We start from the raw sequence: 60,948 nt of genomic DNA, 5'->3' as shown, positions 1-60,948 counted from the left end.
TCAGCAGACTGGGATAAGGAGAGATTGAATATGTCCGTAAACATTCCAGCCAGCTGATCTGCGTATGCTCTGAGGATGCGGCTAGGGATGCTGTCTGGGCCGGCAGCCTTGTGAGGGTTACTCAAGTTGACCACGGAGAAGGAAAGCCTGAGATCCTTGGTAGCAGGCCGCGTCGGTGGCACTGTGTTATCCCCAAAGCGGGCAAAGAAGGTGTTTAGCTTTTCCGGAAGCAAGATGTCAGTGTCCGCGATGCGGCTGGTTTCCCCTTTGTAGTCCATGATTGTCTATAGACCCTGCCACATACGTCTCGTGTCTCAGCTGTTGCATTGCGACTCCACTTTGTCTCTGTGTTGGCTTTTTGCCTATTTGATTGCCTTATGGAGGGAATAACTACACTGTTTGTATTCAGCCATATTCCCAGTCACCTTGCCATGGTTAACTGCGGTGGTTCACACTTTCAGTTTTGCTCGAATGCTGCCGTCTATCCACCGTTTCTGGTTTGGGTAGGTTTTAATAGTCACAGTGGGTACAACATCTCCTATACACTTCCTGATGAACTCAGTCACCGTATCCGTGCATTTGTCAATGTTATTCTTAGACACTACCCTGAACATATCCCAGTCTGCGTGATCAAAGCAATCTTGAAGCATGGATTCCGATTGGTTAGACCAGCGTTGAATAGACCTTAGCATGGGTACTTCCTGTTTCAGTTTCTGCCTATAGGAAGGGAGGAGCAAAATGGAGTCGTGATCAGATTTGCCAAAGGGAGGGCAGGGGAGGGCCTTGCAGGAATTTCTAAAAGTTGAGTAGCAGTGGTACAATGTTTTAATAGTACTACAGTCAATATGTGGGTAGAACTTCGGTAGCGTTTTCCTCAAATGTGCTTTGTTAAAATCCCCATCTACAATAAATGTCGCCTCAGGATATGTGGTTCCCAGTTTGCATAAAGTCCAGTGTAGTTCTTTGAGGGCCGTCGTAATATCAGCATGAGGGGAAAAATTCACGGCTGTGACTATTCTCTTGGGAGGTAATACGGTCGGCATTTGATTGTGAAGTATTCCAGGAAAGAACTTGAGTTTCTGTATGTTATCACAATCACATCATGAGTAGTTAATCATGAAATATTTTGCCATTTTTCTGTATGGATGGCGACAGTATATGTCGAGAGAGCCATGTTTCCTTGAAACAGAGTATGTTACAATCCCTGATGTCTCTCTGGAAGGAGATCCTTGCCCTGAGCTTGTCTACTTTATTATCCAGAGACTGAACATTGACAAATAATATACACGGAAGCGATGGATGGTGTATAAGCCTACTCAGTCGGACTAGAAGACCACTCCAAACTCTTCTCCTCCGGCGGTGTTATGGAGCAGCCACTGGAATAAGTTAAATTGCCCTGGGGGGTACGAACAAAGCATCCATTCGGGAAAGTCGTAATATTGGATGTAATGTTGGTGAGTTACCACCGCTCTGATATCCAAAAGTTTGACAGAAATAACACATAAAAAAACAAAATACTGCAAAGTTGCTTAGGAGCTAGAAGCAGAGCTGCCATATCTGTCGGCGCCATTTTACATCAATCTGATTGGGCTGATTGGCTCCCCAGTGGGTGGGCCAATCCATGTCTACGTCCCTGATGCAAACAGGCATGATGACAATTGCACATCACAAATAGCCTAGCCTACTAACCAACACTTCAGACTAAACTTTTTCAATACCTGGTTTGCGTACCCATTGTTGCTTTAGTTAGCATTTACTGGTATATATCATAAGTTGAAACGTCTTTCCTACTGACTAGCGATGTCATGCTTCTGTGAGCTGCTCCATGCCAAAACCAATTGAGAGCTGCACACTCTTGCTGCCTGCAGATGATGTTACTCTGAAACTTGACTATGTGTGCGGCGCGCATGTCATTATATTTCACATACTCTGCGATTGTATAGTCTACTTTGTGCATGATTTCTCTATTGTACTACATAATTGATAAGTCATATACCTCCACTACACTACTTTTATATGTATCAGTCGTGATTAAGGAGTATACACAATGCCCACTGAAAAAATTGTGGGTATCCGGCTTATACCTGCAAATACTGTAGCCTCCACTACACCACTGGCCCTTTGTTTTACAGAAAGTGCACTCTCCTAAATGAGTGTGCTGGTATTACAGTTGCTGTCCTTTCAGAATCACACACCTGTCACACAATGAAGGCCTATTCTGTAGGTTTGTCACTGCGCAAACATGTCTATAAAATATATAATGGCTGTTAAGATACTGTATTAATGTATCTAGAAAGGAGTGTATATATTTGACATGGCGAAGCGGTTTTATGGGCTGACTGAATGGAAGCTGATAAAAGGAGTTATTTACTCTGCTAGTCTCGGCTAGTCTTGGCAAGAAATTAAGAGTCCTCACTGTCCGAGACCGAGTCAAGACCGAGTACAAATGTATCAGACAGGAGACAAGACCTAGACACTTAAATATCCCTACCAGTGCTGCCTGAAATTAGCACTTGGGATCACGTTTATAAGGCCACACCTCAGATATTTCCACCCCTCCCAAGGAGCTGATATAAAAATGGTAAATTACCAATCCTTGCATAACTGTTTAAAAATAGCAGCATGCTGGATGTAACATGGACATTTCCAATGAAAGAACGTTTGACCGTAGCGCTGCCTTAAAAAACCCTAGAGTTGATGTCTGCGCCCCCGTTGAATTCTAATTAGCATAATTAAAACAATTCACATAAAAATCTGTCAGTTTAAGCTAGAGATAATCCTCCTATGTCGCACTTCCGCATCTGCTGTGAAAGGTGATAGAGCTAGAGTGGTGTTTTGCTCTATGACCCCCACAAGCGTCTTGGGACTCGTCTGAAGTCGGTACAGTCGATCTACCAACTTCTGTCTGTAGCATCTGAACACTAATATGACCACTCTGTGAAAAGGTGAAACTCTCACGAACATGTACATGACGGTTGATTTGCTCTAATAGCCCTCAGGCCTCGTCTGAAGGTCCCCAAGTACCAGTTGAAAACATTTCTGGAAGTATTTATGGAGACTGTTTAGTGCCAAGAATAATAAGAAATAACAAATGTTTCCTGATCTTTCTTATATCTCTCAGATATAAGACAGACACTTCAGAAGAAACTTCCTTTTTCGGGGGACTATCTGTTGTTCAATGTAGTGAATCTGTTTTTCAATGTGTTTGTATGGGCTAATAGTAAGGCCAAATAACATTTTCCATCCAATGTTTTTTTTATATATGTTTTTGATATTTAACTAGGCAAGTCAGTTAAGAACCAATTCTTAATTACAATGATGGCCTAGCGGGGAACAGTGGGTTAACTGCCTTGTTCAGGGGCAGAACAACAGATGTTTACCTTGTCAGCTCTGGGATTTGATCCAGCAACTTTTCGGTTACTGGCCCAATACTCTAACCACTTGGCTACCTGCCGCCCCATCATAATATATGCACAAACCGTACCAAACTGTTTCGGTTGGGAAGCATGGGGCCGCCTTTAGTCTGTAAAGGGTTAACATCAGCCAAAAATAGAACCTCCTCTCTCTCCCTCTCTCTTTCTCTTGCTTTCTCTCTCCCTCTCCTTTCTTCCTTCCTTTCTCCATCTCTGCATATACTGTACTGTATGTCCTAATAATGCTTTACATGGGAGTGGGTCCATAGGCTTGTATCTGTTCGTTAGTTTTTTTATGGGGATTTTTTTACACCTGAAATAGGTGTGATACAGGAATGCAATGTAAAATTAATTGTGGCACATGGGCTTATGATTCAGATTTCTGTTAAACTTCATGATAAATACTAGTTTCTTTCTTAACAAAATCCAGTATGACAGGTTGTAAATTCAGGGAAATTTACAAACTTCCTAAACTCCCTAGCCCAGATTTGAGGAACTGCTTGGTTGTCACATGACATTGTCCACAACCTTCTATTATTGCACTTGAGGACCGCAGAAACAATGATAAAAGGGAAGTGTTCAATAATAAAGGGACAGAGATACAGTATAGCAAAACAAGCTCAGACACAGATCACTCACAGAGGCTGACCTCCACGTGAAGCGATCATAACGTGTAGACGAGACTGGAGATAAATAAGCATTGTTTCTGTACAGAACAGAGAATGGGAGACGGAGAGAGATTCCCCAGGTCAGCACTGCAGATTGACCTGGACTGTTTCTTTGTGTCTGAGGAGTTTGGATTCATCCTGGAGCAGCCAGCAGTAAGACATCTTTTTCCAACTTTATACATGTACTTTGAGCTGAGCATAAAAATGTTTCAAAATTACTGCAATTACTGTTAACAGATAACTTTATAAATGGTGAGTCTTCAGGTTCATCTGTTGGCATTTTATTTATTACAACATTGGTTAATTTTCCTTTACATGCTGTTTCGTTTTCTGTTAAAACAAGCTAGACTCCGCTGCTCTTTACAAATTTGATCTACTCACTAAGTCAGCATTCAAATAATTTCCTGGTATTGTTTTGTGGATGTGAAAAGCAAAATTAAAGAACCTACTTCCACATTTAATATCAGTCTGTAGACTTCACAACAGAAACAATGAGAAGTGTGGAATTACTTCTGTGTCCGTGACCTATAGTATTTCCTCCAGTAAGTCTTGATCCACTAATCCCATGTGCTACCATGGTTTTAAACGCAGAAATATGTTTGCTTTGGTTAATGTTATATAGATACCTATTGATCTTTCTCCCTCCAGCGTGCACTGAGCTGTGAGCCAATGACAGTTGGTCTGTTCTGGTCTCTATTGACTTACACTGGAGACAGTGTGCTCAATGTCAACACTAGATCAATGAGATTTGAGGGACTAGATACAGTTCTACTCTTTACTTTAGATCATGCTTTTATCCCATCACACCATACTGCCATGTCTAGTTTCTTTCTAACCAAAATCCAGTATGACAATCAACAGGTTGTAAATTTAGGGAAATTTACAAACTTCCTAAACTCCCTAGCCTAGATTTGAGGAACTGCTTGGTTGTCACATGACATTGTCCACAACCTTCTATTATTGGACTTGATGACCGCAGAAACAATGATAAAAGGGATGTGTTCAATAATAAAGGGACAGAGATACAGTATAGCAAAACAAGCTCAGACACAGATCACTCACAGAGGCTGACCTCCACGTGAAGCGATCATAACGTGACAATGAGACTGGAGATAAATAAGAATAGATACTGTACAGAACAGAGAATGGGATGTTATATAGATACCTGTTGATCTTTCTCCCTCCAGCGTGCACTGAGCTGTGAGCCAATGACAGTTGGTCTGTTCTGGTCTCTATTGACTTACACTGGAGACAGTGTGCTCAGTGTCAACACTAGATCAATGAGACTTGAGGGACTAAATATAGTTCTACTCTCTACTTTAGTGCATTATTTTATCCCATCACATCTCATTAACTTACAGTACGTTCCGATTTCAGACAGAAACATATTTTTTGCTTGAACTTCTAGAACCAACAATTTTCTTCTTTTGCGTATAGTGCACAGATAAAACAGTGTATCTAGCTATATGACCTTTGCCCATTTCAGACAGACCTTCCAGATTACTACCGGGTATGGATGGGCTTGGCCAGCAACCTCACACCCCTCATCCAAACACATCAGCTGCGAGACCTGGTCAATGAGGTGAGAAACCACATGTACTGTATCTCAGTCAACAATCAAATACACTTGATTTAGGCTTCAGCACTGATGTAATTTTGCATGTGTCTGGGCTTGTGATGTCCGTGCTGACGTGTGTGTAGTGGTGGAAAAAGTACCCAATTTTCATACTTGAGTAAAAGTAAAGATACTTTAAAAGAAAATGACTAAAGTCTAGAAGTATTTGGTTTTAAATGTACTCAAGTATCAAAAGTAAAAGTATAAATCATTTAACATTTATTATATTAAGCAAACCAGACAAGTTTTTTTTAATTTACGGATAGCCATGGGCAGTTCAACACTCAGACAAAATTCACAAGCGAAGCATTTGTTTAGTGAGTCTGCCAGATCAGAAGCAGTAGGGATGATATGGGATGTTCTCTTGATAAGTGCGTGAATTAGACAATTTTCTTGTCCTACTAAGCATTCAAAATGTAATGAGTACTTTTGGGTGTAAGGGAAAATGTAAGGAGTAAAAAGTACATTATTTTCTTTAGGAATGTAGTGGAGTAAAAGTAAAAGTTGTCAAAAATATAAATAGTAAAGTAAAGTAGAGATTCCCCAAAAAACTACTTAAGTAGTACTTAAAAGTATTTATACTTAAGTATTTTACACCGCTGCGTGTGTGATTGTACCAGTGTTGCTGATAGACTCCATACTAACAGACTCATTGTTGCCATTGTTGTAAACAGATGCCCGTGCTGAGTTCCCATCACCTAAAGGGCCATCGGGAACTGAGGCTGGCTCACCTGGCCCTGGGCTTCATCACCATGGGGTATGTCTGGCAGGAGGGGCAACACCTGCCGGCCCAGGTAAAAACCAGCTCAGAGTGACCTTTAACCTCGGACATGAACACTGGAATCTGTCCCATTGATTGTTGGCATGTTTATTGTTTGTGTTTATTAGACTCTCCCCAAATCCCTGGCTCTGCCCTACTGGCTGATCTCCAAGAGACTCGGCCTGCCTCCCATCCTGACCTATGCAGACTCTGTTCTGGTCAACTGGAGACTAAAGGACCCTACAGGGTGAGCTGGGCCTTTGACCCTTACACCCTGGTCTGTCAATATAATCTCTACCCCCTTGACCACTTTCTTTCCAACCCGTACCAAAATGCCACTACACCTATGTCTACTACCATTTCTTCTACTAACACGACGAGAATATGTACTGTTTAGGAAACACATGCATTGTATTGACATTCTTTCTCACACTTGTTATTTCAGGGACATGGAAATTGGGTGAGTTTGACAGAAGCACTGTCATGAGAATTACATCTCCTGTAAATTCCTGTTTTCGGTTCCGTTTGGTTTCTATTTGATATTGTTGTGGTTTCCATGTGATATTCATGTGCATTTTAATATAGGAACTTGGAAACACTGTTCTCTTTCCCTGGGGGAGAAAGCTGTAAAGGGTTCTTCCTGGTCTCTCTTTTGGTGGAGAGGGCTGCTAGCTCAGGGATACAGGTAAGTCTCTATGTGTGTCTCTGTCCTCTTTGTCTCTGTCTCTATCTATGTACTGTATCTCTCACACATTGCATCTCTGTCTCTCATAACCCAGTTTCTCCCTCTCTCTCTGTTTTTGTAATCTCTTTCTCTCTTTAATGTTCTCTCTTTCGCTATGACCACTAAGAGTCTTTTGATTATGAGTCCTAATTGTCCTGAACTACGTCTAGGGGGCGTTTTCAGTGATGAATGCTGTGGTAACCTGTGACATCATCAGCATACAGAAGGGCCTCTACAAAGTGGGCCAGTCTCTGAGGAAGATGAAGGAAATATTTGAGCTCATGCACAGTAAGTTGCATCCTTACCTTATCCACAGTGAATCACATCCATACCCAGGTAGTGTACAGTTGAAGTTGTAAGTTTACATACACCTTAGCAAATACATTTAACTTCTTAGTGAACCCTTCGCGCGCTAATCCCGTTAACGGGATTGATTTGACAACACCCAGTGAAATAGCAGTGCGCCAAATTCAAAAACAGAAATACTCATAATAATAATTAATGAATCATACAAGTGTCATAAATCGGTTTAAAGAGGAACTTCTTGTTAATCCAGCCACAGTGTCAGATTTCAAAAAGGCTTTACAACGAAAACAAACCATGCTATTATCGCAAACGTCCCATCGGCCAATAGCCAGGGAAAATACAGCGCGGCATATTCAAATAACATGATATAAAAATCAAACTTTCATTAAATCACACATGTAAGATACCAAATTAAAGCTACACTCGTTGTGAATCCAGCCAACATGTCAGATTTCAAAAGGGCTTTTCGGCGAAAGCATAAGATGCTATTATCTGATGACAGCACAATGTCAACAAAGAGAGAGTAGCATATTTCAACACTGCAAGCACGACACAAAACGCAGAAATAAAATATAAATCATGCCTTACCTTTGACGAAATTCTTTTGTTGGCACTCCAATATGTCCCATAAACATCACAAATGGTCCTTTTGTTCGATTAATTCTGTCGATATACACTGCTCAAAAAAATAAAGGGAACACTTAAACAACACAATGTAACTCCAAGTCAATCACACTTCTGTGAAATCAAACTGTCCACTTAGGAAGCAACACTGATTGACAATACATTTCACATGCTGCTGTGCAACTGGAATAGACAAAAGGTGGAAATTATGAGCAATTAGCAAGACACCCCCCAAAACAGGAGTGATTCTGCAGGTGGTGACCACAGACCACTTCTCAGTTCCCATGCTTCCTGGCTGATGTTTTGGTCACTTTTGAATGCTAGCGGTGCTCTCACTCTAGTGGTAGCATGAGACGGAGTCTACAACCCACACAAGTGGCTCAGGTAGTGCAGTTCATCCAGGATGGCACATCAATGCGAACTGTGGCAAAAAGGTTTGCTGTGTCTGTCAGCGTAGTGTCCAGAGCATGCAGGCGCTACCAGGAGACAGGCCAGTACATCAGGAGACGTGGAGGAGGCCGTAGGAGGGCAACAACCCAGCAGAAGGACCGCTACCTCCGCCTTTGTGCAAGGAGGTGCACTGCCAGAGCCCTGCAAAATGACCTCCAGCAGGCCACAAATGTGCATGTGTCTGCTCAAACGGTCAGAAACAGACTCCATGAGGGTGGTATGAGGGCCCGACGTCCACAGGTGGGGGTTGTGCTTACAGCCCAACACCGTGCAGGACGTTTCGCATTTGCCAGAGAACACCAAGATTGGCAAATTCGCCACTGGCGCCCTGTGCTCTTCACAGATGAAAGCAGGTTCACACTGAGCACATGAGCACATGTGACAGACGTGACAGAGTCTGGAGACGCCGTGGAGAACGTTCTGCTGCCTGCAACATCCTCCAGCATGACCAGTTTGGCGGTGGGTCAGTCATGGTGTGGGGTGGCATTTCTTTGTGGGGCCGCACAGCCCTCCATGTGCTCGCCAGAGGTAGCCTGACTGCCATTAGGTACCGAGATGAGATCCTCAGACCCCTTGTGAGACCATATGCTGACACATGCACATTTGTGGCCTGCTGGAGGTCATTTTGCAGGGCTCTGGCAGTGCACCTCCTTGCACAAAGGCGGAGGTAGCGGTCCTGCTGCTGGGTTGTTGCCCTCCTACGGCCTCCTCCACGTCTCCTGATGTACTGGCCTGTCTCCTGGTAGCGCCTGCATGCTCTGGACACTACGCTGACAGACACAGCAAACCTTTTTGCCACAGTTGGCATTGATGTGCCATCCTGAATGAACTGCACTACCTGAGCCACTTGTGTGGGTTGTAGACTCCGTCTCATGCTACCACTAGAGTGAGAGCACCGCCAGCATTCAAAAGTGACCAAAACATCAGCCAGGAAGCATAGGAACTGAGAAGTGGTCTGTGGTCACCACCTGCAGAATCACTCCTGTTTTGGGGGGTGTCTTGCAAATTGCCTATAATTTCCACCTTTGTCTATTCCATTTGCACAACAGCATGTGAAATTTATTGTCAATCAGTGTTGCTTCCTAAGTGGACAGTTTGATTTCACAGAAGTGTGATTGACTTGGAGTTACATTGTGTTGTTTAAGTGTTCCCTTTATTTTTTTGAGCAGTGTATATCCAAAATGTCAATTTATCAAAAGTTACATGTAAACTTTACCAAAATATTTCAAACTAATTTTGTTATACAACGTTAGGTATTTTTAAACGTTAATAATCGATCAATTTGAAGACGGGATGATCTGTGTCCAATACAAAAGAAAACAAACTGACGCAACTTTTTTCGTAACGTGGCTCTCTCAAAAAATGCACTTCATGTGACCCTCATTTACGATAGTCCTACTTCTTCAGTACACAAAGGAATAACCTCAACCAATTTCCAAGGACCGGAGACATCCAGTGGAAGCGGTAGGAACTGCAAGCAAGTCAATTAGAAATCTGGTGTCTCTGAAAAAAAACATTGAAAAGACAGTGACATCAAAGAAATACAAATTCTGAACGGTTTGTCCTCAGGGTTTTACCTGCTACATAAGTTCTGTTATTCTCACAGACATGATTCAAACAGTTTTAGAAACTTCAGAGTGTTTTCTATCCAAATATACTAATAATATGCATATCTCATATTCTGGGGATGAGTAGCAGGCAGTTTAATTTTTGCATGCTATTTTTCCGAAAGTGAAAATGCTGGGCCCTGCCCACAAGAAGTTAACTTCTTTGATATAGGGGGCAGCATTTTCACTTTTGGATGAATTGCGTGTCCATAGTGAACCGCCTCCTACTCTGTCCCAGATGCTAATATATGCATATTATTATTACTATTGGATAGAAAACACTCTGAAGTTTCTAAAACTCCACTAGATGTCAACAGTCGGTAGAGCGTTGAATGAAGTTTATACTGTGTTGTGGGGCCGGATGAGAGGGGAATGAGTCAGTGGTCTGGCAGATTGCCAGTTCCTGGTCATGCGCTTTCCTCATGATATCGCCTTGCGTTCCATAACTTCTACAGACATGAAGGAATGCTCCGGTTGGAACGTTATTGGATATATATGATAACAACATCCTGAAGATTGATTCTCTACTTACTTTGACCAGTTTATTTGACTTGTAAAATAACTTTTTTAAGTTTTCGTCCGACGTTTAACTGCATCTGCGCGAGCGTTTGGACAAGTGTACTACACATGCTAGCAAAAGTAGCTACTTGCACATAAGTAATGGACATTATCGAACAAAATAACGATTTATTGTGGAACTAGGATTCCTTGGAGTGCATTCTGATGAAGATGATCAAAGGTAAGGGAATATTTATGATGTAATTTCGTATTTCTGTTGACTCCAACATGGCGGAGAAATGTTGTTAAATCTGAGTGCCGTCTCAGATTATTGCATGGTGTGCTTTTTACCTAAAGGTTTTTGGAAATCTGACACAGCGGTTGCATTAAGAACAAGTGTATCTTTAATTCTATGTAAAACATGTATCTTTCATCAAAGTTTATGATGAGTATTTCTGTTATTTGACGTGGCTCTCTGCAATTTCTCCGGATATTTTGGAGGCATTTCTGAACATGGCGCCAATGTAAACCGAGATTTGTGGATATAAATATGCACATTATCGAACAAAACATAAAGGTATTGTGTAACATGATGTCCTATGAGCGCGCTACATTTTTTCTGGCTTTTGGCCAAGTGGAACGCTACCATCCCACATAACCCAGAGAAGTTAAACATTACAAATGGTCATTTTGTTTGATAAATTCTGTTGTTATATCTCCAAAATGTAAATTTATTTGGTGCGTTTGATCCAGAAAAACACCGGTTCCAACTCGCGCTACATGACTACAAAGTATCTAATATAGTTACCTGTAAACTTGATCCAAACATTTCAAACAACTTTCCTAATCCAAATGTAGGTATTTTTAAACGTAAATAATCGATAACATTTAAACTGTGTTCAATACCGGACGAAAACAAAGTGGAGCAAGCTTTCAGGTAGTGCGCCCCAACCACAACACTAGACTCGACCCTCATTTTGAACAGCACTACTTCTTCATTTCTCAAAGGAAAAACATCAACCAACTTCTAAAGATTGTTGACATCTAGTGGAAGCGATAGGAACTGCAAGCAAGTGCCTTAGAAATCTAGATCCACATAGAAACCCATTGAAAAGAGAGTGACCTCAAACATTTTTTTTCCTGCATGGTTTGTCCTCGGGGTTTCGCCTGCCAAATAAGTTCTGTTATACTCACAGACATAGTTTTAACAGTTTTAGAAACTTTAGAGTGTTTTCTATCCAAGTATATGCATATCCTAGCTTCTGGGCCTGAGTAGCAGGCCGTTTAATTTGGGCACACTTTTCATCCGGACGTGAAAATAGTGCCCCCGAGCCTTAAAATAGTGCCCCCTAGCCTGAGTTTAAAACTCAGTTTTTCACAATTCCTTACATTTAATCCGATTAAAAATGCTCTGTCTTCGGGCAGTTAGGATCAACACTTTATTTTAAGCATGTGAAATGTCAGAATAATAATAGAGAGATTTATTTATTTCAGCTTTTATTTCTTTCATTACATTCCCAGTGAGTCAGAAGTTTACATACACTCAATTAGTATCTGGAAACATTGCCATTAAATTGTTTAACTTGGGTCAAACATTTCGAGTAGCTTTCCTCAAGCTTCCCACAATAAGTTGGATGAATTTTGGCCCATTCCTCCTGACAGAACTGGTGTAGCTGAATCAGGTTTGCAGGCCTCCTTGCTCGCACACGCTTTTTCAGTTATGCCCACAAATTGTCTGTAGGATTGAGGTCAGAGCTTTGTGATGGCCACTCCAATACCTTGACTTTGTTGTCTTAAAGCCATTTTGCCACAACTTTGGAAGTATGCTTGGGGTCATTGTCCATTTGGAAGAACCATTTGCAACCACGCTTTAACTTCCTGACTGATGTCTTGAGATGTTGTTTCAATATGTCCAAACAATTTTCCGTCCTCATGATGCCATCTATTTTGTGAAGTGCACCAGTCCCTCCTGCAGCAAAGCACCGCCACAACATGATGCTGCCATCCCCGTGCTTCACGGTTGGGACGGTATTTTTTGGCTTGCAACCCTCCCCCTTTTTCCTCCAAACATAACGATGGTCATTATGGCCAAACAGTTATATTTTTGTTTCATCAGACCAGAGGACATTTCTCTAAAAAGTACAATCTTTGTCCCCATGTGCAGTTGTAAACCGTAGTCTGTGTCTTCTTCCTTGCATGGAGGGCCTTTCAGGTTATGTCGATATAGGACTAATTTTACTGTGGATATAGATACTTTTCTACCTGTTCCCTCCTGTATCTTCACAAGGTCCTTTGCTGTTGTTCTGGAATTTATTTTCACTTTTCGCACCAAAGTACGTTCATCTCTAGGAGACAGAACGCGTCTCCTTCCTGAGCGGTATGACGGCTGCGTGGTCCCATGGTGTTTATACTTGCGTACTATTGTTTGTACAGATGAATGTGGTAACTTCAGGCGTTTGGAAATTGCTCCCAAGGATGAACCAGACTTGTGGAGGTCTACAATTCTTTTCTGAGATCTTGGCTGATTTCTTTTAATTTTCCCATGATATCAAGCAAAGATGCACTGAGTTTGAAGGTAGGCCTTGAAATACATCCACAGGTACACCTCCAATTAACAAAAATTATGTCAATTAGCCTATTAGAAGCTTCTAAAGCCATGACATAATTTTCTGGAATTTTTCAAGCTATTTAAAGGCACAGTCAACTTAGTGTATGTAAACGTCTGACCCACTGGAATTGTTATAGAGGGAATTATAAGTGAAATAATCTGTCTGTAAACAATTGTTGGAAAAATGACTCAAGTAGATGTCCTAACCGAATTGACAAAACTATAGTTTGTTAACAAGAAATTTGTGGAGTGGTTGAAAAAAGAAAGTGTGTGTAAACTTGTATGTAAACTTCCAACTTCAACTGTATATATTTTTGCAGGCTCAAGGGCGTTGGGTTTCAACGTCACCAAGTTAAATAACCAAACATGCGCACTAAGCACAACTAGAATACACATGGGGTATTTTTGGGGAGATTTGCACACTGTGGGAAAGGGGGGAATTCAGCAACCAGTTCACATTCCACAATCCGTTCTCGTTGTCCGTTTCATTCTCCAGGGGCAATCCTAAAACTCGGGTCCTCAGCCACACCGGTTCGGTACACAGTGGGGGTAATCAGACAGTCCAGGTCACAACGGGTAATCACACAGATAATTCTCTCTTCTCACACTCTTCATAACACACGTTACCCTCTCAGTCATCTCCCTGGTTGTGCAGCCCGCTTTCTCCTTTATCCCCAGGTACTCCATGGCTTAATGACCCACAGGCTTGCCTCATTGGCGCAAGATGTCCATATAAGGCTCGGGGGTGAAGCCAGCGGGCTGCAAGATATCTCCCTTCAATCACCACTCCCCTCACCTCTCCCTGACATGTGCGACACCACCCCCCCCATGAGCGGTGGTCCAGCTCCCTAGAACATCCCTCCTAGAGAGGGCATCGGCATTTCCATGGGCTGCACCTGAACTGTGGACGACAGAGAAAGCAAAGGGCTGTAAGGATAGGAACCAGCGGGTGACCCGGGCATTACTATACTTATTCCGTGACATCCAAACCAGTGGTGCATGGTCCGTTACTAGGGTGAAGTGCCGTCCAAATAACTAATATTTCAGTATCTCCAGTGCGCACTGGATCGCTAGACATTCTTTCTCCACAGTGGAATATATTTATTACCGCGGCAACAGCTTCCGGCTAATGTACACGACTGAGTGTTCCTCACCTTCTTGTAGCTGTGATAGGATGGCACCCACCCCTGTTTCAGACGCATCTGTCTGTAGGCACTAGTGGTTTGGAGAAGTCCGGGATCACCAGCATTGGTCCAGAACACAGTGCTCCCTTTTGGTCCTGGAAGGCTTTCTCCATCTCCTCGGTCTACGTCACTTGACGGCTCCTGGTCAGATCTGTCAGGGGGCTGGCTAGGGAAGCAGAGTGGGAAATAATTCTCCGATAGTAACTAGTCAATCCCACAAAAGTGCGTACCTGCTTCTTGGTGAGGTGGTGGGGCCAGTCCCGAATCGCCTCCACTTTCTTCACCTAGGGTTTGACACATCCCCCTCCCGGTCGTGTACCCCCAGGTACTCAGCCTCCCGCAGGCCGAGCCGACATTTCCTTGGATTAGCTGTTAGCCCTGCCCCCGTAAGGCCTGCAATACCATGCTCACCTGGTTTAGATGTGTCTCCCACTCGCTGCGTACTCACGATGGGGACGGAGAATCCGGGTCCATCAACCTTTGGAAGGTGGCTGGGGCCCTGTGCAACCCAAAGGGCAACTTCTTGTAGTGGAACAGCCTGTCAGGGGTGGTGAAAGCAGTTTTCACCTGCACCTCGGGAACTAAGGGCACCTGCCAATAACTCTTCGTCAGGTCGAGTGTGCTGATAAATCGGGCGGTCCCTAGCCGTTCGATTAGTTCATCAATTCGGGGCATGGGGTAGGCGTTGAACTTTGAGATTTAATTTACCTTTCTAAAATCATTAGAGAAGTGAAGGGTGCTAATTGTCCAGGTAGCCATTTCATTACCTGTTCAGGAGTCTTATGGCTTGGGGGTAAAAACTGTTGAGAAGCCTTTTTGTCCTAGACTTGGCACTCCGGTACCGCTTGCCATGCGGTAGTAGAGAGAACAGTCTATGACTGGGGTGGCTGGGGTCTTTGACAATTTTTAGGGCCTTCCTCTGTCACCGCCTGGTGTAGAGGTCCTGGATGGCAGGCAGCTTTGCCCCAATGATGTACTGGGCCGGAAGCACTAACCTCTGTAGTGCCTTGCGGTCAGAGGCCGAGCAATTGCCATACCAGGCAGTGATGCAACCAGTCAGGATGCTCTCAATGTTGCAGCTGTAGAACCTTTTGAGGATCTCAGGACCCATGCCAAATCCTTTTAGTTCCTTGAGGGGGAATAGGCTTTGTCGTGCCCTCTTCACGACTGTCTTGGTGTTTTTGGACCATTCTAGTTTGTTGTTGATGTGGACACCAAGGAACTTGAAGCTCTCAAGCTGCTCCACTACAGCCCCGTTGATGAGAATGGGGGCCTGCTCTGTACTCCTTTGCCTGTAGTCCACAATCATCTCCTTAGTCTTGGTTACGTTGAGGGATAGGTTGTTATTCTGGCACCACATGGCCAGGTCTCTGACCTCCTCCCTACAGGCTGTCTTGTCGTTGTCTGTGATCAGGCACTGTTGTGTCGTCTGGAAACTTAATGATGGTGTTGGAATCGTGCCTGGCCATGCAGTCGTGGGTGAACAGGGAGTACAGGAGGGGACTGAGCACGCACCCCTGTGGAGCTCCAGTGTTGAGGATCAGCGTTGCAGATGTGTTGCTACCTACCCTCACCACCTCGGGGCGGCCCATCAGGAAATACAGGATCCAGTTGAAGAGGGAGGTGTTTAGTCCCAGGATTCTTAGCTTAGTGATAAGCTTTGAGGGTAGTATGCTGTTGAACGCTGAGCTGTAGTCAACGAATAGCATCCTCACATAAGTGTTCCTTTTGTCTAGGTGTGAAAGGGCAGTGTGGAGTGCAATAGAGATTGCATCATCTGTGGATCTGTTTGGGCGGTATGCAAATTGGAGTGGGTCTAGGGTTTCTGGGATAATGGTGTTGATGTGAGCCATTACCAACCTTTCAAAGCACTTCATGGCTACAGATGTGAGTGCTACGGGTCTGTATTCATTTAGGCAGGTTGCCTTTGTGTTCTTGGGCACAGGGACTATGGTGGTCTGCTTGAAAAATGTACAGACTCAATCAGGGACATGTTGAAAATGTCAGTGAAGACACCTGCCAGTTGGTCAGCACATCCCCGGAGCACATGTCCTGGTAATCTGTCTGGCCCCGCAGCCTCGTGTATGTTGACCTGTTTAAAGGTCTTACTCAAGTCGGCTACGGAGATCGTGATCACACAGTCGTCCAGAACAGCTGATGCTCTCATGCATGCCTCAGTGTTGCTTGCCTCGAAGCGAGCAAAGAAGTGATTTAGCTTGTCTGGTAGGCTCGTGTCACTGGGCAGCTCGCAGCCGTGCTGCTTCCCTATGTAGTCTGTAATAGTTTGCAAGCCCTGCCACATAAGACGACCATCGGAACCAGTGTAGTATGATTCAATCTTAGCCCTGTATTGACGCTTTGCCTGTTTGATGGTTCGTCGCAGGGCATAGTGGGATTACTTGTAAGCTTCGGGGTTAGAGTCCCGCACCTTGAAAGCGGCAGCTCTACCCTTTAGCTCAGTGCGAATGTTGCCTGTAATCCATGGCTTCTGGTTGGGGTATGTACGTACAATCACTGTGGGGACGACGTCCTCGATGCACTTATTGATAAAGCCAGTGACTGATGTGGTGTACTCCTCAATGCCATCGGAAGGATCCCGGAACATGTTCCAGTCTGTGATAGCAAAACAGTCCTGTAGTTTAGCATCTGCTTCATTTGACCACTTTTTTATAGACTCGGGTGCTTTTATAGACTCGGGAGTCACGGGTGCTTCCTGCTTTAATTTTTGCTTGTAAGCAGGAATCAGGAGGATAGAGTTGTGGTTGGATTTACCAAATGGAGGGCGAGGGAGGCAAGTAGTGTGGCCTGCAATTTATCACAATATACTCTATTTCAGGCGAGCAAAATCTAGAGACTTAGATTTCATGCACCAGCTGTTGTTTACAAATAGGCACAGACCGCCCCCCCTTGTCTTACCCGAGTGTGCTGTTCTATCTTGCCGGTGCAGCGTATATCCCGCTAGCTGAATATCCATGTCGTCATTCAGCCACGATTCCGTGAAACATAGGATATTACAGTTTTTGATGTCCCATTGGTAGGATATTCGTGATTGTACCTCATCTATTTTATTGTCCAATGATTGGCGAGTAGTATTGACGGCAATGGCAGCTTTCCAAGTCGCCTTCTCCGGGTCCTGACCAGGCATCCGGCTCTTTTTCCTTTGTACCTGTGTCGCTTCCTCTTGCAAATAACGGGGATGTCGGTCCTGTGGGGTGTTTGGAGAATGTCTTGTGCGTCGTCTTGTTGTAGAAAAAATCCTTGTCTAATCCGAGGTGAGTCATCGTTGTCCTGATATCCAGAAGCTCTTTTTTGCAGTACGATACAGTTGCAGAAATATTATGTATAAAATAAGTTACAAATAATGCGAAAAACCCCCACATAACAGCACAATTGGTTGAGCACCCGTAAAACTGCTGCCATTTCTTCCGCCACCCATTTTAGTTCATGGTTTGCTTTGCCCGCATTCTCCACCACATGTAGTAGGCTCAAGGGGGTGGGGTTTCCACATCACCAAGTTAAATAACCAAACACGCACACAAAGCACAACTAGAATACACATGGGGTATTTATAAGGGACACTTTCACACTGTGGGAAAGGGGGAATTCAGCAACCAGTTCACAGTCCACAATCCGTTCTCGTTGTCCGTTCCATTCTCCAGGGGTAATCCTAAAACTCGGGTCCTCAGCCACACCGGTTCGGTACACAGTGGGGGTAATCAGACAGTCCAGGTCACAACGGGTAATCACACAGATAATTCTCTCTTCTCACACTCTCCACAACACACATTTTCCTTTCAGTCCTCTCTCTGTTTGTGCTGCCCGCTTCCTCTTTTATCCCTAAGCACTCCATGGCTTAATGACCCACAGGCTTCCTGGGGTAGGAAGTCCATATAAGGCTTCAGGGTGGAGCCAGCGGGCTGCAAGATATCTCCCTTCAATCACCACTCCCGCTGACACCTGTCACAATATATATATATATATATATATATAAACAAAAGTGCAAATTATTGGAATATTGAAATATTTCTGTTTTCAGGGCACGTGGACCCCACTGCATTCCATGGAAGTCTGAGAATCTTCTTCTCAGGGTAATGTATGAGGCAATGAATACATGTTAACCTGTCTAGGACTGGGGTGACGCTAGCGGCACCTCCCCCCACATTCCACTGAAAAGGCAGAGCCGCGAAATTCAAAAAAAGTTTTTTTTTTTAAATATTTAACTTTCACACATTAAAGTCCAATACAGCTAATGAAAGACACAGATCGTGTGAATCCAGCCAACATGTCCGAGTTTTAAAATGTTTTACAGGGAAGACACAATATGTAAAGATATAAATCTATTAGCTAAACTCATTAGCATAAGACACCATCTTTTATTTGTCCACCAACACCAGTAGCTATCACCAATTCGGCTAAACTAAGATATTGATAGCCACTAACCAAGAAAAAAACTCATCAGATGACAGTCTGATAACATATTTATGGTATAGGATAGGTTTTGTTAGAAAAATGTGCATATTTCAGGTAGATGTCATAGTTTACAATTGCACCCACCGTCACAAATGGACTAGAATAAATATATAGAGCAACGTGTTTACCTAATTACTAATCATCAAACATTTCGTAAAAATACACAGCATACACTAATCGAAAGACACAGATCCTGTGAATACAGACAATATTTCAGATTTTCTAAGTGTCTTACAGCGAAAACACAATAAATCGTTATATTAGCATACCACATATGCAAACGTTACCAGAGCATTGATTCTAGCCAAAGAGAGCGATAACGTCAACATCGCCAAAATATATTAATTTTTTCACTAACCTTCTCAGAATTCTTCAGATGACACTCCTGTAACATCACATTACAACATACATATACAGTTTGTTCGAAAATGTGCATATTTAGCCACCAAAATCATGGTTAGACAATGACAAATGTTGCCCAGCTGGTCAGAAAATGTCGTGCGCCATATTAGACAGTGATCTAGTCGTATACATAAATACTCATAAACGTGACTAAAAAATATAGGGTGGACAGCGATTGGTAGACAATTTAATTCTTAATACAATCGCTGATTTACATTTTTTAAATTATCCTTACTTTTCAATACAGTTTGCGCCAAGCGAAGCTACGTCTAGCAAGATGGCGTCATAAGCGATTAACATTTCTCGACAGAAACACGATTTATCATAATAAATTGTTCCTACTTTGAGCTGTTCTTCCATCAGAATCTTGGGCAAAGAATCCTTTCTTGGGTCTAATCGTCTTTTGGTCGAAAGCTGTCCTCTTGCCATGTAGAAATGCCCATTGCGTTCGGCATGAACTGGAACCGTGCCCAGAGATTCACAGTGTCTCAGAAATAAATGTCCCAAAATCGCACTAAACGGATATAAATTGCTATAAAACGGTTTAAATTAACTACCTTATGATGTTTTTAACTCCTATAACGAGTAGAAACATGACCGGAGAAATATAACTGGCTACACTAATGCTTGGAAAAAGAAAGGGTCGGTGTCCACCGTGCGTCCGACGCAGCTGCAAAGGAGTTCCTACCTACACGTGTTTTTGTTTTATAGGGGCTGTGATTGCGCAATCGATACCATTCAAATCGTCATCACGTAAAGGCATCCAGGGGAAGACGTAAGCAGTGTCTGTATACTCATAGCAATAACAGTGGCCTTTTAACTGACTCCAGATCAGGGGCCAAAATGTGTGAAATCTGACTCCATGTCAGGGAAATTGCTGTAGAATGAGTTCTGTTCCACTCAGAGACAAAATTTCAACGGCTATAGAAACTAGAGACTGTTTTCTATCCAATAATAATAATAATATGCATATTGTACGATCAAGAATTTAGTAGGAAGCCGTTTAAAAAATTACACGATTTCCATAAATAGTGACAACAGCACCCCCTAGCCTCAACAGGTTAAATCCATTTAATTATCAACTAAATGTATTCAACTTATTATAAATTTGATTAATTTGCCCAAGTTAATCATAAGACATTAACAAAACGCATCAGTGATTTATATTTTCAACTTTCTGAAGAGGCAATGTAGGAATGCCCCTGTCTGTGTGCGCGTTTGTAGCACTTTGTTTAGCAGTTAGCAAAGATGATAATGCTAACCATCTTCTGGTAGATGGAAAGGCTTTACAAAATGCCTTTTCAATTAAATGTTAAGTACAGAATGATATCATTATTTGCTGTAATCCAGTGGCGATTTGTTTAGCAAACTCGGAAATCACATGTGTGCTACAGAAACACTGCTATTCAAACAAGTCTCTTGTTGGTGCACACTTGAATGAAAGGGCATCTATGCTGAGCATACAAAACATTAGGAACACCTAAGAACAGCCTCAATTCGTCAGAGCATGGACTACAATGTGACAAAAACGTTCCACAGGGATGCTGGCCCATGTGTACTCCAATGCTTCCCACAGTTGTGTCAAGTTGGCTGGATGTCCTTTGGGTGGTGGACCATTCTTGATACACACGGGAAACTGTTGAGCGTAAAAAACCTAGCAACGTTGCAGTTCTTGATACACTCAAAACGGTGCGCCTGGCACCTACTACCATACCCCGTTCAAAGGCAGTTACATATTTTGTCTTGTCCATTCACCCTCTGAATGGGACACATACACAATCCATGTCTCAATTGTCTCAAGGCTTTGAATGACGTGTATTTAAGGTGACATCAATAAAGGATCATAGCTTTCACCTGGATTCACCTGGTCAGTCTATGTCATGGAAAGAGCAGGTTTTCCTAATGTTTACTACACTCAATGTATATTCTACACCCAAAAATAATTTTTCCCAGACCTCAAAAGTGTCTCCTGATGTGGTTTATGCATTGTTGAGGACTTATAACATACAATTTGAAAAATTCTGAAACGTGGAAAAACACAATGGAGAAAACAGAATTTGGCAAAAAATAAAACAGATTTTATACATTATCCCTGCATTATGTACCCCATTCTGTGCTGTACTAGTTTCATGCATAACTCTGTATTGTGCTTTCGTAGATGGAGGGATAACCCCATGCTTCCAGGAGGGCTGCTGTATGAGGGTGTGGTTGAGGAGCCGATGATGCTGTCAGGAGGAAGTGCCGCCCAGAGTTCCTCCATTCAGTGCTTTGATGCGCTACTGGGCATCTGTCATGACGACCACGCAGGTATGACCCCATTCTGACCCCATAAGGCTCTGTTTCTGAATAAAATTCCAAGCGAATTTCCAGTGATATTTCAATTTGGGTTTGTCGTGGAAAATTACATAATTAGTCATGCTATCCCATGTTTTATTGCTTAATTAAAGAATAGTCTCTTGTTATATGCTAGTGTTTTTCCTAACCTGATACAAACTTGTCTTGGTGTGACTTAGTCATAAGACTGGGCTTACAGCTAAGAGATATTTGGGTGCAACTGCAGCATGTGAAATCCTGTAGGTTTACTATCTACAGAAAGTCACATGTATGGAACCTTGCAGAAAGGAGAACATTAGTTGATGTGAACGCAGTTAGACGGTTGAGCCTTCAGGCTATCAACCTTGTGCTATCTTAAGTTTACATAGACAACAAATGACCTTTTACACACTATCTGCTGACTGCCACGTATACAGAAATGAGTTGTATGTATTTTCTCTATAAAAGCATTGATCCGGCACTGTTCGTTGAGCTTTTCAACTATGCACTGTTGAGTGGGTAGTTGATTCTCCATTTTTGCAAATCTTATGATAGTGTTGTTTGAAAGATTCTGCAGTCTCTCTTCCCTTTTATTAGATATTCCAAGGCAGGTTCTAATCAAAGCGTATCTCCCCTCTTATCTCACCTTTCCCCTCTCCTCATTTTTCCTCAATTGTTCCTCCTCTCCATCTCTCCATGTACAGCATCTTTCCTGAAGCGCATGCGGGAGTACATGCTCCCCTCCCACCGCCAGCTGATAGAGACTCTGTCTGGCTGTCCCCCTCTACGTGACTTTATCCTCTCCTGCTCAAGCCCCTCTCTCTGCATCAATTATGACTCCTGTGTGTCTGCCCTGGTGAACCTGCGGAGTTATCACCTCTCCGCCGTGACCCGATACATCACTGTACCTGGTCACCGGGCCCGTGCCATGCGCTGTCCACTCAACGGCGTCGGCTCAGCGTTGGATGAAACCGGTACCGGAGGCTCCAGCCCACTGCCCTTCCTGAAGAGCATCCGCGATGCCACTCAGAGAGCACTGATCTCACAGACACGACTCACATCACAGAGTCAACGCTGATATAGATCACTATCGTTTGGTTACTTATACAGCATATGTTCCATCAACATGCTGTTGTATCAAACTGTCGCTGCTCTGCAATTCACATAGTATACCATAGAATAATTTCAGCACACCTTTCATAATTTTATTGGTTGTATATACAGTATATATCATTATGCTTGACTATTATATTTGTGTTTCTTGTGGCAAACACTACATAATTATTGTAAATATTACTCAAACTAGTTGAAAATTGGGTTCTGGCGAGGGCCGGCCCACTTCCAACACTGCCTAGTGCGTTTTAGTTTGATGATCTATTTGGCTAGGAATAACCAAGCGAATTATGTAGAGCAGGGCTGTCAAACTCATTCCATGGAGGGCCGAGTAACTGCAGTTTTTTTTCTTCTTTCAATTAAGACCTAGACAACCAGGTGAGGGGAGTTCCTTACTAATTAGTGACCTTAATTCATCAATCAAGTACAAGGGAGTAGCGAAAACCCGCAGACACTCGTCCCTCCGCAGAATGAGCTTGACACGTGATGTAGAGCTATCAACTAAGCCATCACAGCTAAATGCTTTATATACCAGCTGTTTATGACCTAACAACACAACTTTATGGTTGTGGAAAATGTACATCCCAATCGCCATACTAGCATACAAGACAAATACAGATGTAGGATCTTCATTTGAGCCAGTTTCCTTCAGCAGGAAAATAATCCTGCAAACAACAGGAAATGTGAATCATTATGTGGAATACATTTTGATGAAGTTCATACATTTTTCTTTAGTGTGAATCATGTCTGACATTTAAAGTGAAAATTACAAACTTTAGAATTCTTTCAATTTTGCATTTCCTGCTGTGCATAAAAATTCTCAACAACAAAAATAGTGATCAAATGAAGATCCTACATCTGTATACGGTATATAGAAATCTTAAAACATTGATGCTTTGGTGATAGTGGTGGTTTCTGTGATAGGTATTGAATTGTTAAACCCTTTGCCTTGTAACCTTCATTGTGGAACTCCAACTCTACCCAAAGTACATCTTAAACCTGCCAGCATTTATTGGATTCATGGTTTAAAGGATTCTATGCTTGAGTAGGAACCCTCAGTCATGAAGTGTGATGTTGTCTGGGTTACAGTAGATAAACCACATGGACTTACCAGCCATGCTTTTGTATGGGGTCTCAAATGGCCCCAAAAAATGATGGTTGTTCACTGATGTCTTTTATGGTTATCTGTCTGTAGTAGTGGCCACAGTACTGGGTCAGGTTGGTAAAAGGGATTGAAAGTGGATGGTCCTGTGATGTGCACAGGACACTTAACATGAAAGGTTCTGGCTGATGCCATAGCAAATCCTTCACTGATGTGGTAAACTGCAGTAGGCTACATGCCTCAGCATTGCCTCACATTTAAACTTGAAACATCAGTATGCAGTTTGAGAGGGCTCCCTTATCAAGTAGCTTTTATGACTAGATATCCCAATAATGGATAGAGTAAGTATGGGCAGAAATGCCATCATCGCCTGGCTTTAATCACCATGGGGATGTGGATAATGAGAAGGCCCTTACATTGTTCTATAAAGGGAGATTTTCTATTCCATCAAATTTTTCCTGTAAAGTTGACACATACAAAAGCACAGTTAAACTCATACACTATAAATATCCTTAGGGACCTGAGCCACTGAGCTCCTTAGGGAGCTGAGCCACTGAGCGTCAATTATCCAACCTGTTTCACCATAGTAACCGTGGTTTCACTGTAGCTCGGGGACTTAGCTCCACAAGCCGGAAGTGAGGGATGAAGCAATATAGGGAGGGAGGTAGAGAGAGGGAAATTACACCCTTGAATTCAGGTGTCCAAGCAGACAGTATCTTGGCAGCAGGTGGCAGGCTGGAAACTGTCAAACCTCAGGGCACGCCAGTAGTGTCCCTGCCAGAGAGTGAGCCAATCACATTTAGAGAAAGAGAGGGCGAAAGAGTTCTGAGAGTGACTGGGCAGACCTCTACACAATCCTACACTGCAGCTAAGCCCTGGTCATGCTACAAGTCTTTCTCAACAAGACAGGGAAGAGATCATAGATTAAGAAATGTACTGTACCATGTTGATGTACCTACTGGTTCTCAGATGGTCCAACTTTTTATGTTCCATCAACATTGCTTCGTATCAAATTGTCGCTGCCTTGCAATTCACATAGTATACCACAGAATAATTTCAGCACACCTTTCATAATTATATTGGTTTTATTGAAAATGCATTTTGTGTGAGGTAAAAACAGTACAAAATGCATAATATTGCACATGATCAATGAATTGCACTTCCTTAAGGTATCGCTATGTGTCTGTCTTTCAGTATGCTACAGCCAAACAATGAAAGACTTGGTAACCCAGTCGACAAGAACAGATGTGTGATTGAATCACATGATGTCTGTGTGACATTTTTAAATGTGAGATTGAAATGATTGTCCATAAAATAATGGTGCAGTAAGTGTATAGTTTTAGTGGCTACATCAACTGAATCTCTCTGCTACCAAAGTCACTATTTATCACTGGTCTAGAAATATAAAGATTTCAAGTTCAGTGCATGGATTGCTTCTCCTGGGTGGTGAGTTGATTTCACCCCTAACCTAATCATATAGGACATGGTAATCAAAGGCGTTTGGTGCTGATCAGTGTTAATCAAAATTATTGGTGAGCTGCAGAATTATAGCATCATGTGAATGACCATGTGGTCTGTGATGAGGATCAATTGAGCCAAGTGTGTTAGAATGTGAAATACATATCGCAGAGAGAATAGTGATGAATTTCATCATGTCTTTACAGTACATTTCCTTGCTGTGGGTGAGAATAAGTTAGTGCGATGTTAGCCAGTACGTAAGTTAAAGCTTTATGCTTGTGACATGACAAAGAAGTTGCAAAATATGCTTACTTTTTCAACTGATATTCAAGAAAAGCATTTAAGGTATTTTTTGATATAAAATAGTCTGCTGCAGGTTGAATAACACAGTAATAAAACATATCAAGAAACTTTAATATGTTAAAAATAAGTCAATTTGTCTATTTCTGAACACTGATGGATTAGAACAGCTTCGAGGAGAACTATAACTTGGATTACATCCTGTTTCTAAAAGACAAAGCGGCCTAGGATCTCAGATACCTCAATCATTCTTAACTTACTCCTGAAGTGCATGTCTGTGTGCAGACAGAGAGAGAGAGCGAGAGAATGAGGGAGAGAGATGGAAGAGAGCGAGAGAGAGAGAAATGGGAGAGAGAGACAGAGCGAGCGAGAGAGAGAGAGATGGAAGAGAAAGAGCGAGGGGAGAGAGAGAGAGAGAGAGAGAGAGAGGGGGGACAGAGAGAGAGTGAAGAGAGTGAGAGGGTATAGAGAGAGACAGAGAGAGAGACTGGGAGACAGAGATTGGGTTCTCTCAAGACTAGAGAGAAGGGGCAAGAAGGGTTCATGTAGAGTTGGTTCACTAATATACTGTAATGTACTGTATATAACTTCTTCTTCCATGATGCTCTCAGTCTCCAAATGTTTGTGCTTTGCCGACAGGCTGATGTACGGTTAAAGTAGCTTCGTAGAGAAACAGGCCTTCCACATGGTGATTCCTCTTCTACTCAAGCAGAGGTCTCTGGGGAAAGAGACCAAAAAGGTGTGCCATTGGAATTCATAAATAAAAAGTGAGAGAAGCATTTGCCCAGTAAATAAATAACATCCGTCTTCATATTGTAGGCTACATCTCAAGATGACCTAAATATATCCAGTCTCACCTTGTTGTTTTGCTAACCTCTAGCCAGGGTATAAGTTGATCTTCTCTGGCGTTTGAGCCAGAAACTGAAGGCTTGGCAGACTAAACCTCCATGATAAAATATATATATATATTTTTTTACCCCCCCATTGATTTCTAGTGCAGTTCCAACTCAGAATCCTGATATACTGTAGATGGTTTACTGGTATCTGGTTATCTGTCCTCTGGAGCAAAAAATCTGTTCTGAAAAATCCCTTTGAGGGAAGATAGTAAATGGGTAAAAACTGATCCCTAAAGGCCATTCCAAAATCCAAAGTGTTCCCTAAGTTAAAGGAACCAGAGTTTCCAGCGACCATGCTTTTTGGACTCAGTCTTGGACTTGCGTTTGGGGGTTGAGGTGAACACCTCGTGGGGGTAAGGCAGAGCAGGGTATTGAGGGTCGTCCAAGGGGCACAGTCTCTTAATCAGGGGCTGTAATTTGTCCTCCTGCTGCTTGAAGTCCAACTCCACACTGCAACACACACACACAAAAACTATCACATTGGGTTACAGTAACACATACAAACATACAATAAAACACAATATTATTTCATTCTTGTGGGGGATAAACCGGATGTAAATGTCTGAATTCTACTGGTAATTCTACTAAATACTTAGAGAAGGAAAATACTACAATTTGAAACTGTGGAAGGGCGGTTCAATCCTATTTTAGCTTTAGTTTTTAGACTACCAGGATTTAAGAGATTAAATTACATTCAAACCAATCTTAATTGTGGGTATCACAAATTTAACATGAATGACGCAGCTCAAGTATGAACCACGACTCTGCACAATCTGGTACATTGAATTTTGATCCCATAAAAGTTATGTTAAGTTAATAATAGGATGCAAGACTACTGCCAAAACGCCGGCATTCAATTTGTCTGTTGATAATCCAGGGCAGTTGCTAGCCATAGGCTCCAGATGGATTGTCGGGGGAGGGCACAGTACAGTCTGATAATTCTAGCAACACAAATACATTCCTTTGATGCTGAAATGTACTGAGTGCGAAATCAGAAAAATGTAAACAGTCTGCACATCTGTATGTTTTAGTGCATAGTCATGATACAATATGTCCGTTATTGTATGGGTCATTTCTGGAGTCTGATTTCCTCATCCGTTCCTGTAATCCCTGGCTGGCCATCATCTGATTCCATTCGGGAACCGAGGTTGAACTCACAGATTAAATCTCTGACTGTTGGGAGAAGCAGCTTAATCCCAACCAAATGAAATCATTCGGAACCAAAGCAGACCCGGACGTACTACAGCATAAGCAAGGGACATATTATGCATTAGTACACATTGTGTATTCCCCATCTATACAGCTATCGATTAAGTTCATCTACATGTATGTACAGCATTTATGTATCATCTTTGGCAGAATACTAGCTTGGAATGAGTCAAGTATGAATCATACTGTCATACTTGCCCGCCCATTTAATACACATTGACAAAAATGATTGCCACAAAGTCATTATATTTCCAATCCTCTGCCAACTTAATCAAAAACATAGTTTCTCTGAAGATTATAATGTATGGTTGTACTGCAGTAGAAGTAACAATAGCAATAGTAGCAGAACGTTTCATTTTAATAGCATGAACCTTATCACACAATGTTGTTTATCATTGATACATTGTTTTATTGAAAGCATAGAATGATTTGAAGTGGCGTATTTCTGCCAGTCAAACACATGGAAGGATAGAGGAAGAGCCAAACTTGCTTAAAGGACATTAAACCCTCCAAGGTCAAACACAAGTCTAGACAGCTTAGGCAGCCAGATGAATGTGCAAAGCCCTGTTCAGCTCTGTTCAGATTCACCGGCCTGACAGGCAGTCCAATTCATTTTCTGAAGGCGATGCTCTGCTTAAAGTGACAGAATGAATCTTAGTAACTATCCTTACCCTTACGATAAGTGTCAGTTATTCAACTCTATTACAACCTTCAGAGAAAACGGTACAGGGTGCCAGAGAGGAATTTGGCAGTGCAGAAGATTGAATCAATCAATAAAGGTCTGATTATATGAATATAAACTTGACTATGAATACAATCTTGAATGTATACAGTTAATTAACCCCTGAGAGTCGATTGACGCACCAGTGCGTCAGTCTAAATTACATAACAAAAAATCCCCATCAAAATCTGTCAATTTAAGCTAGAGATATCTGTTTTTCTGCATTGGATGTGTCTCAATCCACCGCACTACCGCATCTGCGGTGAAAGGTGGCAGAGCCAGAGCGGTGTTTGTCAGACCATGAGACATCCCGAAAATTGGTCTTCTCGCGAAAACATCTGTAGCGTGCGTCCAAACGGTTCGACCTACAAACTATGGAAATGGAAGACTCTCACGAACACTATGGTATTCTCCGCTTTGCTCTACAACCCCCACGTGTCACACGACTTGCCTGAAGGTAACCGGTACCTGTTTAAAAAAACAAATGGAAGTATGAAGGTAGCTTTGTGCCTACCCCCTTTATTTATTTGTGTGTAAAAAAATATACATTGCATATATGTATTTCCTGATTTTTTTTATATCTCCTAGATTTATGACAGACACTTCAAAACCTCGTTTCTTATGATTGATTTTTGGACTGTCTTTTATGAATGTGTTATTCAATGCGTTTCTATGGGTTTTAGTAGTAAAAGCCAAAAGCAATATTTTATCAAATACTCGTTTCATATTTTTGTTGGGACTCCTACATTTCCAATCAAATATCGAAATAATCCATAGTATAACCATCTTAAAACAATACCATAAACCCCCCCCCCCCCCCCCCCACCTCCCCAACGTCTTAGACTATCAAGAATTAATAGCTGACCTTTAACCCCAAAACATAATTGTGACATGATGAAACCACTTCAATTACACAGTATGTGCCAGTACACACCTCTGATAAGGGTTGTCGAGATTTGGAATGGGCCTTTATATCCTCAAAAAGTTCTACAGCTGCACCAGTAAGAGCATCTTGACTGGCTGCATTACTGCTTGGTATGGCAAATGCACTGCCCTTGACCGTAAAGCGCTACAGAGGGTGGTGCAGACAGCCCAGTATATCACTGGGGCTGAACTCCATGCCATCCAGGACCTCTATCATTGCCAAAGACTCCAGCCACCAAACCCCATAGACTGTTCACTCTGCTATTGTCTGGCAAACGCTACTGGAGCAGCTCTCTTACCAACAGGCTCAGAGACAGCTTCTACCCCCAAGCCATAAGACTACTAAATAGTTCACAAAATGTTTACCCAGACTATCTGCACTGATCTAATCTTGTGCTGACTCTTTGCACACTCACAAGACTATATATACACACTATACACACAACTCTCACTCACACTACACTGGCACTCTCACACAATACCCACACACATAACATACACATGCATAACACAAACACACATACACACACTCATACATACACACGCACTTTTACACATAATTTGCTGCTGTTACTCTGTTCTCTATTTTACTCGTATTATTATCTATCCTGATGCCTAGTGACTTTACTCTGCCTTTATGTACATATCTACCTCAAGTACCTTGTATCTCTGCACATTGATCTGGTACTGGTACTCCCAGTATACGAGCCCCATCCAGTATAGCTCCATTTTGTGCATTTTATTCCTCTTGTGTTACTATTCATGTAATTTTTAACTGCATCGTTGGGAAGTGCTCGTAAGCAAGCATTTCACTGTAAAGTCTACACCCGTCGTCCTTGGCGCATGTGACAATTTTATTTTATTTCACATTGCTCAGTAGCAACACACAAAGACCAGCTTCTTACTTCCATCAAGACTGAATTGCCACAACATTTGAAATGAGTTGCACGCTTTGTATATTTACAGAAGACGTGCCCTTGTTTCCCAGTATTTTTAGAGCCATTCTAAAAGTTCACCATCTCTGTGCTCTTGTTGATGCCAAGCTTTCGCTAGAGAACAGCAGAAAAGACAACAGCGCAGCACACTATGGAATGGTCTTGGCACTTATTAAGCAATTAATCACTTGGCAGAGAGCTGCAATTACTGTATGCTGTGGACAATTGGCTCTGCAGGGAGCCTGAGGCACGCTGTACTGTGCGGGTGGTCCTGGAGAGCAGGTGACTGAGTAAACAAAGACCACAGACCTCAAATCATCTCATCGGCCAAAAGATCGGGACGGCTAAAGACAGGGTGTATCATTTTCAAGCATTCACAAGCAGATGAATCATCTGTTTAGCTACGGTCTGGGAATAGCTGTGTCTGTGATCACTGGTGCCTGATTGTTTAGCTGGAGTGAACCCTGTTTAATGATTGTTCTTTATGGGAAGGAGGTGTTGTCTTCTATATCCTCTCACTGTCTCCCTTCACTGGTTGGTTTCTACTTGAAACCACATTACTTTACCATTACTGTACGTTTGATTTTTATTCAAGATTGAGCTTCTGCTAAATGAAGATGCAAATGCTTTTGATATTTTCTCCCCTTCCAATAGCACTTCCAGGATATTATTGTACAATGCTCCCTATTTGTCTCTCCTTCTTGGCTACCTACATGTATTGTATAGGCCTAATGTTTCCCCCAAACAAATCCAACAAATTGTACGTCAATTGGTTTATTGATTTAATTCACCAGAGTACAAATTACTTGAAACCACTGAGCATATTTCTCTTTGACTGAGAGGGGCCATTTTGATAGAGTGCCTTTATTGTTAAAAAGCCAACTAAGGTCCAGCTCTATTTAATGGTTGACTGCCTTACAATAGCACAGTGATGTCCAGACACAGACTGACAGACATGTACTTTAATGAACACATCGATACTCCAAGTTTTCTCAACACCAATGAAACAACTGCATCTTCCTTAACAGCATGGGGCATAAGAGCTAACCTAATTAGCTACTTGCTCTTATGAGTAATTGAATGACATCTTAATTAAACCCAACTTACACAACCAGGAACTGTATTAGTATTGATTTGTTAAGCCATTATTAGCCTCAAATGTAATAAAACATCTGTGCAAACAAGATTAAACCCTCCCCTTTTTGTAATCTTATTCTTATACCTATTAGGCATTATGAACACTGAATGATCACCCGTTCAGTGTGGGTGTGCATTAGAAAGCAGGTGACCCCTTTGTGTTCCCTTGGTATGGGATATGGGCAAAGACCCCACCTTGTTTACTGTTGATGTTACTGCAGAGCCAGACTAAGTGGTCTAAGCTCCAGAAGGACATTAGCATGGGAACTGTAAGGAGCAGAGGCTAGAAACACTGGGCCGTAATCTATCTCTTCGTCCACTGTTTTCTCAGGGGCCCGCTTAGACTACTTTTCTGCGGTCAAATGCATTTCTTTGCATTTGTTTCCCCAGCCTGCTTTTCAATGGGATGTGATGTGACTACAGTAGTGGGGCATTTATGCCCTCTCTCTCATCTCCATCCCTCCTCCTTCTCTCTCTCCCATATCCCTCTCTTTCTTTCTCATCTCCTCCTCTCTCTCTCTATGCTTTGTTTGTGTCCTATTTGTATCAGTAGCAGTGATGCATGGGATGCTGCAGTATACAAGGGGGAGGGGGCTGGGAGTGTCGGTCGGGTGTTGAATTCTGGGTAGGGCTTGTAGATTGACTATCTCAGCTCAACTGAGCACCAGCAGGAGCCCAAGCCCTGGATTTATTAGCCATATTGGTACTGACTTGCTGTTCGGAATTAGAGGCCACATCGCCGCGGCTGCTAATCTTGGCAATGAGCAGTTACTGTCCAAGTCTGAGGAATAATTGGCCTTTTGGTTCAGATTTTGTTTCTTCTTGGCTCTTTTGAATTCTGCTCACTGTAGCCAGGCCAGCTCATTAAGTGGAAGGGCTGAGTGGCGTGCCCAGCAAGGGGATTACTGGTGCCCTATGAGCACTTTGAGTCACCAGCACAGGCCCTGGCAGAAATAACAAACCTGTAGAATATACTTTACCGTATGTGTTCAAGTTCAAGTTTATGTCGGATATCTAGTTTTATCCACATAGCTAGCACTGAAAGCCACGGTCATAACTTAACAGTTCAAGATATCAACAAAAATCTCTGAAAAGAAAGAATTGCAAAAAAGGAATGGTTAAACATATACACTGTAAAACGTAACACTGTAATAGTGTAAACAGAGTGCATGATATAAGAAAATGGTAAACAACCGAATCATCGTTCACCCGGCTGACTTTGATAAATACCTTCGGTGTGACACATCACTCAATCCAGTCTGTAAATAAGCAAGATCGAGGAAGGAGATATGGTAGAGAAAGAAAAAAAAACAATATCAATTTGCAAAGTTTTGGGATATATCTACTGCCATTTGCTTTGGCAGAGACAGATAGAGCTTGGTAGATAGTCGTCTTGCTCGCCAATTGCTGTTAAGTCCTATTCAAGGAAAGTAAAAAAAAGAATGTGGAGATGCACAATTTAGGAACGATGAGCTGAAAAATCTGTTGACCACAGATGGAATTATAGTATTTTCCCTTGTACACGTTCCACAAGCCTTCTTCTAATAACAAAATGGATCATTTGTATTGACTTGTCATAGAACGGCTTTGTTTAGAAATGTTACATTACAGCACTTTCAGTGAAAACGTATTTCCCTTGTTAGGGATTGTTGAGAACCTTCTATTGATTATCTCAAGTTTTGAACAGAATTATCATGCATTCTTGACCTGGGTCTTTGTGAAGCTGTTCTCTCTGTGATCAGTGCAGTGATAAAGAGCTTTATAATTGTCCCTCATGATGAAATTGGGTAGTGGACTCTGGATCTATCTCCATCCGTATGTCCATTTGTCCGTTCGTACGTTCGTCCGTACGTTCGTACGATAGTCACATGTTATATCTCACAATTTTGACGAAACTTGGTGAATGATGCGTCTTGCCATAGAGAACCGGCATATACAAAATTGCACTGATTGGTCCAAGGCGGGAGCTACAGTAATTAACTGAAATTTGTTAGTCACACGCAATATCTCAATTGGCTCAATCATTCGTGGCAGACAACATGTTTACTATTTAGTATTTCCGTCTCTATCAGAACAGTTCTCATTCTGTGCCTATTATGCTTCCTGGCTGTATACTTTGTAGTTTAGTGTTTGTTTGTCTCTGTAGAGGATGCTGAATCTCTGACCCTATAGTGTTTATGATGTAATGTACTGTAATGCATCTGCAGTTAGTAAACAGTACATTATCTGCTTTCTTCCATGTGACCATGTGACTTAAATAGATATCAAGCACCACTTCAGGATCTCGATTACAATCAGCCTCTACTGAAACAAAGCCATTCAGAATTCATGTCTTTGCATTTCGCCAACCAAGGTTCATGAATAAAGCAGCAAATGTGTACATATTTAGGCCCTCTTGGATGATGATGAGAATGGACATGAAAAAGGAACATGTCGCAGCTTATTCAGTAGTAATCCAGGAATTACAAGAGTTTCAAGACATCTTTTTTTCAGTACATACACTACCCAAAGGACATTAGGCTACCCACAAACATTTTACCTACGTAAATACTTATATTTTAGTCTGGCTCTCAGATCTATGCTTTAATATTTATCTGTTTAGTTGTTGCATGTTATGACATGCATTCCCATATTAGTATGGGAACTGTGTTTATTTAATGTAATCCTATAATCATATCACACCTAATGCATATAGCATCACCAACAAGAAGGAGCATTCTAGTGAAATCATTCCAACACATCAACTACTGTAATCACTTTGTTAGCACACAACAGCTCATACATACACTAATTACATTATACGGGTTGTAAATCCGGAAGACAACAATACTAAGCAATGTGACTCATAGCAGAATTCGGGGTATGAATTGAATCATTTGAAATCCTCTTTCATGCCATACTGATCTTCAATTAGATACTGTACTAGCAAATGTGCATTGTCACATGAGTTATCTCAGATCATAGATCATCGCTTGAGAAAATGTAACATATTTCTTGTGAGACTATGTTGCAGGAAATTACACATAATTACATTAATGATTCTTGCATGTCAGTTCCTTCAATCTGACACCATGGGTGTTAAATTATGCATTCTTTATGCAATGATGATGCATTCTTTATTCTTTATTAAATAAAGGTTCAATAAAAACAGGAGTGTATTTATTACTACTGTTGCAAAACATTTCTTAAACTGAAGCAAATAGAACTGTCACGCCCTGGCCTTATTATTCTTTGTTTTCTTTATTATTTTAGTTAGGTCAGGGTGTGACATGGGGAATGTTTATGTTTTGTTGTTTTGGGTGTTTATTTGGTAAAGGGGTTAATGGGTGTAGTATATGGTTTTGTGTTGAGTGTAGATGTTTGGCATTGTCTATGGTGGTTAGTATTCTAGGAGAGTCTATGGTTACCTGAATGAGTTCCCAATTAGAGACAGCTGATTTCGGTTGTCTCTGATTGGGAGCCTTATTTAGGGTAGCCATAGGCTCTCATTGGTTGTGGGTAATTGTCTATGTAAGAACGTTAGTAGCCTGTATGTTTGTGCACAACGTTTGTAGCTTCACGGTCGTTTTGTTGTTTTGTTAAAGTGTTTTTGTGTTCGTCTTTCATTTAAATAAATTCATTATGACTGCATACCTCGACGCGTATTGGTCCGACCCATGCTTCTCCTCTTCTGACGAAGAGGAGGAGAACGATCGTGACAGAATTACCCACCATAGGACCAAGCGGCATGGAAGGCGGCAACAGGACCTACCTACACAGGATCTCTGGAGTTGGGAGGACGAATTGGAAAGAGATGGACCTTGGGCGCAAACTGGAGAATATCGCTGCTCTCGTGTGAAAGGTGAGGCAGCCACAGCCCAGGAGAGGTGGTTTAAGGAGGCAGCTAGGAGACGTGGATGGAAGCCGGAGAATCAAGCTCGAAACCGGAATTATGAGGGGACACGTCTTGCACGGAAGCCCGAAAAGCCCGTGAGTAACTCCCAAAAATTTCTTGGGGGGGGGCTAAGGGGTTGTGGGCCAAGGGCAGGTAGGAGACCTGCGCCCACTTCCCAGGCTAACCGTGGAGAGCGGGAGTACGGGCAGACACCGTGTTACGCAGTAGAGCGCACGGTGTCTCCTGTACGTGTGCATAGTCCGGTGCGGGTTATTCCACCTCCCCGCACTGGTAGGGCTAGATTGGGCATTGAGCCAGGTGTCATGAGGCCGGCTCAACGCGTCTGGTCTCCAGTGCGTCTCCTCGGGCCGGCATACATGGCACCTGCCTTACGCATGGTTTCCCCGGTTCGCCTACATAGCCCGGTGCGGGTTATTCCACCTCCCCGCACTGGTTGGGCGACCGGGAGCATTCAACCAGGTAAGGTTGGGCAGGCTCAATGCTCAAGAGAGCCAGTACGCCTGCACGGTCCGGTATTTCCGGCGCCACCTCCCCGCCCCAACCCAGTACCACCAGTGCCTCCTCCACGCACTAGCCTTATGGTGCGTGTCTCCAGCCCGGTATCACCAATTCCGGCACCACGCACTAAGCCTTTTGTGCGTCTCCAGAGTCTTGTGCATCCTGTTGCTGCTCCCCGCATTAGCCCTGAGATGCGTGTCCCCAGTCCGGTACCACCAGTTCCGGCCCCACGCACTAGGCCTAATGTGCGTCCCCAGGGTCCAGTATGCCCTGTTCCTGCTCCCCGCACTAGCCCTGAGATGCGTGTCCCCAGCCCGGTGCCACCAGTCCCGGCACCACGCACCAGGCCTACAGTGCGCCTCAGCCGGCAGGAGTCTGCCGTCTGCACAGCGATGACTGAACTGCTCGTCTCCCCAGCGCCATCTGAGCCATCCGTCTCCCCAGCGCCATCTGAGCCATCCGTCTCCCCAGCGCCATCTGAGCCATCCGTCTCCCCAGCGCCATCTGAGCCATCCGTCTGCAATGAGCCTGCAAAGCCGCCCGTCTGCCATGAGCCTGCAAAGCCGCCCGTCTGCCATGAGCCCACTGAGCCGTCCGCCAGACAGGAGCCGCTAGAGCCGCCAGCCAGACAGGAGCCGCTAGAGCCGTCCGTCAGACAGGATCTGCCAGAGCCGCCAACCAGACAGGATCTGCCAGAGCCGCCAACCAGACAGGATCTGCCAGAGCCGCCAACCAGACAGGAGCAGCCAGATCAGTCAGCCAGCCATGAGCAGCCAGATCCGTCAGCTAGCCATGAGCAGTCAGATCCGTCAGCTAGCCATGAGCAGCCAGATCCGTCAGCCAGCCATGAGCAGCCAGATCCGTCAGCTAGCCATGAGCAGCCAGATCCGTCAGCTAGCCATGAGCAGCCAGATCCGTCAGCTAGCCATGAGCAGCCAGATCCGTCAGCTAGCCATGAGCAGCCAGATCCGTCAGCTAGCCATGAGCAGCCAGATCCGTCAGCTAGCCATGAGCAGCCAGATCCGTCAGCCAGCCATGGGCCATCCCTCAGTCCGGAGCTGCAGTCCCTCAGTCCGGAGCTGCAGTCCCTCAGTCCGGAGCTGCCATTCCTCAGTCCGGAGCTGCCCCTTACCCTGGTGCTGCCCCTTACCCTGGTGCTGCCCCTGACCCTGGTACTGCCCCTGACCCTGGTACTGCCCCTGACCCTGGTACTGCCTCTTACCCTGGTACTGCCCCTTAGTCCGGAACTGCCCCTGAATGCAATGGGGTTAAGGTGGAGGGGGGTCGTTTGGAGGAAGCCTAGGAGGTGTTTAGGTACTGTGGTGACGTGGGGACCGCGACCAGAGCCGGAGCCGCCACCGTGGATGGAAGCCCACCTAGATCCTCCCCTAGACTGTGTATGGTGCGCCCGGAGTTCGCGCCTCAAGGGGGGGGTTATGTCACGCCCTGGCCTTATTATTCTTTGTTTTCTTTATTATTTTAGTTAGGTCAGGGTGTGACATGGGGAATGTTTATGTTTTGTTGTTTTGGGTGTTTATTTGGTAAAGGGGTTAATGGGTGTAGTATATGGTTTTGTGTTGAGTGTAGATGTTTAGCATTGTCTATGGTGGTTAGTATTCTAGGAGAGTCTATGGTTACCTGAATGAGTTCCCAATTAGAGACAGCTGATTTCGGTTGTCTCTGATTGGGAGCCTTATTTAGGGTAGCCATAGGCTCTCATTGGTTGTGGGTAATTGTCTATGTAAGAACGTTAGTAGCCTGTATGTTTGTGCACAACGTTTGTAGCTTCACGGTCGTTTTGTTGTTTTGTTAAAGTGTTTTTGTGTCGTGTTCATCTTCGTGTTATAATAAAAGAAGATGGCTTATTTTCCAAAAGCTGCATTTTGGTCCGTTAATCCGCCACACGATCGTGACAAGAACGAACCAGGGAGTGACCTTCCTGAATTTGCCCAACTGCAAAACCCAAATTGTTGCAACTGTTTGGACTAATGATTAACACCCCAGGGATGAACAAAAAAGTAGGCTTTGATTGGATGAGAACATTGATTGACAAGGAATTGATTAGGTTAAGATGGAGATGAACATCTACTAATTGGAGACACGAGTGAGGTTGTTGGTCAAAGTTAGATGTCCCCTCAGCCAAAGTAAACAAACGTATGCTGTTTTGTCATTGAGTAAAGCGGATGTACTTATGCATGAGTTGTTTACTAAGACGACGATAATGAGTGCAAAAAATGAACATGAAAAGACTTGTATTTTTAGAACTTGGTTCACTTTTTAAATGTAGAACTCTGCTGCAGCAGTGCTTGTTGTGGTGTTTATTTGCGACTCCGTGACCTCACAAACCCTGCTATCTGATGTTTTCCCCTGTGAGTCTTTCTCTGGCTGCAAGGCTAGAACAGGCCGTACAGCTGAAGAAGCAGAACACAATGGGAGGTGTTTGCAGGCACACTAGGGTACAACAACGACTCAAATCTTGATCGTACGAGACTTTGGAGGCTCAGTAATCATGTTTTTACCAATTATTCAGATGGTATGCTATAGTATGTTCTGCAATACTGTATATTCTTTAAATTGGTGTTGATCTCTAAGATGGATGTTTTTATTCTTGTCTGAACGGAGTCACAGTGTGAGTGGATTTTGCAACCTGCCTGAGGCTCTCTCAGACGAGTGGAAAAGTCGGAACATCTGCGAGTGTTTACCCAAGTGAGACGGTTGGGTGGTGGAATCGTTCGTCAACTACTTCTGGACCAGTTGAAGTGAAGTGGACACAGAAGTTGAGTCAAGTTTCCATGGCTTTTAGCGTCCATCACTGCAGCCGTTATTCATAAGGCACTTTGAAAGGGGACTCTGTCTGGATATCATGTCCAGTTCCCAGCTGCTCTCATACTGTACGAGCCCCAATTGCATTTCCTCTCTGGGCTAATTCATTTCCCTCTGTTGTGTGTGATTACTTATTCCCTCAGGAGGTGTGCTTCACCCACAGTGCTTTGCAATTGTGCTGGAGAGATTTGTCTTTATTTATTTTATTACCTTCTACAATAACAACATTATAGTTGCACCACCTGTGTCTAGAAATTCAACTCAATTTGCTGCTTCCAATTCGGCTGAAGTGTTAATTCCTTTCTACAGTGAGTATATTCTGTATTTATTACCAGAGTCTGAAATCAGAGTTGAGGACATCTCTGCATCATTGTAATAGGATATCAAACGTTTATTTTCATCATTGATCTGAATCCCATATAGGAGTGTTCTATTCTCCTTCAGTTAACTTGTCATTGATCTCAGTCACACCATTTCCTAGTATCTAATGGTGCTCAATTCATTTCTCTCACTCTGACAGAAGTATTCTATCAATTGTCATTATTGTATCACAACCGAGCTATGCCCTTAATACTTCATTAAAATCTTGCAGTGAGACAAATAATATCCTCTGAGTTCAGTAAAGTATTCCATTCTACTCATTACCCGGAAAAGACATTTATTGCTATATGGAGAAACATTTCAAGGCCTACAGTAAAATACATTATATTCAATTGACTCGTAGCACTTGGTTTGTCGCATTACAGTATATCACCTCACACATAAAGCACCCTTTACAGAAAAAACGTGTGAATTCACATGTGAAAAATCCCGAGTTCACACAAAATGTTACGTGATCATGTTTTCACATGTGTAGTTTATTGTTATCACATGTTGCTTTACATGTTGTCACGGTAACTTCACATAAGAGCACGTGATCACACAAAACTTATTTTTGGAACACTTCACGTGTACACATTTACAATTCATGTTGTTTTCCCGTAAGGTATCTCTCGCCTCACGCCATCAATATGTTGTGCCATAGCAGGCGGAAGCGACCTTTCAAGCTGCTAACAAGAGAGTAGATGTTAAGGTACTCACCTATAAATGATGCAGGCACTGTTTCGACACGTGTCGCAGTTGGCTGTGTCCTGTCCTGTTCGGTAGGAAAGCCTGGGGAGTGGTGAGAGAATGGATGATTTTCATGGCTCGTTTGACTTGGATTATTTTAATTTACATGATCTATTTTTCAAACTGATATGGATTTGCGTTCTGAATGGTACAGTCTTCTGTGAGATTAGGTTGGTCCGGTAATAGACATGCTCACTTGATATAATATGCTGATCTCTTTCCTATTGACACGGTATTCACATGGTTTTCGTCATCTTTCTGACAAAACAAAATGCATTATTATTCATGTTTATGAATACTATAGAAAAGTCAATATACTCAATCTCCCTGTGCTCCATCCAACTCAACGTTTTCAGAAAATAATGAGACTTGGGGGGCAAAAGACAATCAACATGACACATTATGTCTGTGTTCTGTATGGCATTTCAAAGAGCCCTAAAGCCCAGTGTCCGCCCTGTACTGTCCTGTCATTACTTAGATTGCAATGCCTCCTCCATCTTCGGCACAACTCTATGTACATTCTGCTCCCGAGGCATCTCGGAGGAAAACTTGAGCAGACGTAAGTGTGCACTGAACATGCATGGAGATTTGATGGCATCTGTATCAATCTCTTCAGGTCTCTCCCAGAAGTAACAGTCACCATCCATCATGTCGCGTACGTTGGTGGCAGCGATGGGATTTCTCATTCATTTTGATCAGAGGGTGTGTAGAGAGTGGTCAACTGGAAAGCGGATGGGGCAAGCGGGTCCACTAGGACATGTAATTGCCTATTGTCACTGGGAGCTGATGAATGGTAACTAGAGAGGTTGAACCCTGCTGCTCACCATGTCATAAGGGTGACCTTGTCTGCCTTGGATAGATCGAAAGTGCTGATGGGAATGGAAGGTCACCAAGTTCATCTGTCCATGTCACCTTAGAGGTGTTTGCTCTTGACTGTGGAGTTGAGGGCCTGAATTCACAATAACTCCTTTGATATATCAAATCATTGGGAGAAAAAAAAGGTCAATTCGAGTCACCAAACAGAAGGGATTTTTTTTGTTGAGATATTGAGTGGCACAGTCATAATCAAGGTCGTCAATTTTTTTTCACAACCTCCATGAACTGTAATACACCGTCTAAACGACAATTGTATTTACTGAACTGTATTTTCAGTTAATCTAGCATTGTACCAATGTTCTATTCTGCTAGGCCAGATTAATTTATGTACGGACGCTGTGTCGGAAAATCATTTTCTAAACTCTGACACTATAAGTCAACTATAAGCTGTGCCATTGTTTGTTTGCACAGGCTCACTCCGGTGTTACTTGTTTGCACAGGCTCACTCCGGTGTTATTTGTTTGCACAGGCTCACTCCTGTGTTACTTGTTTGCACAGGCTCACTCCGGTGTTATTTGTTTGCACAGGCTCACTCCGGTGTTATTTGTTTGCACGGGCTCACTCCGGTGTTATTTGTTTGCACAGGCTCACTCCGGTGTTATTTGTTTGCACAGGCTCACTCCGGTGTAATTTGTTTGCACAGGCTCACTCCTGTGTTATTTGTTTGCGCAGGCTCACTCCTGTGTTATTTGTTTGCGCAGGCTCACTCCTGTGTTATTTGTTTGCCCAGGCTCACTCCGGTGTTATTTGTTTGCACAGGCTCACTCCGGTGTTATTTGTTTGCACGGGCTCACTCCTGTGTTATTTGTTTGCACAGGCTCACTCCGGTGTTATTTGTTTGCCCAGGCTCACTCCTGTGTTATTTGTTTGCCCAGGCTCACTCCGGTGTTATTTGTTTGCACAGGCTCACTCCTGTGTTATTTGTTTGCGCAGGCTCACTCCTGTGTTATTTGTTTGCGCAGGCTCACTCCTGTGTTATTTGTTTGCGCAGGCTCACTCCGGTGTTATTTGTTTGCACAGGCTCACTCCGGTGTTATTTGTTTGCACAGGTTCACTCCGGTGTTATTTGTTTGCACAGGCTCACTCCGGTGTTATTTGTTTGCACAGGTTCACTCCGGTGTTATTTGTTTGCGCAGGCTCACTCCGGTGTTATTTGTTTGCACAGGCTCACTCCGGTGTTATTTGTTTGCACAGGCTCACTCCGGTGTTATTTGTTTGCACAGGTTCACTCCGGTGTTATTTGTTTGCACAGGCTCACTCCGGTGTTATTTGCACACGTCAGCTCTCCGGAGAGATATCCTCACTGTCCCTATACCGCTGACTGCCTGGCTGAATGGATATCGCTCTCTGCTCTTTTGATATCTTGTGAACAACATATACAGTGGGGTCAGGTTGGATAATCCTGTATGTTAGCAGAATAGGATTCAGTCCCTAACCTGACTGGTATGAATTGTAAGCAAATCATCCTGAGACCTTGAAACCAGCAGGAGTGTTGGACCAGTGATGACCCTCAGAATGTGATAGGAGTTTAGTACAGGGAGGAAAAAGAGGCTTGTGCAACACTAAATCATTCACCTCACATTGATGTATTGTGTGAGCATAAACAAAGCCAATAGAAATAGGAATGAGCATCATTGATAAGGTCATGCAAACATCTGCAAACCAAGTAACCACTGCTCAACACAGTATGTTATAAATGTGCCTGTCTCAGTCTTTGGTCTGCTGGGAACAGCACTGAAACCTCTCGTGGACACATCACCGTGAGCAGAGCTTTCTCCTGAAAATAACACCCACATGATGCCTTTATCCCGGCGAGAATAAGAGGGGCTTTCAGACACTATTCTGTTCCACCAGTAGTCTGGGACCATCACTTTGAAGACAGAAAGCTTTAGAGTGGCTTGGCAGGGAGAGAGAGAGAGAACGTGGTGAGAGAGTTAGAGTGCCTTGGCAGGGAGAGAGGGAGAAGGTGGGGAGGAGTTGAGATGCTTGGGCCTTATGGTGAGTAGCAGGCTCTAATAATAGTGATGAAACATATTGAAGGTGTCATATGAGCCACACACTTCAGAGGAGATGAAAGCCAGTGCTTTATGAGGCGCTGCTAATTGGTCCTTTTAAACCAGGTTTCAGGGAGCAACATCAGGGGAGTCCGGTGGCTTTGGAGAAGGCTTAATACAATTAGCATTGTGCCGCTCCAGGTTTTAAGAAGCAAAGCAGACAGCCTTGTACGTTCGGTCTATTGCTGTAGAGTTTTGGTCTATTGGACACGGCTCAGAAACGTTATGCACTTGTTAGTGCCTCTGTACCCCTGAGCAAATACATGGGACGATACAGTATCTACAGAACAATCAGAGACCACTCACTTCCTTGCTATTGGAATTAAATGACACAGGTAGCTGTGGTGTTTGTATTCACATGCTAAATGTAGCTTACACATGCTGTAGACCACAGCAGTTTCAAGGGCTGCAGGACCAGCAGGAACATCAAACCTCAGTGAAGATTGAACCACACACAGAAAATGTCTGTTTTACTTGAATAGGTTAGTTATGTGGAGCGGCAGGTAGCCTAGCGGTTAAGAACGTTGGGCCAGCAATCGAAAGATCGCTGAAACGTCGCTGGTTTGAATATCTGAGGCACTAGGTGAAAAATCTGTTGATGTCAACTTGAGCAAAGCAATTAACCCTAATTGCTGCTGTAAGTTTCTCTGGATAAGAGCATCTGCTAATGATGTAAATGTAATGCCAATCCTATACGATGCCTGGTGAACATAAATTATTTCCACTCACCCTTCTCTCTGAGCCTCGCCCTTCTCCAGCTCTTGGATGACCCCCAGTAAGACTTTGATGGTCTCCTGACTGGAGCTGATGAGGTTTTCCATGGCCTGGAGCTTTTCTTTAATATCCCCGTTCCCAGCTAAGGGCACTATCTCCTTGCAGGCACCCTGCCGTCCTGGGGGGCAAGCCTGGCTCTCCAGGCCCGGTTGGGGTTTCATTGGGGTTGGTAAAGTCCCTGATCGGCACTGATGTGCCTTTACCCTAGCTACAGAGCAGCCAGCACTGTGGGGGTGTGGCAGTGTCTGGGACTGTTGTCCATTGGGCTGCATGGCCTTTTTGCGTTTGCAGCGCACCGATGGACTCCCTAGGCCTAGACCTTCCACTTGCGTCAGGGAGTTCCAGGCAACTGGACTTATGACCTTTGACCTTGTGTCCTGTAAGGGTTCCTCACAGTTGGCCAGCTGGCGCTTGGCAGAAGGGTTGGCACCCATTGTGTCCGCTTTGGATAATCCTTTGTGTTTGGTCCTCGCGCCACAGGCAGGATTCTCTGTCTCTCCCCTGGGAGTTGGGTCGTTTGCAAAGCATTCTGTGTCCTTTGTGATGCGAGAGGAGTCCGGGCACGCACGCCCATCTACACAGTTGGCAATGGATAACAGATCCTCTGTGCCACTGCTGTCGTCCGTGTGGTGGAGCAGTGCCTGCGTCTGCCGCACATGCTTCCCTGCACCCTGAGAAGAAGAGCACTCCTCTAAACTCAGCGCCTCCTCCTGCCCTTTCAAGTCACTCAAAAACCCGTTGTTTTGGCCCTTGTAGTCCTCCACCAAGGCTGTGTGTTTGATCGTGTGTCCTTTCTTTCGCTCGAAGGGGAAAGTCTGGTAGTGTTTCGTAAGGTCCGGTGACGTCTGGACACCTGTGCTCTTAGTCACATTGGGGATGGAGCGCCGCGCAGGCATCGTCATGTACTTCCTGTAAGCCACTTTACAGGAAATGGACCTGGCTCCTCGCCCCTCTGCCTGCTGCTCCTTCTGGGCGTCACATATGTCCTTGAAGCGGACTTGTAAGGCTTTGTTCCTCTTCTTCACCTGCTGTTTGCCGTCAGGACCGTACTGCACCTCCAGGCTTTGTGACGGGCCTGCCTCTGAATCGGACTCTGAGTTGGATAGCACGACCTTGCTGTTTTCCTTGCTCACCATGGTTTCTGGGAGAAGGGAGAGAAATATACAGTGTATGTAATATTATTCTGGGGTGGAATCACAGTAGATATACTGTAGGATATAGCAGATGTAGCAGATGGCCTAGTTTTTCTTATTTTCTGTCACTGAGCAACTAACATCTAAACTGTCAGAGCTTTATTTATACCAGATCATGATTGATATCATAGATGACACACGGACAGACACACCTTCTTTTTCATGTGCCCTGCCCCAAAAATTCTATAGGTATTCCATATGCAGAGCTGTCATATTAAGGGGCTGTATTGCATTGAATAATGTCTGACAAGATTAATAAGAGATTTGATTACCAATGGATAAACATGGAAAGCAGTGTAAGGGAATGAAAGGGGAATAAAGGACACATCACTGCTGAGGTAGTTCATCATCTTTATACGACGAGACACCATGTGATGAATAAACCTAAACGGATTGTTTGTTATTACACAAAGGCAGGCCCTTCATGACATAGTCGCTTCTCTGAGAGCAATCACGTTTAATCATTTTGAGACATAGTAATTCCATCAATATGCTTGTTGGGGTGATATATTTTTTTGTCATTGATAAAATTAGTCACTTTCACATCAAAGCCCAAAGCACTGCCTCACACAATTTGCTTATAATGAAACAGATTGTAATGAGGTTATGAAGCTAGCATAGGTAAGTCATTAATATTTCAGAGTCGTCCAAGAGCCTGTATTATCCTTAGTATTGCCCTCTGTCCATGTGATTGATTTATCAGCACTGATTCTACCACAGTTTCCCACAATGTCACCTGAATGGAAGAAGGAAGAAAGTAAGAAGCCCCATTATCTTTTAAAGAAAGTCTGTCAGTATTTTAGTCAGAGAGGTCCTCTCACTCACACAATACTCTGATAGCAGTGGATGAGGCCTGATGAAAGGGCCAGCTGAATGCACTGGGAATCCTGCCTGGTGGATCACCATGCGAGCAGAACATTGTGACTTTTCTGTATCTCAGTCTACCGGATGTTTTTTCAGACATATTTTTCTCTTCATGTCTATATCGGAAGTAGAATCTTAACCCACTTCAGATACCTTAAATGACTACTTCATGCCAAACAATGCTGAAATTATAATTTATGAAAGGTTGATTGACAAAAAAAGTATATTATTACATTTCCATTGCTTCAAGGCTGATTTACTTGGGATCCTACTATTTCACACCAGGAAATAGCAATCTTACACACTGAAACCATATCTACGTTCATACAATGTCCACTCAAGTCCTCCTCGCTTTATATTCAGATACAAGCCAAGCATGTAAATAAGCTAAATGGTAATTCAACCTTGGAGAATATAAAAGAAAAAATCCCTCATTCCCTTACGGTTCTTGAGCCAACCTGGAGTGGCATATATTTAAAGACAACTAAGTCTGTGTCACCAACACAATCCCTCTGAATCCCCAGTTCCTTTTCCTTTTTCTTCCTCACTCCTCACTTCCCAGGGCTAGCTATCGCTGCTAATGACCAGAGGTCCTTTCCTGGTTTGGCCCCAGCCATCCAGGGGATTATAAATAATGCATTGACTCTAAAATTGCAAAAGTAATCCTCTTAAATCTACTTATGTACTCTGGCAGACCATGTTGTCTGTTCCAATTTCCCTTCAGTTCTTCATACAAAAATGTTAGATATAAAACTCCACTTCAGATGCTATGATTGAGTGGTCATCTCCATAATTATCTTGAGTTTCCTGTCAGTTCTTTGGACATAGGGCTGAGCTGACTGGTTATAGATATGAATGTATCACTATCCCCGCTCGCAAGTCTATAACATTTCTGACTTACGATATTTAGCTCTGCCTCCAGCTCCAACACCAGCTTCTTAAAGGAGAGGGTCTCTTGAGGTGTTGTGTCACGGACCCACACATGACCTGATAAATGATTGACATGCTCCTCTATGGCGTGTTTATAGGATGAAAATGCAGCCCATCCACTCTCATTAATTGTGTAGTAATGCTATTAGAGTGGCCCTTGACTTTGACTGTTCTAACACGGCAACCATTTGGAAAACAGTGCTATCAATGGCATTGACCTTGACACAGCACACGTGATACGTATCATCAGTGTGTGGAAGGCCATATCTCACTTTCTGTTTGCTGTCTATCTGTTGCAAAGGCATGTTCTTTCAGTGCATCAAATCATAACAATTCGGAAAATTTCTGTTATGACACCATATAGCGTTAGTGCTTCTGATAATCACCAGGCTACATTCAGTGTTGTTTATTATAGAAACTGTACATTATCCATGTATGCACCGTATGCATGGTCAATAATGAATATAAATTGGCTGCTGTACATACAGTGCCAAGTGAAAGTCTACACACCACTTGCACATTTTGCTGCCTTAAAATAAAAAATAATGGATTTAATTAGATTTTTCCCCCACAGATCTGAACAACATACTCCCCAATTTCAAAGTGAAAGTTTTTCAAATGTATGTATATATAAAAAGACAATGTCTTGATTGTGTATGTCTTCACACCCCAGAGTTAATACTTTGTGGAAGCAAAACATTTAATTGAATCGCTTTTTAGATTTAATTGAAGGCAGAAAGTTGTGTGTAAACTTTCACTAGGCACTGCACATGAAGCAATAAGAAGGCACATACCAATTCCCCAACGCACCAATCCCCCCATGACATCAGCTTGGAAAAACCCATTAATACAGAAGATAATAGGGTATATATGAGGACATGCCAGATGTTGAATAGCATACTGTCAGCATTTTTAAAGCCCATCTAGGATGCCCAAAGAGGAGGGGTCATAACTCTTGGTTGGGTACTTTGTGTCTACGGTTTGACGATGCAAGGTTTCTTACAGTGCCTTCAGAAAGTATTCACACCCCTGTATTTTTATCACATTTTGTTGGGTTACAGCGTGAAATTAAAATTGATTACATTTAGATTTTGTGTCACTGGCCTACCCACAAAACCCAATAATGTCAAAATGGAATTATGTTTTTAGAATTTATTACAAATTTATAATAAAGGAAAAGCTGTCTTCAGTCAATAAGTCAATAAGTATTCAACCTCTTTGTCATAGCAAGCCTAAATTAAGTTCAGGAGTACAAATGTGTCACATAATAAGTCACATGGACTCTCTCTGTGCAATAATCATGTTTAACATGATTTTTGAATAACTACCTTATCTCTGTACCCCACACATACAATTAAATTATCTGTAAGTTTCCTCAGTCAAGCAGTGAATTTCAAACACAGATTCAAAATCAAATCAAATCAAATTGTCTTTGTCACATGCGCCCGTGAAATGCTTAATTACAAGCTCTTAACCAACAATGCAGTTTGAAGAAAATAAAGTAGAGAAAATATTTACTAAATAAACTAAGGTAAAAACGTAACACAATAAAATATCAATAATGAAGCTATATACAGGGGGGTACTGGTACCAAATCAATGTGCGGGTACAGGTTAGTCAAGGTAATTGAGGTAATATGTACATGCAGTCATGGGTTAAGTGACTATGCATAGATAATAAACAGTGAGTAGCAGCATTGTAAAAACGGCCCGTCAGGAAGTCCAGGATCGAGATGTAGGGGGAGGTGTTTAGTCCCAGGGTCCTTAGCTTAGTGATGAGCTTGGTGGGCACTATGGTGTTGAACGCTGAGCTGTAGTCAATGAACAGCATTCTCACATATGCATTCCTTTTGTCCAGGTGGGAAATGGCAGTGTGGAGTGCAATTGAGATCTTTGGATCTGTTGGGGCAGTATGCAAATTGGAGTGGGTCTAGGGTTTTTTCGGATGATGGTGTTGACGTGAACCATGACAAGCCGTTCAAAGCACTTCATGGCTTCTGATAATCATTTAGTCGATAGTCATTTAGTCAAGTTAATTTGGCATTTTTGGGCACAGGGACTATGGTCTGGTTGAAACATACAGGTATTACAGACTCGGTCAGGGAGAGGTTGAAAATGTGAAGACACTTGCCAGTTGGTCCGCGCATGCTCTGAGTACATGGCCTGGTAATCCGTCTTGCCCTGCGGCCTTGTGAATGTTGACCTGTTTCAAGGTCTTGCTCACATCAACTATGGAAAGAGCATGATCACACAGTCATCCCGAAAAGCTGGTGCTCTCCTGCATGCTTCAGTGTTACTTGCCTCAAAGCGAGAATTAAAGGCATTCAGCCCATCTGGTAGGCTCACAAAGCAGCTCGCGGCTGAGTTTCCTTTTGTTGTCTGTAGTAGTTTGCAAGCCCTGCCACATCCAACGAGCGTCAGAGCTGAGATGATAGTTCTAGGTCCCAAGAAACAAAGAGATCTGCTTTAGGATATGACAATTAATCTTGATGGCTGTACTGTCGTCTCAAATGAAACTGTGAAGGACCTCGGCGTTACTCTAGACCCTGATCTCTCTTTTCACAAACATATCAATTAAATTTTGAGGACAGCTTTTTTCCCATCTTCGTGACGTTGCATAAATCTGAACCTTTTATTCCAAAAAGTATACAGAAAAGTTAATCCATGCTTTTGTCACTTCTAGATTAGACTACTGCAATGCTCTTCTATCCGACTTCCTGGATAAAGGACTAAATAAACTTCAGTTAGTGCTAAACACGGCTGCTAAAATCTTGACAAGAACCAAAAAATGTGATAATATTAATCCAGTGCTAGCCTCTCTACTCTGGCTTCCTGTTAAGGTTAGGGCTAATTTCAAGGCTTTACTGCTAAAATAAAAATCATCACATGGGCTTGCTCCTACCTACTGTATCTCTCCGATTTGGAAGTCGGACGTTTACATACACTTAGGTTGGAGTCATTAAAACTTGTTTTTCAACCACTCCACAAATGTCCCGTTAACAAACTATAGTTTTGGCAAGTCGGTTAGGACATCTACTTTGTGCATGACACAAGTAATTTTTACAAAAATTGTTTACAGATAGATTATTTCACTTATAATTCACTGCATCACAATTCCAGTGGGTCAGAAGTTTACATACACTAAGTTGACTGTGCCTTTAAACAGCTTGAAAAATTCCAGAAAATTATGTCATGGCTTTAGAAGCTTCTGATAGGCTAATTGACATCCTTTGAGTCAATTGGAGGTGTACCTGTGGTTGCATTTGAAGGTCTAACTTCAAACCCAGTGCCTCTTTGCTTGACATCATGTGGAAATCAAAATAAATCAGCCAAGACCTCAGAAGAAAAATGGAGTCCTCCACAAGCCTCTGGTCTGATGAAACAAAAATAGAACTGTTTGGCCATAATGACCATCGTTATTTTTGGAGGAAAAAGGGGGAGGCTTGCAAGCCGAAGAACACCATCCCAACCGTGAAGCATGGGGGTGGCAGCATCATGTTGTGGGGGTGCTTTGCCGCAGGAGGGACTGGTGCACTTCACAAAATAGATGGCATCATGAGGCAGGAAAATGGCTTAAGGACAACAAGGTCAAGGTATTGGAGTGGCCATCACAAAGCCCTGACCTCAAACCTACAGAAAATGTGTTGGCAGAACTGAAAAAGCGTGTGCGAGCAATGAGGCCTACAAACCTGACTCAGTTACACCAGCTCTGTCAGGAGGAATGGGCCCATATTCACCCAACTTATTGTGGGAAGCCTCTGGAAGGCTACCTGAAACGTTTGACCCAAGTTAAACAATTTAAAGGCAATGCTACCAAATACTAATTGAGTGTATGTAAACTTCTGACCCACTGGGAATGTGATGAAAGAAATAAAAGCTGAAAGAAATCATTCTCTCTACTATTATTCTGACATTTCACATTCTTAAAATAAAGTGGTGAGCCTAACTGACCTAAGACAGGGAATTTTTACTTGGATTAAATGTCAGGAATTGTGAAAGCTTAGTTTAAATGTATTTGGCTAAGGTGTTTGTAAACTTCCGACTTCAACTCTACCTACACCTACGCTACAGGCCTCCTTATTGTCCCTAGAATTTCTAAGCAATCCTGCTGGCCATCTACGAATGTTTGAACATCTTGAAGAACAATCTGACCTTGATGGCCATGTACTCCACAAGAGGACTGGCCACCCCTCAGAGCCTGGTTCCTCTCTAGGTTTCTTTCTAGGTTCTTGTATTTCTAGGGATTATTTTCTAGCCACGTGCTTCTACATCTGCATTGGTTGGTGTTTGGCATTTTAGGTTGGGTTTCTGTACAGCACTTTGTGACATCTGCTGATGTAAAAAAGGCTTTATAAATACATTTGATTGATTCAATCTTAGTCCTGTATTGACACTTTGCCTGTTTGATGGTTTGTTTGAGGGCATAGCGGGATTTCTTATAAGTGTCTGGATGTTGCCTGTAATCCATGGCTTCTGGTTGGGATATGTACAGCATGTAAGATCAAAGTGGGGACGACGACGTCAATTCACTTATTGATGAAGCTGGTGACTGAGGTGGTATACTCCTCAATGCCATTGGATGAATCCCGGAAATATTCCAGTCTGTACTAGCAAAACAGTCCTGTAGCTCAGCATCCGCATCAACTGACCACTTCCGCATTGAGTGAGTCACTGGTACTTCCTGCTTTCGTTTTTTCTTGTTAGCACAAAGACCAGGGAGGTTTTCCAATGCATCACAAAGGGCACCTATTTTAAGATGGGTATAAAAAGCAGACATTGAATATCCCTTTGAGCATGGTGAAGTTATTAATTACAGGCGTCCTTCATAATTCAGTTGCTGGACAGGAAGGAAACCGCTCAAGGATTTCACCAGAAGGTCAATGGTGACTTAAAACAGTTTAATGTGGGATAGCAGAAAACTGAAAATGTGGCAAAGAAATGAACATCATGTCCTAAATGCATAGTGTTATATTTGGGGCAAGTCCAACACAACACATCACAGTACCATTCTTCATATTTTCAAGTATGGTGGTGGCTGCATCATATTATGGGTATGGACTAGGGAGTTTTTTGGGATAAAAATAAACGGAATAAAGATAAGCACAGGTAAAATCCTAGAGTAAATTCTGGTTCAGTCTGTTTTAATACAGACACTGGGAGACACATTCACCTTTCAGCAGGACAATAACCTAAAACACAAGGCCAAATATTCACTGGAGTTGCTTACCAAGACGACATTAAATGTTCCTGAGTGGCAAAGTTACAGTTTTGACTTAAATCGGTTTGAAAATCTATGGCAAGACTTGAAAATGGCTATCTAGCAATGATCAACAACCAACTTGACAGAGCTTGAAGAATAAAAAAAAAAGTGCTAATATTGTACAATCTAGATGTGCAAAGCTCTTAGAGACATACCCAGAAAGACTCACATCTGTAATTACTGCCGAAGTTGATTCTAACATGTATGCTTAAGTCAATTAAATATTTGTGTTTTTAATTTTCAATACATTTGTAAAAATGTCTAAAAAGATGTGTTCACTTTGTCATTATGGGGTATTGCGCGTATCATTTTTAATTGAGTCTGTAATACAACAAAATGTGAAATAAAGTCAAGGGGTATGAAAACTTTCTGAAGGTACTGTAATGCTTTGAATCCGAAGCACTTCGCCATCCATTGCACAGCATGTGATTTGAGAGTAATGTGAGTGATGTGAGGACAACTGCAAGGTTTTTTTTGTTTTTGTTATTGTATTTCTAGTTGATTGTATCGCATTGCCTTTCAGTAGACACTCACACCAAGTTATAGGATAGGTATCCCCCAGGTGCGTGTGAATTCTTAGTACCTTGCTGGGCTGCAGGCTTCACCTGTGAAAGTGTGCTTTATGACATTGACTTAAAAGATGCATCACTGCACAGCACCTTCTGTTACAGAGGAGTAGGGGAGCTTTTTAAAAAGCCTACGTTTCCCCATCTGCTCACTGAAAGCTATAGATTATGAAATGGATCCTCCGAAAAGTAGGTTTAGCATTGCCATGACAGGCAGAAGTGCATTGCACCTGACGCATTGACATTGTTAAAAGTGGGAAGGAAGAGAATACTGTGGGGAACTGAGGGCTGTTTCCCTGATGCAGGAGAGCTTGAGAGGCAGATTGGTTTATGTTCCCTTGCCAGTAATTGTTCCTTTCCCAATTGTGCCATAGTTACTGTATCACAACTGACCGTGATGGGGAATCCCATAGGGCGGTGCACAATTGGCCCAGTGTCGTCTGGGCTAGGGGAGGGTTTGGCCGAGGTAGGCCGTCATTGTAAAATAAGAATTTGTTCTTAACTGACTTGCCTATTTGAATAAAAAATAAAAGATGTGGAGGGCTTAGGATAGAAGATGGCTAGGGCGCATACCATGAGCTGGTTTCTAAGACCGAGGTTTCTGTAGAGACAGAGAAAAGTAGAAAGAGATGATCACAAACAAAAACAGAATAATTAATAAAAAGGCCACATGAACACGTCTCTATTTAGAATGAGGCAGGGGGAGAACAAACCTTCTGAACTGGTTTTAGAAGCCTTGTTTACACCTTGCACTAACGTGTGTTCCGTGATCTGATCCACACATGGCATTAAAACGTGTCCACTGTGTCTGCATTGCGACCAGATTTCTTGCTTCCTCCCTGTATTTAAATTATTTGACCGATATGAATAAAAAATAGACAATTATTAATGTCATAAGTCAGTGGTGCTACCTGACAATGATTTAGAGGCCTGTATAATGAGGATTTAAATGGTTTGACTCTCCAGATCTGTTTACACTTGATTGATATCCAGATGCAAAGGGTCCCTGACTACATAAGGAGGTGGTCAGAGAGACAATGCGTATTTTAATCGTCTACACTTGTTTAATGTAAGCACCAGGTTAGAACCATGTCTAAACGGGGCTATAGAGAGAGAGAGGGGAAAGAGCGAGAGACAGTATCTAATAGAGAGAAAGAGAGAGAGAGAGAGATCGAGAGAGAGAGAGCGAGAGAGAGAGAGAATCTGATCTGCCCTGAATGTGATGCAGTGCCCTGCCTGTGGCGTCAAGATCACACATGTCATTACTCATGATAAGTCTCCAGTCCCAGGCAAGATCCTCATCTCCTCGTCACATGAAGTCTTGAAGAACACGTCCATCGCCCATGATACTCACTGTGCTTTCAGCAGCAATTCTGTAGTTATGGTTTTTAACACTGAACACCTATTACATCTCACTGTCATGAGCACTTGATCACTATCATTGATATCCCTAAAAATCAAGCCATGGTAAATTATGGTAAGTTATACAATGTCAATGATTGCCTCGTCTGCTGAAGTCATTCAAAAGAGCAATAATGGCTTAAGTTCAATTGATCAATGTTTAATCAACATATAAATTCTGACTGAATATTAATCTGAACATTTTCTTGTTCAGTAAGCTGTTCATTACACTTTCAAAACAGGGAATCAGATAGTATCAGCTAAAAGTGAAACAGCTAAAATAAAGACAACATCATTGCTTTCTCCAGATAAATCGTGAGCCCTTTACTGCTTGGCTGGAATGCAGATATGCTTCCCCCCACCCGCCATCCCCCCCACCTCCTGAATCATATCAGCCTACAAAAAACTAACGCAGTTAAACATACAACACTACAATATATCACAGCGCATACAGTACAGACATTCAAACCACTCAGGCGCCTACTATATATTGACAAATCATAGCTGATAAACTGACATTAAGTGCAGATTCTCCTATGTTTGTACATTCACTTCCTATCAGTATTTCTTTACAGACTTAAAACACTTACCTTGAGAAACAAATCAGTGATTCAAAGGACAACAAAGCAGAGATCTCCCACTGAGCCGGTGCATATCCATTCATTGAGTGGCATAGAGAGCTCTGTCCAGAGAGAGGAGAGGGGACCGCTGCAGTGACAGCTGCAATAGTTGTGGCACATCAGCCAAGGTTCCGGATAGCAGTGTGAAAGAAAGAAAAAAGCCTCTAAACCCGTAAGATCCACAATGATATCCCCCCTTCTCTCCCTCTCTCTCTGCCTCTCTCTCTCTCTTTCCCCTCACTCAAGCACCACTGACACTCGTCCACTGCCGTTCCTGCACTCACCGGCAATAGGCACTCACACACGCAGTGGAGATCTCCATCTCGCGCTGCTGCAATCCCTGTGCATTTGGGAGTGTGAGTGAGTGAGAGAAAGAGAGCGAGAGAGGGGAAGAGTGAGGGTGAGAGAGATAGTGAGGGTGAGAGAGGGTGAGGGTGAGTGATAGGGAGGGTGAGAGAGGGGGATAGTGCAAGCTGTTGGGGAAAGTCCAGAGTCGCCACAGCTGGTGAGCTCATGCAGCAACAGTAAAGAGCTCCTTATCATGTCCTCTGAGCTGGCGTAGTGGCGTAGGGGCTGGTGAGACTAGCTGTCACAGAGCTGTTATATCATCCGATGTGCTTCCCAGATGGCGGGGGGGAAGGCTCTGAAATAATAATGCATTGTGTTTTTAATTGGATGCCTCCTGCCCCCGTTACTTTTAGATATCTGACACCCTGTTTGTGAGAGGAGAGGAGAAGAGGCAGAGGGGGATGGAAGGAAAAGAGGGAGAGGAAACGGTGGGGAGAGAGAGGAGTTGAGGCAGCAATAGTATGTGTGAGAGCAATATAGAGGGAAGGGGGAGTCAGGGAGGAGAATTGAGAGTACATAGAGAGAATGCGTGCGAGATGAGAGAAAAATAGATGAGAGAGAAAGAGATGAGAGAGAGACATAATGAAAGGGAATGAGAGAGAAAGAGATGAGAGAGAGAGATTAATTAATTTCCTCCAACTGCATGACCTACTGCTGATTTCTGACCTCACAGAGATAACTTGACTTGCAGCCAACGATAGTAATTCCAAAATATAATACACTCAAAATGTATATTGATTGTCCAACTTATTCCCAGTCTTGTTATCGTGTTATTGTAATTTGCATGGTATACTAACAAGAAACACAACGCCTGTATCAAAGCCTATCTGGCTTTGATTTCTTGATTGATGCAAGTGTTCTATTATTTTTCTCTGCAGTGATGGTCAGTGCACTGGCATGTCTGTTATTCAGTCAGGGATTCGTGCTTCTGAGATGCACTAACGTCTGTGAAATACTTGAACTCTATTCAGTTGGCTGTGATACACGCTTTAGATATAGTGAAATGAAATGTGGTGTGCATATCAAGAGGGGGGTAAGTGATTGGAAAGGATCTTCAAAACAATACAATCCGCCACCTTTGTGGGTTGTTTTTCTCTGCTGGAAAAACTACAGCATCGCTACCATAAAAAAGATGCAGTGTTTCCTAAGGCACCACAGGTGGCTGCTGGGAGAGCTCTCAGCACAACTTCAGCCAGTGTGACTAAAAGTTTCCCTTTGCTTTGCTTGTGTAAGCAACCTGCAGAAAGCGTTCCAAATTAAGTTTTTCTTGCAAAGAGCTGAGGGGGAGGGAGAATGGTAATCTGCTGACTGCTGTCTTATTGATTTAATTGTCTGTTTCCCTCATGGCTCCCCCTGTTCATAAGCCTGACTATGCCACACTACGGAATGCACATGTAGCTCTGCTCTCTCACTCCCAGAAACAGCCTTAAGTTCACACCATCAGCCTGAAGACATGATAAAACTGACTTAAAGAGTGGACAACGCAAAGTCGAACTGGAGAAAAATATCTTTCTTCATCTCTCTTCCACTCCACTTATTGATCCGCCAAGGGCTGGCTAGTGAGTGTGTGTTTTATGCAAATAGCTTGTCCGTGGTGATGACTGTCAGTTCTTAACTGTTCATTGTGGTCCCAGGGGTACTGTTTGTGCCTGGAAGGCCACTGTACGTGCTGAGACTGGAAAGTGATCCCATTTTGTTGGTAACAGAGAACATGGGAAATGTATTCGCAAATTGTAAGGGGACTCTGTTGAGGTTCAGTAGCCAACGCTATTCTGTGTCTTCCACTTGTTTTTCCAGTTAATTTTCCACTCTTCCAAGGCTCAGAAGAAAGGAAGAGTGCTGTCAAATGCCTCTCTCAGATCTCTATCCCTAGGTGAAACTGAAATGTTTACATTAGCATATTATGGCTTGGGATGAAACACTTGAAGCACTAAACATTTTTATCAAAATTATTCATTTTTCCTTTGCTGGTAAATAAGGGGACCAGAACAAATAAAACGTGGAGAATGTGTCCCAATGCAAGAATAAAGGAACATTTCTTGAATAGGCCAATAATGGAACTTCACTCTCAGCCATTTCTACTGAGTTGAGAGACATGGGTTGTCGTCAATTTAAAAAATAACTATATTTCACCTTTATTTAACCAAGTAGGCCAGTTGAAAACAAGTTCTCATTTACAACAGTGCGGCAAAAACAACAACACAGAGTTGCACATAAACAAACGTACAGTCAGTAACAACATACAAAAATATATGTACAGTGTGTGCAAATTTAGAAGAGTAGGCATGTAAGGCATTAAACAGGCCATAGATGCGAACTAATTACAATGTAGCATTAACACTGGAGTGATAGATGTGTAGATGATGATGTGCAAGTAGAGATACTTGGGTGCAAAAGAGCAAGAGGAAAAATAACAATATGGGGATGAGGTAGTTGGGTGTGCTATTTACAGATTGGCTGTGTACAAGTAAGCTGCTCTGACAGCTGATGCTTAAAGTTAGAGAGGGAGATATAAGACTCCAGCTTCAGTGATTTTTGCAATTCGTTCCAGTCATTGGCAGCAGAGAACTGGAAGGAAAGGCGGCCTGCTGGAGCACGTGCTACGGGTGGGTGCTGCTATGGTGACCAGTGAGCTGAGATAAGGCGGGTCTTTACCTAGCAAAGACTTATAGATGCCCTGGAGCCAGTGGGTTTGGTGACGAATATGTAGTGAGGGCCAGCCAACAAGAGCATACAGGTCGCAGTGTTGGGTAGTATATGGGGCTTTGGTGACAAAACAGATGGCACTGTGATAGACTACATCCAGTTTGCTGAGTAGAGTGTTGGGGGATAATTTGTAAATTACATCGCCGAAGTCAATAATCGGTATGATAGTCCGTTTTAGGGGGGGGGGGGGGGGGGGGTATGTTTGGCAGCATGAGTGAAGGAGGCTTTGTTGCGAAATAGGAAGCCAATTCTAGATTTAATTTGGATTGGAGATGCTTAATGTGAGTCTGGAAGGAGAGTTTACAGTCTAACCAGACACCTAGATATTTGTAGTCGTCAACATATTATGAGTCAGAACCGTCCAGAGTGGTGATGCTAGTTGGGTGGGCGAGTGCGGGCAGCAATCGGTTGAAGAGCATGCATTTAGTTTTACTAGCATTTAAAATCAGTTGGAGGCCATGGAAGGAGTGTTGTATGGCATTGAAGCTCGTTTGGAGGTTTGTTAACACGGTGTCCAAAGAAGGGCCGGATGTATACAGAATGGTGTCGTTTGCGTAGAGGTGGATCAGCAAGAGCGACATCATTGATATATACAGAGAAAAGAGTCTGCCAGAGTATTTAACCCTGTGGCACCCCCATAGAGACTGCCAGAGGTCCGGACAACAGGACCTCCGATTTGACACACTGCACTCCATCTGAGAAGTAGTTGGTGAATCAGGCAAGGCAGTCCTTTGAGAAACCAAGGCTAATTTATAAAAAATAAAAATACATGTTTTTATTGAGTCTGCCGATAAGAATGCGATGATTGACAGAGTCGAAATCCTTGGCCAGGTCGATGAAGACGGCTGCACAGTACTGTCTGTTATTGATGGCGGTTATGATGTCGTTTAGGACCTTGAGCGTGGCTGAGGGGCACCCATGACCATCACGGAAACCAGATTGCATAGTGGAGAAGGTACGGTGGGATTCGAAATGGTCGGTGATCTATTTGTTAACTTGGATTTTGAAGATTTTAGAAGGCCAGGGCAGGATGGGTATAGGCCTATAACATGTCTCCCCTCTAGAATGTCTCCCCTTTTGATGAGAGGAATGACCATGGCAGCTTTCCAATCTTTGGGGATCTCAGACGATACGAAAGAGAAGTTGAGCAGGATAGTAATAGGGGTTGCAACAATTTGGCCAGTTCATTTTAGAAAGAGAGAGTCCAGATTGTCTAGCCCAGCTGATTTGTAGGGATCCAGATTTTGCAGCTCTTTCAGAACATCAGCTGTCAGGATATTGGTGAAGGAGAAGCGGGGGGGGAGGGCGCCTTGGGCAAGTTACTGCAGGGGGTGCTGAGCTATTGGCCGGGGTAGGGGTAGCCAGGTGGAAAGCATGGCCAGCCGTAGAAAATGCTTATTGAAATGATCGATTATAGTAGATTTATCGCTGGTGACAGTGTTTCCTATCCTCAGTGCAGGGGGCAGCTGGGAGGAGGTGCTCTTATTCTCCATGGACTTTACAGTGTCCCAAAACTTTTTGGAGTTAGTGCTACAGGATGCACATTTCTGTTAGAAAAGGCTAGCCTTTGCTTTCCTAACTGGCTGAGTATAGTGGTTCCTGACTTCCCTGAAAAGTTGCATATCGCGGGGGCTATTCGATGCTAATGCAGAACGCCACAGGATGTTTTTGTGCTGGTCAAGGGCAGTCAAGTCTGTGGTGAACCAAGGGCTATATCTCTTCTTAGTTCTACATTTTTTGAATGGGGCATGCTTATTTAAGATGGCAAGGGAAGCACTTTTAATGGCAATTTCTATCAGACCTCAGGATAAGACCCAGATGCAGAGAGTTCAAAGTAACAAACATTTATTACAAAAACAGGGGGCAGGGAAATGACAGGTCAAGGGAAGGCAGAGGTCAGTAATCCAGAGCACAGTCCAAAAGGTACAGAATGGCAGGCAGGCTCAGGGCAGGCAGAATTGTCAAAACCGGGAAAGTAAGAACCGCTGGTAGGACAAACTGGCAACAGACAAACAGAGAACACAGGTATAGATAAATACAGGGGATAATGGGGCAAATGAGCGACACCTGGAGGGGGCTGGAGACAAGCACAAAGACAGGTGAAACAGATCAGGGTGTGACAATTTTCGATTGAGCCGACATATGCAGCGTTTACCAAAAAATATGATCTCAGTAAACACAGGAGCATTGTCTTTAAAAGCACCATTGTCAACAACCTGTGGTTGGATTGAATGTTAAGTTAATTTAGTGATACAGAATGCATCAACATCAAACAACATCATTGCAACACATATAGATATTACACGTTTGGTACTATGTATCCTTTTTTTTTGCTGTTATAAGGGTTTATACAGATGTGTGTATGTATGTGTGTGTGTGTGTGTGTGCGTGTGTGTGTGTGCGTGTGTGTGCATAGCTTGCACGGATTGCATAGCCTGTTAAACACAGATGGTGACTACTCCCCCAAATTGCAAAATGGTAATTGTTTTTGTCCTTGTTATAGAGGTAAACAGTGTTTGTTGAAAACATGGAATGAAACCCAATTTTCATGAAATTAGGTTCTTTGTTTAATATCTCCTCCACCAACCTATTCACTCTGTGTCATAATGATTTACCAATAATGGCTCTGAAAATTGGTATAACTATCTGCATAACCACCCACGGATCAGTTATTGGAGGGGAAAAAACATCTGTTTTCCATTATATTTCCTTGTAAACAAAAACCATAGGGCCATAGTTGTTACATAAGTCAATTTGTTGCTTGTCTTTTTCACATTGCTGAGTCACTGTATTTGTGACTGCAAGTCACTGAAGTCTTAGGGCTAGATTCAATCTGGACCACAGAAGATCCGTGTTATAGCGCAATTGAAATTAAGGCTATTTCCGATTGAGTCGACATAATCAGCGTTTAACGTGAACGCAGTCTCATTGCCTTTAAAATTGAATCGCCCTATAGGACGGATATTCCACGGCCCGGATTGAATCTAGGCCTTGGTTTGCGTTTGATGCACATTTTATTCTGTAGGGCTAAATAATATTTAAAAATCTGCATTTAATAAATCTGACTTCACTTAATATTATAGTTAAACAATGTGCAATGAAGTATTATTATCTGACTAAGATTAAGGAAGGGTCATGAGAGTTGTCAATCAAAAGGCAAATAGATTTTATTACATTGTAAATGAACAAGACATTATAAAAGGCAGAAAGAAGTTACAAGACAATACTGATCTTAACCTTTTACTGCAGTCGGCTAAATCAGTGTCACACAGAGTGTTTCTTGGTAGTCTTAAACTAATCTACTTTGAAACAAAAGTATACACCTCACACACATGGTTATGGGCTTTAAAATAACAAGACACCTGTACCATGTCACATATAGAGTTGAAATGTATTCAATTTTGAGTTTGCATCCCAATATTCCTGTCACGCCCTGACCATAGTTTGCTTTGTATATTTATATGTTTTGTTTGGTCAGGGTGTGATCTGAGTGGGCATTCTATGGTGTATGTCTAGTTGGTCTGTTTCTGTGTTTGGCCTGATATGGTTCTCAATCAGAGGCAGGTGTTAGTCGTTGTCTCTGATTGGGAACCA

General features: G+C 42.9%; 2 protein-coding genes across 4 annotated transcripts; one reads left to right on the top strand and one right to left on the bottom strand.

Annotated features, from left to right (window-relative positions):
• The first annotated feature begins 3,733 nt into the window (after window positions 1-3,733).
• On the top strand, window positions 3,734-25,283 carry LOC129836379 (indoleamine 2,3-dioxygenase 2-like). The gene is made up of 10 exons (XM_055902456.1): window positions 3,734-4,234; window positions 5,568-5,663; window positions 6,371-6,490; window positions 6,585-6,703; window positions 6,902-6,916; window positions 7,042-7,141; window positions 7,351-7,468; window positions 18,494-18,545; window positions 21,488-21,636; window positions 22,347-25,283. The coding sequence occupies exons 1-10, from the start codon at window positions 4,136-4,138 to the stop codon at window positions 22,718-22,720; spliced, it is 1,242 nt and encodes a 413-aa protein (XP_055758431.1). The 5' UTR covers window positions 3,734-4,135; the 3' UTR covers window positions 22,721-25,283.
• Window positions 24,924-55,012, bottom strand: LOC129836378 (inhibitory synaptic factor 2A-like). Of its 3 annotated transcripts, XR_008756651.1 has the most exons (5): window positions 54,271-55,011; window positions 43,423-44,608; window positions 39,734-39,805; window positions 26,473-26,961; window positions 24,924-26,333 (listed from the first exon to the last, which is right to left on the bottom strand). XR_008756651.1 is itself a non-coding variant. In XM_055902455.1 (4 exons), exons 2-4 carry the CDS (start codon window positions 44,601-44,603, stop codon window positions 26,778-26,780), a joined length of 1,437 nt encoding a protein of 478 aa, XP_055758430.1. In that variant the 5' UTR covers window positions 44,604-44,608; window positions 54,585-55,012; the 3' UTR covers window positions 24,924-26,777. The 3 variants fall into 3 exon arrangements, 2 of the variants coding, with proteins under 2 accessions (XP_055758430.1, XP_055758429.1); XM_055902455.1 differs by having other exon boundaries at window positions 24,924-26,961; window positions 54,585-55,012; XM_055902454.1 differs by having other exon boundaries at window positions 24,924-26,961.
• Window positions 55,013-60,948: the final 5,936 nt, after the last annotated feature.

Source organism: Salvelinus fontinalis, chromosome 37 (genome assembly GCF_029448725.1).
Source record: "Salvelinus fontinalis isolate EN_2023a chromosome 37, ASM2944872v1, whole genome shotgun sequence".
Classification (NCBI taxonomy): Eukaryota; Metazoa; Chordata; class Actinopteri; order Salmoniformes; family Salmonidae; genus Salvelinus; species Salvelinus fontinalis.
The sequence above is the reverse complement of the archived record's forward strand: the minus strand, read 5'-3'. Positions and strand labels throughout refer to the sequence as shown.

What these genes read in the sequence shown, in the direction of transcription:
- LOC129836379 (XM_055902456.1), top strand. Translation starts at nt 4,136, where the DNA reads ATGGGAGACGGAGAGAGATTCCCCAGGTCAGCACTGCAGATTGACCTG. An exon ending in TCATCCTGGAGCAGCCAGCA is followed by an intron (nt 4,235 to 5,567) that starts GTAAGACATCTT and finishes TGCCCATTTCAG; the next exon opens with ACAGACCTTCCAGATTACTA. An exon ending in CTGCTAGCTCAGGGATACAG is followed by an intron (nt 7,142 to 7,350) that starts GTAAGTCTCTAT and finishes AACTACGTCTAG; the next exon opens with GGGGCGTTTTCAGTGATGAA.
- LOC129836378 (XM_055902455.1), bottom strand. Translation starts at nt 44,603, where the DNA reads ATGGTGAGCAAGGAAAACAGCAAGGTCGTGCTATCCAACTCAGAGTCC. An exon ending in GGCGAGGCTCAGAGAGAAGG is followed by an intron (nt 39,806 to 43,422) that starts GTGAGTGGAAAT and finishes ACCACTCCCCAG; the next exon opens with GCTTTCCTACCGAACAGGAC. An exon ending in AGTGCCTGCATCATTTATAG is followed by an intron (nt 26,962 to 39,733) that starts GTGAGTACCTTA and finishes TGTGTGTTGCAG; the next exon opens with TGTGGAGTTGGACTTCAAGC.